Here is a 72089-nt window from a genome sequence, read left to right as displayed (position 1 = left end):
GGTCTTGTGACGGTTAAGTAAACAAGGCGGCCCACAAGATGGCAATAAGAGGTGGGGAATTGGGATCAAAATGGAAATGGTTCAATAAGAGAAGGGCATGATTTGCAATTAAGCATTCCAGTTTCAGAAAGGATGTCAAGCAAGTACTTGTGTTGGAACATGCAAATACCATCAGGTGACCGTTCAACTTTGATGCCAAGAAAATATTTAAGCGTGCCAAGATCTTTGATTCAAAAACGATCATCAAGATACTTCTTGAGATCTTGAATCTGATTAGAATCATCACCGGTGATTATGACATCATCAACATAAACGATCACAACAACAAAACCAGAACTTGTGTGCCGAGTGAACAGAGAGTAAAGAGTAGTGTGCAACAGATTGTTCATAACCACGACCACAAAGTGTTGTGGCAAATTTCTCAAACCATTGTCGAGAGACTTATCTTAAGCCGTATAGAGATTTTTCTAATTTGCAGACTCGGGTATAGCCAGGGAAAGAGAACCCAGGAGGAATAACCATGTAGACATCTTCATTCAGATCTCCGTGTAGAAATGCATTGTTAACGTCAAGTTGTTAAAGGTCCCAGTTACATATGGCAGCAACAACCAAGAGACACCGGACGGTAGTCAACTTGACAACTGGGGCATATGTATCATGAAAACCAACTCCAACAACTTGTGTATAACCCTTAGCAATGAGGCATGCTTTGTACTGCTCTACTGTGTCATCGGCATGAAACTTGACTTTGTATTCCCATCGAGCACCAATAGGACGCTTGCTAGGAGGAAATTCAGTCAATGTCCATGTTTGGTTTCGTTCCAAGGCTGTAATTTCATCAATCATGGTTTTTTAACATTTGGGATCTGTAAAAGCTTCATCATAGTTTTGTGGCTCCTTGATTGTGATAATGTTATTGAGAAGGATGGAGTGAGCAGTTGAGGTATGACATACATAATCATTTAGCCAGGCTGATGGTCAACAAATTCGAGTAGACTTGGTTGGCTGTATCGGAATGGATGAAGATAATTCTGGCAGATTGAACTGGGAATGGTGAAGTTGAAACTTGAATGGGTGGAACATCACACAGAGCCATCCATAACAGGTAGGGGAACTACCGATGTAGAGGAAGTTTCTACAAGCAAGGTGTCATGGAAAGGGAACTGAAATTCATAAAAATGAACATCTCTATAAACAAAAATCCTCTTAGCGTCGAGGTCAAAAACTTTGAATCCTTTCTGACCAAATGGGTAACCTATAAATATGCATCGAGAAGCTATGGTACTGAGTTTATGATGATGAGAAGTATTTTGTGCATAACAGTGGCACCTAAATGTGTGTAGATGATCGTAGCAAGGAGGGCTGCTGAACAAGAGCTCATGGGGAGATTTCCAAGATAGCAATGGAGTGGGAAGTTGGTTTATCAAATATGCCACTGTGAGAATGCAATCACCCCAGAAGCAAAGGGGCAAGGTGGCTTGAAATTGAAGTGCTCGAGTGATTTCCAATAAATGTTGGTGTTTGCTCTCAACACCATTTTGTTGAGGTGTGCCAACACATGACCGTTGATGAAGTTTCCCATGTTCAGCAAAGAATAGTTGGATTGGTTGAGATAAAAATTCAATGCCATTATCTGAACACACTTGCTTTATTTTACAGTTGAATTGAGTTTCAACCATATGATAGAAGGACACAAAGAATTGAAACGCCTCAGAATTATACCGCATCAAATACACCCAAACACTATGGGTACAATCATCGATGATGGTAAGAAAATATCTTGCTCCAGAGATTGGTGGAGTATTGTAGCCTCTGAAAGAAGGGTAGGATCCATCTAATGGATGCCAAAAAGGTTGCGGAATGGGTGGGCGAATTTCAAAAATTTCCTACCTTCTCTCAACTGGGAATCATATTCCCTGAATTTAGAATACAATATTCAAGGATCCTACTTGAACCATAATCAAACCAGATCTGTACCAAAAGATAAATGGGAGGAATATACCTGATCCGGAGAAGCAGTATCTCCCAAAGTTGGTGTTCACGCCCAAAGAATGCTCCAAGATCCGTTCCTGCTGAAGATGACACAGCTGTGAATGGAACAGAACCAACAGGGTGCGTCCTACACACTGGATCCTTCACAAGAATCCTCTGGAGTACTAAACACTGAATCCTTTTCAGTCCTTCTTGCAAGACTGATGTCAAGAAAAGATTTCTTGACTTTCTTCTCTGCAAAGATCTAATCTTGCAAAGGCAGATGGCGATGGCAGGAGGAGATTTCCAAAACAAAAGGCTGAACTATTTTCTGTTTTTCTGGAGAGTATGAATCAGATCAGATCTGAATTCGCAGGAGGTATCCTATACCTCTTCAAGGTGGTTCGAAATCTCCTCCTTTCTTCTTGATTAAGAAACCTCCTTTTTAGGAGTTATCCCAATCCAAATCAGTATTTGGATAGGGGATAATCTTAATCCTTTTGCAGATAGAGTTAGCTTACTCCTGATCTTATCAGGAGGTTACCAGATTCAAATCTAATTTGAATTTGGTCTCTAAGAGTGGATAGGGCTAAAGGCCCAATCCTTTTACTAACTTTAATCTCAAATTCGCCCCATGGATGGGTGATCATATCAGCCCACCTCGAAATGGCCTTTTGGCCCATTAAGTGTTCAGTGTCTAATTACTTTCCAATCTGCTGCCCAGTTGGGCTTCTTTGTATGGCGTGGGACCCAAGCATTGATCTACACACCAGCCACATGGGTTCGGCCCAGCCTTTAATACAAGGCCCAGCCGAATTCACTGAAAAACTCAATGAACCCCTTGAGTCCATCATATGGACCCTATGGGCCCAACACTTACATTAAGTGGTCCCTGGGCCAAGCCATCTTATAAAAACCCAGGGACTGTGGGCAGGTGCAAGATTAGCCCATCAGGTATTATCCTCAATGGTCTTACACTTAACCTCTCAGCCCTTAATGATCAAGCACTGCCCGACAAGAGAGGACCTCTCCCTCGGCTGCAAGGTATAGTGCCGCACTCTCCTCTCACATGGATCCCGGGAATTAAAACCATTTGCAAACAATTCGAAACCGTACATATATATATAAATATATTAATTTTGCAAAACAAAATTCCAACGATTGAAATCAACTGCCGGCAGTTTGGTTTCCATCAGAGAGAGTGCATTCCCGATCATTACCCTTTGTCCGACAAAGTGGCTGATTCTGTCACTATGATCACCTACTCAGATGAATTCTCAAACTGCCCCAACATACCCAGGTTTTGATCCCCGCTAAGGATCTCACTGAATGGCATATCAAAGGCAGCCTGATCCAACACCTAGTGAAATGTCATAATCGAGTCTAGGGGTCAGGTGTAACTTTCCAGTTTTGCCCATCTATCTCCAAGGTCCAGGGCAATACTGGAAATCTGGTCCGGTTCAAGGATTCAAGTAATCTCATACTGCATGTGCCTCGGGTCTTACCCTGATGGCTGAGACAGGCCATCCCAACACTTGGTGGCACACCAGTATCAGCCTTGGCAGGATAAATCTCCCCAGACTTATCCAACAACTGTGAACATTTAAAACTAACATGAGTCTCTATAAATGTCCAGTTTTAGGGTTTTACACAGAATTAAACCAAACAACATGAATCAAACATGCACTTTATTTATTTCCACTAAATAACAAAAGTACATCAAATCAGATTGAAGCTAAGGGCATACAAAACTGTCTAACAGCTCCCACTTGCACTTAGGTCCAATCTGGTACAAGCCGGAGTCCCATACTTTCCACGTGTTTCTCAAACACCTTCTGTGTCAGTGGCTTAGTCAATGGGTCTGCCACATTATCCGCTGATGCTTCCTTCTGAATCAGGACGTCCCCTCTACCAACGATCTCCCGCAGTACATGGTACTTTCTCTCGATGTGCTTCGACTTCGAGTGAGCCCGAGGCTCTTTAGCCTGGGCGATCACTCCATTGTTGTCACACAACAACGGGATGGGAGATGTGCTAGATGGAATCGCTCCCAATTCGTGTATGAACTTCTTCATCCACACGGCTTCCTTGGCAGCTTCACTTGCGGCAATGTACTCGGCCTCGGTTGTGGAGTCTGCGGTGGACCCCTGTTTGCTGCTTTTCCAGCAAACAGCACACGATCCTATCGTGAAAACATACCCAGATGTAGACTTTCTATCATCTGGATCCGACTGGAAATCGGCATCGGTATACCCTAGAACTTGCAGTGAACTACCATCGAATACCAGACAAAACTCTTTTGTCCTTCGAAGGTATTTGAGTATGTTCTTCACAGCAGTCCAATGCTCCTGCCCTGGGTTTGCCTGGAATCTGCTTACTACACTCACCGCCTGAGCAATGTCAGGGCGAGTGCACAGCATGGCATACATGATGCTCCCTACGGCTGAGGCATAGGGAATGTCTCTCATGCTCTCAATCTCCTCAGAAGTCTTGGGAGACATCTTCTTGGAGAGAGTGACTCCGTGCCTGAAAGGAACGTTTCCTTTCTTGGAGTTCTCCATGCTGTACCTCTTGACAATTTTGTCAATGTAAGCAGCCTGGGATAATCCAATTATCCGCTTCGATCTATCTCTATAGAGTCGAAGACCCAGTATGTATGAAGCTTCTCCAAGATCTTTCATGGAGAACTGCTGTGATAGCCATACCTTGACCGAAGTCAACATTCCTACATCATTCCCAATGAGTAGGATATCGTCCACGTACAACACCAAAAAGGTGATCTTATCTCCACTGGATTTCCTGTAAACACAGGGCTCATCCGGATTCTGCTCAAAGTCAAACGTTTTGACTGCAGAATCAAAACGGATGTTCCAACTCCTAGAAGCCTGCTTAAGTCCATATATGGATCTATTAAGTTTACATACCATGTGTTCCTGACCAGCAGCAATGAAGCCTTGCGGCTGCTGCATGTAGATATCTTCACTAAGATCTCCATTCAGGAATGCGGTTTTGACATCCATTTGCCAAATCTCATAGTCATGGTACGCTGCTACAGCTAGCAGGATCCTAATGGATTTAAGCATGGCCACGGGCGAAAAGGTTTCCTCATAGTCGATGCCTTCTTTCTGAGTATACTCTTTCGCCACCAAGCGAGCTTTAAAGGTTTCAATCCTGCCATCGGTGCCCTTCTTCCTCTTGTAGATCCATTTGCAACCAATTGCTTTTACCCCGGGGGCGGATCCACTAGAGTCCAGACTCCATTGGTCTCCATTGAGTCCATTTCAACTCTCATGGCCTCCACCCACTTCTGGGAGTCTATGTCTAACATAGCTTCCGCGTAAGTCACGGGATCCTCTTCACTAGTCAAGGTTTCCACCAGGTAACTATCCTGGTCATAACCATATCGGACTGGTGGTCTGGATACCCGGGTGGTTCTTCTAGGTTGGTCATTACCTGGAATTTGTGGGACATCTCCCACTGCTCCTAAGCTCTCCTCATCAAGAACTATTTCCTGACGATGGGTGTCCAGGATGTAATCGGATTCTAAGAACTGGGCGTTTCGACTGCAGAACACTTTCTGCTCACTCGGGTCATAGAATAGATAACCCACCGAATCCTTTGGGTACCCTATAAACAGGCAACGACTGGTTTTAGATTCCAACTTGTCCGCACTTGTTCTTTTAACATGTGCAGGACAACCCCAAATCTTCAAGTGTCTTACACTTGGCTTCCTTCCGGTCCAAAGTTCATATGGAGTTTTAGGAACTGATTTGGTTGGAACTCGATTCAGCACATAGATAGCAGTCTCTAATGCGTATCCCCAAAAGGATGTGGGTAATTGTGAGCGTACGAGAAGTGACCGGACCATGTCCAACAAGGTCCTATTCCTCCTCTCTGAAACACCGTTGAGTTGAGGTGTAGCAGGAGGAGCTAATTGTGACACTATCCCATTGGCCTTTAAGTAGTCCTTGAATTCGTCAGAGAGATACTCGCCACCTCGATCTGATCGAAGGGCCTTAATTTCTCTCCCTAACTGTTTCTCGACTTCCTGTCTGAACTCTTTGAACTTTTCAAATGATTCAGACTTATGTCTCATTAGGTACACGTAACCATATCGTGAAAAATCATCTGTAAAGGTGATGAAGTACACGTGTTGATTCCGTGTCCTAACACTCAGGGGACCACATACATCAGTATGTATCAGGTCAAGTGTGCCTTCAGATCTTTCAGGCTTACCGTCAAATGGCCGCTTAGACATCTTACCTTGAAGGCAAGGTTCACAAGTGGGAAGATTTTCTACGGTTAGAAAATCCAAAGGACCATCCTTTACCAGCCTTGTGATTCGGTCAATACCGATATGGCCAAGTCGGTAATGCCAGAGGCACGTGGGACTTACTGTATCACGATTCCTTTTCTTGGGATTTTCGACCGACGTAGTTTCGGTTAAGTTAGTTTCCAGAGAAGGATGTAGAACATAGAGACCGTTCTCTTGTTCCCCGCATGCGATGAATTTATTATTCCGTTTAACAGTAATCACATTACTAAAATAAACAGTATATCCATCGGCACACAGTTTTGAAACAGAAATTAAATTTCTTCTCAAGTTCTGTACATAAAGACAATCTTTAAGTACAAGTATTCCTTCTTTAAAAACTAATTCTACGGTTCCTATTGCTGCTGCTGCAACACTTGCAGTTGTTCCCAAGAATAACGTCACTTCACCTTCACTCAACCTTCTGCTAACTTTGAACCCCTGTAGTGAGTTACACGCATGAGTTGAAGCCCCGGAGTCAACACACCAGGACACAGAAGTAACTAACAAGTTAGTTTCTATGACACAAGTTTCGATGTTACCTTTCTTAGATTCTAGGTAGGCAGGACAGTTCCTCTTCCAGTGGCCGGTCTGCTTGCAGAAGTGACAGACATTAGATGCCTTGTTCTTCTTCTGCTTCTTAGGATTGGTAGCCTTCTTCTGAGGCTTCTTTGCCTTTCTCTTTTTGTTGCCCGATTTGTTAGCTTCAGCAAGCATAACCATAGGCTCATCCTTCTTGAGTAGATCCTCGGCTCTCTGCAACATATTGCTGAGTTCCTGGACGCTGACATTCAGCTTATTCATATTGTAGTTCATTGTGAACGCATTGAAGGAAGAGGGCAAAGAATTGAGAATGGCATCCACTTGCGTGCCAAGATCTAGCCCGGATCCAAGAGCTTCAAGTTCATTAATGTAACCCATCATCCGAAGACAATGGTCATGAACTTTCTGCCCTTTGGTCATCTGCGCGGTCATGAACAATTTCAGGACCTTCTGTCGAGTAGAACGGTTCTGCTCTTCATACATTGTTCTTAGACTGTCCAATATGTCCTTGGCAAGTTCGATCTGATCGAACTGCCTCTGTATTGAGTTGTCCAATGAGGCAACGACAAAGCAGCGGGCTAGGGAGTTCTTATCCTCCCACTCTTGGTAGTCCCTCCTCCGGGCCTCAGAAGCCCTATCACCCGGACGTTCCGGTGCAGGATTTTTCACCACCTTGTCTAACTTTTCGGAAGTTATGACCAGCATAAGATTTCTGTACCAGTCGGCATAGTTTGGGCCCTTTAGCTTGTTATCGTCTAGAAGCTTTGCAAATTGACCGTTTGCCATTTTCTGATAAAATAGCAAAATCATTAGTCCACAACCTTAGTTTGATTCATGTTACCTACATAGATATGGCTTTTAATCTATGTTCCATTCCCATTTGTTCATCTCTGAGATTTCCCTCCTTTCTCAGTGACGGAGACGACGAAATGTCTCTAGAAATGTGGGAAATCACATGGGGTGCGTGAAGCCAACTGTTTCAGCTGCATAACCTCACCACCTTTCTGTGACGGATCATATCCACTCATCAAATGAGTTTCCCTTTGGCCTCTGTCAGACAAGGTTCATAGCCGTTTTCAGGTAAACCTTTCTGTCCAGTGAGTGCTTACCCATCATATTCAGGTTACGCCAAGGTACCGTGAGAGAGTTCCCATTTTCTAGTGAAGCCCCTCCCACATCGGTCTATGACGCCCCTATCATCTTATGAAACACTCTAATAGATCCAACAGCAAATGGATAGCCCAATTTCATGGTGCGTTTCCTCATTACTGAAGGACCCAAGGTCCAGGGCAATACTGGAAATCTGGTCCGGTTCAAGGATTCAAGTAATCCCATACTGCATGTGCCTCGGGTCTTACCCTGATGGCTGAGACAGGCCATCCCAACACTTGGTGGCACACCAGTATCAGCCTTGGCAGGATAAATCTCCCCAGACTTATCCAACAGCTGTGAACATTTAAAACTAATATGAGTCTCTATAAATGTCCAGTTTTAGTGTTTTACACAGAATTAAACCAAACAACATGAATCAAACATGCACTTTATTTATTTCCACTAAATAACAAAAGTACATCAAATCAGATTGAAGCTAAGGGCATACAAAACTGTCTAACACCCCAAATGTCACAATGGACTAGATCAAAGATTGCTAGAGATCAGTATTTACTAAGTGGAAATGGTGAATGGGGTTGTCTTGCTCGATGGCAAGCATCATAGGCTGTATTATTATTTTGAATGGTGGGGACACTAGGAATGGCTTTTATTCATTGAGATGATGCATGTCCAAGACATCAATGCCAAAGTTTGGAGGATTGATCAACTGTGATGGCAGAAATAGAGGATGAAAGCTATGTGAAGCATTAAAGCTTGTTATGAGCATCACCCGCTCCAATCTGAGTCTTCGACACTCGGTCTTGGAACACACAACCAGTGGGAGAAAAAAGAACAATGCAATCTAGATCACTTATTAGCTTGGAGATAGAGAGTAAATTGAATTTGAGACCAAACACATAAAACATTGTAGATAACAATGTCATCAGTGAGGAATACTGATCCTTGATGAGTTACTGATAAGGTATCTCTATTCGGCAAGCGCATACGCTTGCTTCAAGCCATAATATTAAATCGAAGAAATAGGGAGAGATCAGACACCATGTGGTCCGATTCTTCGTTGTAAATTATCCATTGTTGGTCCAAGAAAGGGAATGAATCGACCTTACTCAACATATTGGTTGCAGGTGATCTGTCTTGATTCAAGAGATTCATCAGTTGTGTATATTGTTCTGGTGTGAGACTAACGACGAGAGGTCCAGTTTCAGGGAGTGAATTATCCGTCGCAATGGTTAATGCTGTATGGTGGTTACCAAAGGTTCTAGTGTCGAGTCGTAATGGTTATTACAAAAGTGCTTTTATAGAAGTGTTTTTGTAAGGATATTTTCTTAAAAGTGCTTTTATAAAAATGCTTTGTAAAAATACTTTCATAAAAGTATCTTTATAAAAATACTTTCAAATGGTATATTTTGAAAATTTAAAAGAAAATAAAGGACAAAATAATCACAAATGCTTATTTAAGTACTTCTTAGAGAAAAAAACTACCAAACACCTAATATAATCCTTTAGGCCATGACTAAAGAAATTGCTTCTAAAAACCTTAAGTGGGTTTTAATCAGCATTTATGTGAGATATGAATCTCAAAGCATTTCACAAGGCATTCTCAATGCCTTACAAAGTCGTTAAGGATCTATTGATTACATTGAAAACTACATTTTCTATTTATAAAATGGAATACATGGTCCATTTTGTGTATTTAAGGGTTCAACATCATGTTTTCTCCAGAACCAAACAAATAGTCCCATCAATCATAAATGTTACTACTCAGGTCATTTCAGGTAAGATCAGAAGAGATCCGTGTGATGTATGGACTGGTGTTAAGAGATGCCCCTTTTAAAAGCAACGATCAAAACTTTGTTAAGTATCGACTTGTATTGGAGTTTTTTTTATATGCTCCTATAACGGGTGTTTCAGGTTTGCGAGTGGTTAAGGGGGTAGATCGGCTTTAAATCGGCCCATCTGAATCAGTTTTAGAATAAATAAATAAAAAAAACATAAAAAAAAACAGTACCGATACGGGCATATCGGCCTGTATTGATATTTTGAACCTTGGTTAAAAGGAGAATTATTTCTTTTAGCTTCCTAACAAAAAGGAAATTGGGTTGGTTGTAAGTAGCCCCTGTTTGATTTTTTGTAATATTTTTAAATAAAAAAATCACAAAATTCTAAAGGAGTAAAAGGGTTGGAAAGCAAAAGAGAGTAAGTTGATGTGGACAACTGGGTTCTACAATATAGTATAGAAAAATATGGTTATAATTTATAAATAATCATGTTATGGCTCTAATTTTCTGTTCTACAATCCAGAGTGTTTCTTCCCTCTTCCCTTGTTTATGGTATTTTTTTAGGTTTTATTTTATTTTTTTCTAGTCTATAAAATACCCAAAAATAACCTACAAGATGTGCATATGTATTTAGGGGCGTCAATAGACCAAGTATGGATTGGACCTTGTCCAAATCAAAATCAATTTCAACAAGTTAGATGGTCTAATAAAATATTGAATTGGACCAATCCAGACTTGATGATCCAAAAAGTATTTATTGGACTGGATCTGATCCTTTCTGTAATGGATTTATATTGGACTGAGTCAGTGACACAAGAAATTTTGCCATAGCGAAGGGTTAATTAAGCACCGAAATGTTGTTTCTACAGCCACAAAGCAATTATGTGAAGCCTATTAACTAGGTTTTTAATAAAAATAATTAAATAAAATAAACTATGGAACAGGTGGTACTGAACTTTGATCAATTCACAAGCTACTTTAAGAATTATTCTGGGAATCAGAGCCAAAGACAGGAAAGGGACTTGAGCAGAACAAGCTTTATTGGCCTTTTTTGGACTCTTTTAATGTATAATATATGTAAATAGAAACAGGAATGTCATAGTAAAGAGCAATTACTATTGAAAGGGGAGTGGGTAAGTTTTATTTATTTTTTTCTTTCTTTTTTTGCTAAGATTATATTTTTTAACAAAAATAATGACTTATTAGATATAATTTTTTACTTTTTTCATTGGTATAGCTTTGAGTTTGGGACTCATCAACTAAAACACAAAATAATAGTTTGATGGTGTCATGAGAATAAGGTTCAAAATATTGATACGATACGCTGAAAACAATGTATATTTATCTATATTTAAAGAGGTGGGTATGTGGCATGGGTGGATTGGGCACATTGGCGAAAATTCCACCTATGTGAAAACAACATCAACTGTATCGCAATGTATTGGTAGATATGGATGGATATGCATGGATAGAATGCACCAGTTGGTGGAATCTTTGCTTTTTGGAATTTTTGTAATTATTTTCACAAATTTTCAAAACTTTATTATCACATTGTTTGTTATAAGCATAGTTGGAATTGTTTTTTCATTCCCAACCTGCAAAACAAAAAAGAAAAAAAATTATAAGAAGAAGAGAAAAAAGGCAGATTTATTTTTATTTAATCATTCATGTTTATTTTTTTTAAAAAACCATTTATGTTCATCTGATGTATGCATTTTGGGATTCCAATTGCAAAAGTATGTAGATCTATGATTACTTTTGTGATTTTATTAATTAGATTTATGCATTTTCTAAACATTCAGAAAAAAAAAATTATAAAAATAATCTATTTTATGTCTTTAATGATATTCAAGGTACTAAAACAAATAACTTTAGCAGATTGAATGCTCAAACATCATTGGGTGTATTATTAGTAAGGTTACTGTATATTATCCACATGTTTTGGACTCCCCATGTTGATAAGTGTAATGTATTTCTTAGTATAAACTATTAAAATATGCATTTATTAGATTTAGTTTATAACTTATTCGTAATTATTTGAATCTAAAATTTAGTGTTATTAATATATTTATAATATCGATAGAATTTCCCTAATATCTAATTATATCCATATCTTGTGATTTGTCTATAATTCAGAATAGTTATGGACTGTGGTGTGATGTGAATCGGTCTACACTGACCAATTTTTCATACTCATTAAAAGGGCCTTAGGCCTATAGTGGGATGATGGGACTAGGACCTATAGATATCATATTGGAAGTCAAACGCAAATCTATGATGAAGAGGATTTAAATAAAAAGAAAAATGGAATCCTAAATTTAATTTTCTTTGAAATTGATAATTATAGGCAAGCATTAAAAAGCTTGATTATATTATTAACTGCGCAACAAAATTCACTTGCTAGGTGCTTCTAAGTCAACCCATTAGAGACCAGAAAGTAGTTATCAGAAAATCCTTTTGGCCATAACAAAGGAAATTGTTTTGAAAATTAGCGATGGCAATTTTTCTCGTCCCTGTTAGATACTTGGCCTTCCTATCTAACTGGGACTGCCTTGACAGGAGAGGAAATGGGGATTAATAGGGATATTGGATTGTAGATGAAAATAGGAACAGGGATTGGGGTGGGGGTTAACGTAAGAAAATAATATTCCCAAAAAGTTTTTAATTAACTAATTTAGGAATTTGAATGGAAACAACAGAAGGAATTGGGGATGGAGCCTTTAACTTTTTTCTTTTCTGTATCAGGCAGGGTCAGGTCTCAGGGAAACATTTTAGTTGTTGGGGCCAACAGTCTATGTTGTTAAGCAAGGTTTTTAAAACTGACAGGGACTGGGATCTGGTTATGGTTCGACCATTTGGTTTGAACAGATAGTCTGTTCTGAAAAAATAAATTAAAAATTAAAAAAAGACAAAAAACAAAAAACGGCCAAAACCATTCCAGGTCAAATGGTTCGACCGTTTGATTGTCCGGGTCAGTGGTTCGTTGACCTAATCAATATTATTTGGCTAAATAGTAGTTTTGGGGTAAAACAGAACCAATCAGATGACTGTTTCCTAGTTTTTTCAGTCCGGTTTTGAAAACGTTACTGTTAAGAACATTCTTGCAAATGCCACTTAATCATAAATATAAACAAAGTTGTGAATTGGTCAATGTGTTTGTTGGCCCCCAACAGCAAAGTTATTACCCCTGGGTCTCAGGATAGGGGTGCAATTTGGGCGGGCCCAACCCGAATCTAAACCAGCCTAGACAGAAATTTTACATAGGCTGGGCTTGGATTTTTTGTCCACAGGCTGGGCTTGAGCCCAAGAAATTGGGCTTTTCTATTTTTCGGGCCGGGCCGGGCCTAACCCTTAGATAGCCTGAACATGGTTCGAGCCCAACCCAATTACACACACACACACACACACATATATATATATATATGTTAATTTTGCATATATATTTACATATATATACATACATATTTGTATATATATACATTTGTATACATATTTACCTATTTACATACATATTTTAGAGTGGATTCATTGACCAACCCAAGCCTGGGCCTGAAACCAACCCGAATTCATCAAATTAGAATGTAGGTTGGGCTCAGGTTGGGAAAATTGGACTTGACCTCAGGCTCAGTCCAGACTCAGATCTTAAGCCCAAATTTTAAGGCCGGACCCGGGTTGACCATAAACCCGACCAAACCCGTCCAACTTGCACGCCTATTCATGGATGGATCCCCACCCCGTTACCAAGATTTTACTATCTAAAAAATCCTTAAGTGGGTTTTAATCAGCATTAAATGGTTAATGGATTATGCGACCATTTTCATACCTCAAAGCATTTCACATAATCACATAGCAAACAGATTAGGGTCATTAAGCTCTATTAATTAACATTGAAAAGTATATTTTCTGGTTCAACTTCACAGAAAAAAAAATGTCACACGGCAAAGCCCAGTCGTACAGTCTTACATTTGGCTTCAAAACAGCGGCACATGTTTGAACTATGGGCACAAATTTTCTGGGAATCAAAAGTATATAATTTTTTGTGGACAATGAGAGAGTTGCAGCAAAGATCAAAAGCCAAAGAGAGGAAAGCGATTGAGCAGAACAAACTTTGTTGGCCTTTTCTTCTGGACTCTTGTAATTTTCTGTATGTAAATAGAAACAGGAAAGTTCATAGATAGTGCATGAAGCGATAAATTGCTAGCTAGAAGGCTAGTCATGAGCAATCAAAATTTTAGTGGATTCAACCTGAACCCGAGCCTAAAACAGTGTATACTGTTAATTCGGATCAACCTGACTTTACACCTCTCTTCACTGCTTTGAGTTTGGAGTTGCATCAACTACATAAGTTGGAACCTGATGGCCTCATGATAATCAATTCAGTCGATTCCCTGCAATACAAATGTTTTGAAGGAACATTAAGGCTCAGTTTGAAAAGAATATAAATACAAATATGTAGATACAAATTTGTATTTATACTCCCTTGAGCCTAACAAATTATAATCAATATGCTCTTTTAGACCTGATGAAAAAAGTGGGTTACCAGTGCTGACTTGGATGGTTGAACTCTTTAAATCATTAAAGTCAGACATAGTTAAATTTGTACTTTAATAAAAAAGCGTTGACATGATCCAAGATCAGCTGATGCAGGCATTTGAACCATGAGTCAGGATCAATTATGTTGGAAAAATAATAAAGAATGCAGAATAGAACTTCTTGATAATTGCTTTCTAAATTGAGAACTTGCAAAAAATTGTAGTGTTGTAGAACTGTAAATTATAGAAATTGCAGAGGGAAGGATGGCTGAGTCGTGCCACTTAATCATTCTCGTTAAAACCACATTTGCCTTCTACGGTACAACTAAGTGATTATAAATCGGTCACCAAGATAAAACAGCTCACAGGCTATTGGTAGGTGTGCATTCGCTTACTAGACATCCGTAAACCACCGAGAATGATACTCAGAAAATTGACACTCGACGGAAAGAGAAAATTGCATTGTGTGTGCTGATGTGTGTTTCTGGTTCAACCAACACTCCTTTTATAAAGTGCTCTTAGTCACATGAATGGATACAAAAGTGTCCTTTCAGAAAGATGTCTCTTTAGAATGCGCACATGTTTGAAGAGACAAAGAAAAAGAGACATGAAAAGGAAAAATAAAAACATTTAAAAAATAAATTTTGAAATTAAAAGTGAAACTGTTTAAACCGGTCAAAACTAAAACGATTCAGTGTACACATACACATACCCTCACCCTTGCCCATGCCCCATCCCAACCTGACCTAGCTTAGTGCACACGTGTGAAAAACACCCCCAACCCCCCTTCACATATATGTGAACATCTATAGTGCTTTTTTGGTATGATCCTTATTCATAAAAAAAGCAAGTATATAAATATATTCAAATCAACTCCCTTCCTAAGCAATATGGGACAAAGAGATTATTGAGATTCTTGAAATTTTAAATGCAAATAACACAAGAAAAGGATGAGAGATTTTTGAGATTTTGAATCCCCCTCCAACAAATCCTAATCTAATTATTTAGTGGTAGGGCCTAGCCTTTGCCAATCCAATCCAAAACTGGCCTGATTCTGTTGCAACTTTGCAAGCTATATTCTGACTTCTGAGACGAGTTAGACTAGAATCAGATTTTACAAGAGAATCCTGTAAACCCAATCTATTTTTACAGGTTAGAGAATCAATTGTTCTCAACCAGTCAACTTTTACATTCTAATTCAATGCTCTTCAACGGAAAATCTTGTTGCTTTGTGCCTTAATTTCTCAACACATCGATTGATAAGTTCTGTTCACCTAACACTAACAGGGCGTATTAGTTAATGAATCATGAGGTTGGTCTGCTTAATGGGTAACCAGCTATTTATTAGGGGACACAGAACATAAAGCATCACCTACGTTACGTGAGTTATATACAATAAATTGTTGAAACCGCTCTCCACATGACCCCAATTCATTCTTATTCCATCATATCATAAATCCCAAAATTGAGCGTGTCTTTCTTACTTTCCATTTTTTCTAAAAAATACGGACATGTCTTAAATTGGCATAAAATAAATTCCGAGCTCTCACCTACTCCAACCATACTTTGGGCCTAAAAATCCTGACTCTAGACTGTATCGATGAATCCAACCAGAACTCAAGATCATACAAATTATACAGTCTTGCCCCCATCTAACACCATTACATTAGCTTCAGTATTGCATCAAATGTTTTTCCTCCCTTTTAATAAGGATTTAGAAATGGAATTAGAATGACCTATTCCAATTCCAACTGTTTAATTGGACGGAATCAGAATCTTTATTCTTTTTTAATTGAATAACATTCCCCCATAGAATGATCATTGTCTCTGTCTTTCTTGAAACTAAAATCCCATTTTAACTTGGTTTTGATTCGTATTCTAATTTCTGTTTGAACAAAACAACAAACTATGAAAATAAATCTAGACCATTCGGATTCCAATTTCAATTCCAAACTACCAACCAAATGGAAATTTGTTTTTGCATCCATTACTAATTTGTCCCCGAAGCTCCCTTACCATTTAATGTATGAATAAGATCATTCTTTCTGCTGGGTGCCTCTTAAAGTTGAGATAGGCAGAGGGAGCAGACAAATGGACTAGATAAAGGGGGGTAAAGCCTGTAATCTACTGCTGGGGTCAGCAACTCATATACATAATATATTCCCACGGTGTAACTTGTTTATTAATTGAGAGAGTAGGTTCCACAAAACCACCGTTGTGATGGGGGTGATTGACAATTTAATGTTATTATCCTTGTGGTCCCTTTCCTAAGCTGGCAATATGAGATATCGGTGTTGCTTAAACTAGCATCTTTTCATTAATTGAAAATGACTGATAGGGTAGCCAATGAATCATAGGGTACAGATATCAATTATCAAGATGGCTTGGGAATCTTGCACCTGGCAAGATAGGTATAAAACGTACAAAGCTACACCTATTTCGAGGTAGGATCTGCTCCTCAATTTTAAGTTTTTCTTGGAAAGTTGAATTCAATCAATTCAATTTCCAAGATGGGGTACATGGAATGGGTCGGTCTGTGAACATGTCAAGAAAACAAGGAAGTCATCTGTGTATTGTAATGGACGTGGTGTAATTGTTCAGCCATCCCTACTCCTAATTATCCCCGTGGGATGTAAAAGTTTAGTATATTTATTTATATTTTGTATATTATTTTTAGTAATATTTTTATAATATAAAAATAACAAAAATTAATTTCAGTTAAGGTTGTTCATCAAATTATTGAAATCAATCAATTCAATCTGAATTAATCATTTTTCTAGTATTTTTTATTGGTTTTACTTCAATAAATTTCCAACTTAACAAGGTTGGATCGGTTTTACATTGGTCATTTATAAATCGACCAAAATCAAATGACTTGATGATAGATATATATTAATATTTTTATATTTTTAATATAATTTCTTTTATATGGGAAGTAGAAAAATTCTCATATTTCTTAGTCTAAAACATTTTATATAATATATTTTAATTTTAATTTTACTTTTTAATAATGCCACTATATATTTTTTAATTTAAATTTAATTTTTTAGTTGAAATACTTTGAATTGACCGACCATATTGAAAACTGATCTAAACTGATTCAACCTGAGTTGGCTGATTTTCACTGATGGTCAGTCAGTTTCAGGTGACCAAGTCAATTTGGTTGGCCAAACAGCCTATAACTAAGTTGAACCAACCCATGGACACTCTTAATTTTAGCTAAATTAATAGTTTAATCTCTAATAAATAACAATAATTTAATCTTGAATAATTATTAAAAATTTATAGTGAAAATACATAATTATTGAAAATATATTGATAATGAAAATTCAATAAATAACTAATAAAAATTCAATAAATACAATAATTACAAAAATACAATGAATACAAAAAAAATATTAAATTAGTCAATAAATAGTGTAATCTCAATTAATAGTTTAATCTCTAATAAATACCAATCAATAAATTATAGAAAAGTAAAATAAATACAATAAGTACAATAAATTAGATTTAAAATTTTAAATAATAGTAGTTTAATAAATATTAAATTTTTTGAAAGTTATTTTCTAGAATTATTAATTGATATAAGTGAAATTAGTTATTTGCATTATTATTTAGTTATTTAAATAATATCATTATTTAAATTTTAAAATATTAATTATTTATTGTATTTAATAATCCATAAAATTATAATTTATACTATTATTACATAATTTTGTATTAATTTTGTAAAATATTAAATTATTATTAATTTGAATGTTATGTTATAACTAATTTTCTACTTTTAATATATATTTTTTTAATTTATTACATAATTTCGTTATCTTAACTATTTAAAATCTAGTTATGTTAAATATTTCATTATTTAAATATTGAAATAATATATAAAATATTTAATTTTTTTTGTTATTTTAAAGTTATTACGTAACATTAAATACTTTGTTATATGATTGCTTAGCTATTTTTAGTATTTTGTTATTTAAGATATTTAGTTATTGAAATATTTTAATTTTTATATGTTAAATTTTTATTATTTTAATAACATTTAAATTGAGTAATTCAGAAAATCATAATTTATAATGTTAGTACTTAATTTCAGGATGAATTTTTTAAAAATATTAATAATATGAATATTATTAAATATACTGTAATTATTGTTTTGTGTTTTTAATAAATATTTTAAAATTGTTATATAATTTTGTTTTAATTCAAACTTTCTTTAAATAGATATAGATAAAAAGTGGGGAAGAGGATAAATAGGAATTAGAGATAATTTAGGAGAAAGTGGGGGATAGTGGGGGAGGTAGTTTAGGAGAAATTTTAGGAGAGGATATTATTTAGGTTATTGAAAAGTGTGGGGTGGAGAGAGAGAGAGAGAGAGAGAGAGAGAGTGATTTTAGGTAATTTTGTATGGGGAAAGAGAGCATCTCATTGGTTGTTTAAAAGTGATATTGAATAAAAAAATAAAAAAGGAGAAATCTTTTTACTTTTTATCTATTTTTTAATTTATGCTAACTTTTTGGTTATTTTTTTCAAAATTAAAAAAAAATTGGATTAGCCCAATTCATGGCCTGGCCTAGCCTAAGACTTAGCTCGTGGACCAACTTGGCCCACGACATAACATAGGCCTGCATGAGCTCAAGCCAAGGACTATACCAAGCTGACCTCCTAAAGTATCCTAGGGAAGGGAAGCATGGCCCGTAGGGCCCGGTTGTAAATAAACTGAAAGATAAAAATAATTTTTAACAAATATAAAAATGTAGAAATTTAGTGGCATCATTGTAAATAGTTAACAGTGATATCATTGTCAATAATTAATTACATGTTTACTATCAAATATGAAAGAGGAAAAGAAGAAAGGACAAATTATAATGGTTTTTTTGTTTTACTCAATGACATCATTGTAATTAATTAAATTTGTAGTGATAATGGTTAAAAGCATGAAAAGAAAAATGTTATAAGGCTAAGATTTCATTTAGGTTATATAAAAAAGAGGGTACAACCTTTTGCTTTTATAAATTGCTTTGGTGAGGACCCATGATGATAAGCTATTGATTATCAGGCTTTAACTTCTTGATCAGCGCTTAACTGAATGCCAATCCTATTTGTTGAATTGCATTATTTAATCTAAAGTCCACAGACCCTTCAGTTAGGGAAGTGGCTGAGGATTCATTTCAAACCAAAATGCCCTTCGGAAACTAATTCATGAATCATCAAAAAGCTTATGATCATATACTTTTATTTTTTGTTTTGGCCATTATCTTCATGTAAGCCAACTCTGAAACATATAGGGAGATCAGAATTACTGAAAAAAAAATTGAAAATTTAAAGTCAGCTATGCATGGCGAAACAATTGTAATGCCCCAAAGCAATCATAATTAAATAAATTGCAAATAGCCTACAACCACCCAATCTCTTAATTATCATTTATGGCTGACATTGTCATTTGACTTGACAGCCCATACTATGGAATTGAAGGAAAAGCTTCCCGCAATCTGCAATAAAAGAAGAAAATTACTCTTCAATTGCCTTTTGGAGGGCCTCAGCCTTCAGGTGAGGCTATGGCACAAGCATTAATTAATAATCCATGTTTAGTAGGTACGCATCGTGCAGCAAACCAAGAGGGGATTAGGCCAATATCCGGCACAACTACTCTGAATTAGTTTGTACATAATTGTGGTTTAAATTGATAAGAGTTCGAAACAGAGTTTAGCAGGAAATTTTCAAAAGAGAATGCATCGATTACTACATGTATTAAAATCTGGATTTCCTAGCTACCAACCTCACTCTAGTACTGTCTATCCTACTAATTAACCCAATCTGTACCTAACCATATTACAAGAGTCCTTGTCCAGTTCTCCTACCTCATGTGTTAACATATAACAACTAAGCTGCCAAGCCACCCAGTGAAGCTATCTTAGGCAGCTTCTATGAATGAAGATCATCAAGTTTTCCTAGAGAGCTCTGGTTTAACACAAGAATTTATGAAATCATGCATGGCTATCTCATCCTCATTCTCTTGAAGTGGATAGGATTATTCAAGTGATCAGCTCCATTAATCAGGTCTTTCCTTTGCAATAATTAATTGAAGTTGATCATATGGACGATGACGCGCTTGGTTTACGATCGAAGACCTGTGATAATTAATACCCTTTTCCTTTATTTTGGCTGGATTAATTCCTTAGAAAATGCCTTGAACTAGTCATTAATTGTTGTGGGCTTTGGCCATCAGTGCGTGTATATGGTTTATTATCAGAGACAGAGAGTAGTACTCTTAATACTCTACTCATCTAAATTGTTGGACGACTTCATTTTATTTAGTGTATGGACGCAAGAGGCGATCTGGATATTAATTATATTTGGGGAAATTGAAGAAGCATGGAGTGCAATATTACAAGGGACCGGAATTGAATTGATAGAATACAAATGCACCAAAGTATAGACAAATGAAGAATGCCCTACTTCAAAAGCAACGTATTTATCATGAAAGCTGTTATAACCACAAGCCAAGCTGGACTTAGTTAAATATTGGAGAGGAGAGGCACAATAGGACACAGACGTACAGTGCAGTTGAGGCCCATTCAATGAAGAAAACTGCCTTCGATCGGCGAAACCGGTGAGTGTTGTTGCAGTCGCCACCTCACAATCAGACGCACAGTCTGGGACCTCACCACATGTGAAGACTTTATGGACTCTGTCGGCGAGGCCTTCCCCTTCAGATTTTCACTATATTATATATTATGATCTAGCTAGGGCACCCCCTCCGCACTTGAATCTGTAGGGAAAGAAGCTCCGAGCTTCTTAAAGTATTAAGTTCCTACTTCATTACTAGCTACTTATTGCTTCTCATCAGATCATCTGGGGCCGGGGGAGGGCGGTCGTACTATTGCATCCTCAATGAGGGCTCCTTCTGTTTGCAGAGGAACCCATCTGGGCTTCTGGGTGACTGTACTACTGTTAGTTCGCTTCTGCTACTACTGCACCGCCGACAACTCCTTTCAGGTGTTGGGTGTTGGAGAGTGCGTGGATTGCAAAAAGAATAACATTAAGAGTAGCCATGCATTTTCAGGTACGACCACTCTCTTTCTTGCTTCACTATTCACATTTTTTTTTACTATATATACAGGTAATTGGGATCTGCTCCTCACATGAATAATAAATATAAATAAGGGAGATGTTCCTGATGTGATATGCTGTGAGATCGGTGTGAAGAACAGATCCGATCTCCTATCCAGTACGGATCTCACCCAGTTGTGTGCTACCGCTTTCTTAATTCAGCACTGTTTGTGTTTTATGGAGTTATGATGGACTTAGGTTGTGCATACCCCATGATTATAATAAGGTTCACATAAGTTGAAGAAATCCACCGAGTTTATGGAGCTAGCTTAATTTGGACTAAACTCGGTGGAAATCCTTCAGTTGGAAGAAATTGTAACTTCAATTCATACTGTTGATCTGTTCTCTAAATAGGGAACAGAAATGTACTTTTTTTCTTTTAAGTTGGATAAGGAAATTAATTAATAGGTTTTTTTGAATGAAAAAAAATTTACCTTCGCATCCTATGGTTAAGATCATATGATGGAGACGCAACCTTTTAACACAGCTCAAGGAGCTCAACAGCTCAAACATCGTCTAAGCTTCCCTCCCAAAGATCAGCTACACGAATCTTGTTCTGTCATTTCATTCTGTTCAGGACTGTCATATATATTAATTTGTAACTTGAATCATTCTCGATCATCTCGGTCTACCCCTGGTTCATCAATTTGTAACTTGTGCACGACCAAACCATGTTTATCTGCTTCCTCCATTTTATTATTTTCAGTTTATCACCCATTGAAACTAGTCCTAGGGCAAATTCTTCACTTTTAATGTGTTGTGCATTAACCTTTGTGGTTTTGCAGGGCTTCGTGTAGCCATTGAGTGCAAGGATGCAAATGGACAGTTGAAGACAAGAGGAGCTGGAGAGCTTGACAAACAAGGGAAATTCACAGTAAAAATTCCCAGGGAGATTGTGAAAGATGATGGTGAACTGAAGGAGGAATGCTTTGCGCAGCTCCACAGTGCATCAAATGCACCATGCCCCACTCACAACGGCCTGGAGTCCTCCAAGATAATCTTGCAGTCCAACAAGGAGAACGGGAAGCATAAGTTTGGGCCGACCGGAAAGTTGGCTTTCTCGCCGGTCACATGTACGTCGGCCTTCCTCTGGCCTCATTTCAACTACCCACCACTACCAAAACTTCCACCCTTCCCCACCACTCACCCTTGGTTCAATCATCCATGGTACAAACCCCTCCCAAAGATGCATTTTCCTCCTCTAGTCTTTCCTCCACTCCCACCAAAGTACTTTCATCCTCCAATATATAAGAAGCCTTTCCCACCACCGGTACCGGTGTATGAGAAGCCGCTTCCGCCACCAGCCCCAGTGTATGAGAAGCCACTTCCACCACCTGTTCCTGTTGAGCCACCACCAGTCCCTGTATACGTAAAGCCACTTCCACCACCAGTTCCTGTTGAGCCACCACCAGTTCCAGTGTACAAGAAGCCTTGTCCGCCACCAGTACCAGTATACAAAAAGCCACTTCCACCACCAGTCCCTGTATACGTAAAGCCACTTCCACCACCAGTCCCTGTATACGTAAAGCCACTTCCACCACCAGTGCCAATTTATAAACCACCATCTACTCCAACCTACAAGAAACCATGTCCACCCATCATCCCTCACCTCCCTCCGTTGCCCAAATTTCCACCTATCCCCAAGCTCCCTCCCAAATACAAAAAGCCTCTGCCTCATTTCCCTAAATTTCCTCCAAAATCGTATCACCACCCTAAGTTTGGTTATTGGCCTCCCCATCCACCTTATTCATCCCATCCTTGAGGCATTTCCAAATTAAGGTTCTTGATATTATTAAATTAGGACCCTTCTTTCCATGAGTGTGTTTCATGTACCTATTGATCTAGTTTTTATTGTTTATTGTGGAGAAGAATATTTACTTTAAGATCTACTAGTGCAATAAAGTCATCGATGTAGAAACTAGAAATCCACGGTCACTTTTTATTTGTAATAATATAGCTGTATCATGTGAGTTGTTACGATTAAATTGTCAGTTTGGGGCCTTGGGACATTTCATGTATGTGTCTAGAGAATAAAGAAGTTATTTCTTGTTTTTTCTTTTTCTTTTTTTAGGGAAATTTTCCTATTAATAACACTCTGGTCTTCGAATTTTAAAATGTGGCAAATCAGTATTTTAACTTTGAAAACGTATAAATCCAGTATATATCATTAACTAGTTCATTAACCAACCATTAAGTGACATTTGAAAAGACACAAATCATCTTGGATTGTCGTCTATTTTTCTTTATCAACCATATTCCAAATCCTTTACTCTTCTATTCAAGAAAGTTGGTGTCACTAGAATGCCCACTAAGACGTAACCCTAAGTCCCCAACTTTCTTGAATAGAAGAGTCAATGATTTGGGACTGTTCATTTTTTGTCAAACATTTGAATGGTTGATAAAGAAAATTAGTTGGCATTTAAAGGGCACTTGTGTCTTTTCAAACGTTATTTAATGATTGGTTAACAGGCTGATTAATGACAGGTTTTGAAAGTTCAAATACTGAATTATGACATTTTAAAATTTGGGGACCAAAGTGGCATTAGGCCCAAATTATAGGGTACTAATAGTGAATTTCCCCCCTCCCACCCCCCACCCCCCACCCCCCCAAAAAAAAAACATATTTGAACTAGTTTTCCGATTTTGGGCGAGTCAGACTTCATGAATCTGCCTATGAAGAATGCATTTTATAAGAGGCGGGTGTGGACGAGAGGATTGAAAATAAAAGGTAGAATAAATAAAAAAGTGCAGTGCTCGATGGCTTTTCGGTTAATTAGTAGAAAGCGTAAATGGAATGCGATGATGAGAAGGTAGAGTCACCTTTGGGTCTCAAATAGGATATCCGAAAGGTAAAACATCTAATAATTTGATGATCCAATGTCTACATTACGAAAATTTAGAAGAAATCTAGTCGATGGATCAAAATCTATAAACTCAATGGCATTTTAGCATTACTTAGCTTTGGAACACTGTCACAAGGGGCTCAGTTTGGGAAGAGTGTAAATACAAATCTGTCCAGTACAAAGATAAGGTTTAGAAATATAAACACGGACCATATACAAGGTTTTGCATCAAATATATTTGTATTTTTTCTCTTCCTTTGTGAAGTAAATTTCATTTGCATTATTGAAAATACAGGAAAATGCAAATAGGTTATGTGCAAATTCTGATTTATTTATTGTTTTAGATTTGATTTGTTGTGAAAAACAAATAGGATGTAAAATGAAGTTGTACTACTCACTTTATATAAGACATGAGGAGAATTATCTATTTGAAAGTGCGGTAGAAAGCAAGGTGATAACTGATATGGTTCATTCTATATGGGACAGAATTTAGGTATGAGGAAGGTGCTTGTGCAAATTTCACATCAGTTTTTAGGATGTAAAATTTGCACCGACAGTAAATGCAAATGAGACATAATACATTATATTAGGTAGGAACATAAAGTAACAATTAAATAAGCCTTACAACACTCCCCCTCACATCCTAGAAGTAAATTTCTTGAGGGCTGGTATTCTGCTCGTGGTTGTTGTGTGGTTTTTTGGACTGTTTTCAGCAGTGTCCTATGGCAAATTATGAATCAACTTCATCGGAGGTTATACCGACCCACAACACAGTTGGTATGGGAGGTGAAAATATGATGTTTTCCATGCCAATTACCCCTTTAAATGGTCTGAACTACTTGGAGTGGGCTAAAAGCGTAAAACTCTATATAACGACAAGGGATAAAGCTGGTTACATAAATGGAAGGGTGAAAAAACCCAAGGGTGAGACAGCTGAACATGATAGGTGGGACCAAGAAAACAATATAGTGATATCTTGGCTCCTCGCAGCCATTGAACCTGATTTGAAGAAGAACTTTATGTGGGCAAACACCGCTAATGAGATCTGGGAATAAGCCAAAACTACATATTCTGAGCAAAGGCATTATGCCAAGGTTTACCAATTACAAGCTGAATTTTCAACCTGTAAACAGGGAAATCGTAGTTTGTCTTCATAATATTCAGCCCTTATTTCCATATGGAAAGAATTGGATCATTATCAGGCTATAGAGTGGAAACATGATGATGATGCTAAGGCCTACAGGAAATTGGTCTCTCAGCAACATGTGTTTGCCTTCCTGTTGGGACTGAACCCTGCATATGAACCATTGAGGGTTCAGATCCTAGGAAGCAAAGAGTTATCGTCGGTTCATGAGGTATACTCCCTTGTTCAATCGGAAGAAAGTAGGCGGAGTGTGATAGTTACAACTGAGGGGGAGCAACAAGTTGCTTTGGCTACAATGAATAATAACTCAACGGGGAAGAAAAGTGACACTAAGAAGACTAATGATAAAGAGAAGTTGTTATGTACCCACTGTCGGCGTTCACGGCATACACGTGACACTTGTTGAGACATCCACGGGAAACCCAAGTGGGCAGTGAAGAATCAAGAACAAGGTCAAGGTCAAGGTCAGAAGAAGATGAACACAACATGGAATGCAACACATGTGGCAACCCAAGATACTCAAGTTGCCGGTAGTACCCGGGACCACCTTAATAATTTTGACCCCAAGGAAGATATAATTTATTCCTTCAGGTAATATGGCTTCTGCATTCCATGTCATTCCCATGGATTCCCCTTGGATCATTGACTCAGGGGCCTCCAACCACATGACCGGTAAGCCGAACTTGTTTCAAACTTATAGCCTTTTGTCAAGAAGGGATAGAGTGAGACTTGCAGATGACTCTTTTTCCTCCATTGCAGGCCAATGATCAATATCTCTTCCCCATGGCCTTAACCTAAATTGTGTATTGCATGTCCCTCAACTTCCTATAAATTTGCTCTCAATTAGTAGTATTACAAGTTCTTTAAACTATAGTGTAACCTTTTTTGCTAACTCATGTGTTTTTCAGGACCTAACATCTGGGAGGACAGTTGGTAGAGGGAGCCTAGTGGATGGTATTTACATTAACGACAACAAAGCTAGTCTCTCGGTGTCATCCTTAGAGTCACATAGTCACTCAAATAAGAGTCAATTTTTTTTGTGGCATAGGCGTTTAGGTCATGCTTCTTTTGAAATAATAAAGTCTTTGTTTCTAGTTTTATTTAAGTCTATGTTCAGTGTCAGAGTTCCAATATCAAACGTGTCAGTTGAGCAAACAATGTAGAACAACTTTTCACTCAAGTAATAAAAGATCAAATGTTCCTTTTCATGTTGTGTATTCTGATGTATGGGGGTCTACTAATGTAATCTCTAAGGGCGGATATAAGTACTTTATCACATTGATTGATGATTACTCTCGCTATACATAGGTAATTCCTATGCGTAGTAGAGACGAAGTTTCAAAGATTGTGAAAGACTTCCAGAGAATGGTATTTACGCAGTTCCATGTTGAAATACAAATCTTCCCATCCGACAATGCAAAAGAATACTTCCATGGGGAGCTCAATGAGTTATTTGTCTCCCACGGATCTATTCATAAGAGCTCATGCGCCAGAACACCACAACAAAATGGTGTTGCAGAGAGAAAAAACAAACACCTCCTTGAGGTGGCTCGTGGGATGATGCTACACATGAATATTCCAAAAAGTTTTGGGTGGATGCTATACTTGCAACTGTTTATGTCATCAATCGCATGCCCTCCAAAGTGTTGAACTACATGGCCCCTCATCAGTTATTGTACCCTCAGTCTCATTTATTTTCCATTCCCATGAGAGTCTTTGGTTGTCGTGTCTTTGTCCATGATTTTTCTCCATCTCGAGGTAAGTTAGACCTTTGATCCATTCTTTGTATCTTTCTGGGGTATCCCTCCTCTCAAAAAGGGTATCGATGCTTTGATCCCGTTAGTCATAAGTTTTTTATGTCTATTGATGTGTCATTCTTTGAGTCTGGGCCATTATTCCCTACTTCTCCTTAGGGGAAGAGTAGTAGTGTGGAAGAGGAGAAGCAAGGTCAAGTATCTCTTCCTTCTATTCAGAACCTTGCTCCTTTTCGTGTCTTCCAACGCACACGCCATAGAGATCAGCGATGTGATAGAGATGTAGAGCAGCTAAACACTGAGCAACTGACACTGTTAGACTTCTAGGAGGTAAGTCCACTCCCTAACCCTACTCCTATTGTGGATGACCTTGACATTCCTATTGCTCAACGAAAGGGAGTCAGATCATGCACTACCAAACACCCAATTACCCATTTTGTCTCTTGTGATCACATTTCCCCCTCATACCAGGCTTTCCTATCTGCATTTGATTGCATCCATGTTCCTAGAAATGTTGCAGAAGCCTTAAAATGCCCTGAATGGACAGATGGAGATTAATGTTCTTCACAAAAATCAAACTTGGGAATTGGTGAATCTTCCAAAGGGGAAAGACCCCACAGGGTGTAAATGGGTGTTCACGATTAAACACAGGGCAGACGGAACAATTGAAAGGTACAAAGCAAGATTAGTAGCCAAAGGATACGCACAAATATACGGGGTTGACTATGATGAGACTTTTGCTCAAGTAGCTAAGATGAACTCAATTAGGGTTCTCCTATCCTTACCTATTAATCTTGATTGGGAATTGCATCAACTGGACATAAAGAATGCTTTTCTGAATGATGACTTAGTGGATGAAGTATATATGGTTCAATCCCCTGGATTTTGTGCCAAGGGAAGTGAAAATAAGGTGTGCAAGCTGCGAAAGTCTCTTTATGGCTTAAAACAATCTCCCAGAGCCTGGTTCAGTAAGTTTCATATGGCAGTTCAGCAAATGGGCTTCAAACAATGTTAGTCTGATCATACACTTCTTGTGAAGAGATGTTAGGAATAGGTTGTTGTATTGATAGTGTATGTGGATGATATCATCATTACAGGAAGTTGGAGTTCAGAGATACAAAAATTGAAACAATTCCTTGCATCTAAATTTGAAGTGAAAGATCTTGGTCCCCTGAAGTATTTCCTTGGGATTGAAGTTGCTCGCCCAAAAAATGATATCTTTATCTCTTAAAGGAAATATACCCTTGATCTATTATAGGACATAGGTAAATTAGGTGCAAGGCCAGCGGATACTCCCATGGATGTTGACCACAAGTTAGGTGATTGTGATGGTGAACCTCTGAAAGATGTGAAACTGTTCCAAAGGTTAGTGGGAAAGCTAATTTATTTGTCCATGACCCGTCCAGACATTGTCTATTCCGTTGGGGTCGTAAGCCAGTTCATGCACTCTCCTAAAAAATCACACATGGAGGCAACAGGGAGAGTTTTTAGATACTTGGAAAAAATATCCCGGAACAGGTCTACTATTCAGTAAACACAATCACCTAAAGGTGGAAGTCTTTACAGATGCTGATTGGGCAGGTGTTGTGGATGACAGAAAGTCTGCAAGTGGGTATTGCACATTTGTGGTAGGAAATCTACTGACCTGGAAAAGCAAGAAACAAAGTGTGGTAGCAAGGTCAAGCGCTAAAGTTGAATATAGAGCTATGGCACATGGGGTGGCTGAAGTCCTTTGGCTAAAGAATCTTCTAGGGGAGCTTGGAGTTGTTGTTCATAGTCCTATGTCTCTTTACTGTGACAACAAGGCTGCAATAAACATTACTAGCAACCCTGTCCTACATGAGAGGACCAAGCACATTGAGGTGGACAAACACTTCATAAGAGAAAAATTGGAAAAAAGAGAAATTTGCATCTCTTATGTCAACTCCAATGAACAAATTGTTGATGTCCTCACAAAAGAGCTTCCATACTCGCGGCACAATGAGTTATGTGACAAGCTGGGCATGATAGATATATTCAGCCCAACTTAAAGGGGAGTGTAATAAGGCTTATTTAATTGTTACTTTGTAGTTACTATTAGTAGGCTGACTTCTTAAGATACTGTCAGTTAGTTACTTTTCTTTTTTTCTTATTAGTTTGGTTCTAGGGTGTGCCACCAGGGGCATACTTATAATTTTTATTCTTTTTACTAAGTTAATATTAATAGAGAACTGGCAGCAGCCAGTAGTGATTTTTCCTTTTCCTCTCAATCGTATCTCCCTCTCTCTCTCTCTCTCTCCATGAATGATTACAAACCACAACATAAGCAAAACTGAACTAGGTATAGAATTTGTATTTGATTTTGATTTGCAATGCAACAATCAGACTATGAGTCTAATCTCAGTTTGTAAAGAGTATAAATACAAATATATACAGTACAATGCATACAAAATAATATAAAATATAAGGTTTACATTCTACATATTTGCATTTATTCTCCTTCCAAACTGAAATTCAAAGTAAAGACCATAAATGCAGTGAAATAACTTATAGGGAATGCTCCTCCTCAGGCATGTCGTGCAAATTACCATCGAAAGAAGTTGAGTTGGGTTCGAATTTTACATCACAGTTACTTAGCCCAGCCCAAATTGTGCTCTGGTGACTAAGGTGGTGTTCACTGTTCGGTAGTGTAAAAGTATAGTGAATGGACCATTTTTAGTCGCACTCCATGATGGAAATAGGCGTTTGGTTAACTGCGAATCATTTGCATCCACACTATACTGTGGTTGCAAACTGAATAGATATATCACAATATGTCACCCATTTATCATGGTTTGGACGATTGATTTTTATAACAAAAAATTGTTTGAATATTATACCCTCTAACTTTTTAATTGTACAACCCATGGTTCTCATATTTTTATTATTAAGTAATTTTACTCTTTTTGTGTGTTTGGTGGGGGAAGGGGTGGGTAAAAAGGAGGACACAATACTCGAGACCCACAAACCCACAAATATGGTGGTGGTTGCGTGGACTATGCATGGAGCTTCTCTTCAAAGGTGGCAGCACTGATCAGCAGAACCACCCTGACGACATGGAAGAAGATATGGGATAAAACTTAAAACTTAACCAAGGAGTGAAGGCTGGCCATTTTTGGGTTAACAATTAATTGATGAAGTATTCGTGAATTGAGTAATCAGCTCAAAATGGTATGTACAAGATCAGGAATCCGATGAAAATACTGGAGATAGCTAGTTCACAACTTCACACCACAGGTGATACCAATTTCCAATTGAGAAGTGCAAGGGCATTCTCACACCACATTCCTTATCGAGTACCAACCTGTGCGACCTGGAAAATTTTCCTCTCCAAACTCAATCTTATATATGGAGTCACATAAACCAGAAATTTCTAAACGTAGAAAAACGACAATTCTTTATTCACATGCTTGAATTAAAACCCAATGGCTATGACTTCGCGGCAAACAGGGAAAGTGTAACGTTAGCAGTTGTTTTCTCCTTTGAATTTGGCAAGTGGTCGGCACGCTTCAGCCCTCGTAGTTCTCTTCTTCCTCATATTCGCCTTCTTCGTCATCTTCAATGGTGGCATCCTGGTATTGCTGGTATTCCGAAACCAAGTCGTTCATGTTGCTCTCAGCCTCTGTGAACTCCATCTCGTCCATCCCCTCTCCTGTGTACCAGTGCAAAAAGGCCTTTCGACGGAACATCGCTGTGAACTGCTCGCTCACCCTCCTGAACATCTCTTGAATCGATGTCGAGTTTCCTACGAATGTTGATGCCATTTTCATACCGGTAGGAGGGATGTCACAAACGCTCGACTTAACATTGTTGGGTATCCACTCAACAAAATACGACGAATTCTTGTTCTGCACGTTAATCATCTGTTCGTCTACCTCCTTGGTGCTCATCTTCCCCCTGAACATGGCCGAGGCAGTCAGGTAGCGACCATGGCGAGGGTCTGCGGCACACATCATGTTCTTTGCATCCCACATCTGCTGCGTCAGCTCCGGCACGGTGAGAGATATGTACTGCTGGGATCCACGAGAGGTCAGTGGGGCAAAGCCCACCATGAAGAAGTGGAGGCGAGTGAATGGAATAAGGTTCACCGCCAGTTTCCGCAGATCTGAGTTCAACTGGCCCGGGAACCTCAAGCAGCAAGTCACCCCACTCATAGTTGCAGAAATCAAGTGGTTCAGGTCGCCGACTAATACGAAATCCCACAGTCAAAAAATCCATGTTTATGCGTAATACTGTTAATATCAGTAGTTAAGCCAGTTGTTCTGTTAACAGAATACTCACAGCTCGGATTAGTAAGCTTTAAGGTCCTGAAGCAGATGTCATACAGTGCTTCGTTATCAAGGACCATGCATTCATCCGCATTCTCCACCAGTTGGTGAACCGACAGCGTAGCATTGTAGGGTTCTACGACTGTGTCGGAGACTTTTGGAGAGGGAAAGACTGAAAATGTAAGCATCATCCTGTCCGGGTACTCCTCCCTCATTTTCGAAATTAACAGAGTTCCCATCCCGGAACCTGTGCCACCTCCGAGAGAGTGGCATACCTGAAAACCTGCCGAAAGAAAAAGAGAGCATTAAAAAAATGTCAGATTTTACCATGCACCAAGAAATGGCCCCGAAGCGCAAGGAATCGCATCAAGCAAGATAGATAAATGATCATGGCTCAAGGTTCTAATCGACGAAGAGTCCTTTGCACACTGTTCCATCACCAAACCCCCAGTAGAACTCTGTAATTTTCATCTTACTCGGGTCCTGTGCAGGTATCTACAGACGTGGGGACAAGACAGAAGTCACAGAACCACGCCTCTTCAGGCAAAGTTGGGCCCTGTGGATTTCAAAGACACGGTGCAATTTCCTATTTTCTTGCTTCAGCCAATTTGCAAAGGAAAAAGCAATATTGGTGGTTGTTGGAACCAGACAAAAAGGAACCCATCTTCAAAGGTTTTACAAATGAAAGAGTTGGCCCCACCACAAATAGGAACCCATCTTCAAAGGCTTAAAAAGAATGATCACAGAGAATTTTTCGACAGGTAAAATTTGAGCTTTGGACTTGGTTGGTCTCTGGGAACCTTCTGATCACAGACAAACAGATTCCTGAATTCTCTGAAAAAGGACGAATTTTACTACAGGGAGTCAGGGAGACACCATTTTCTATAACTCAAAATTTTACCTCAGAAGTTAGTATTAGATTACTTATAAGTTGAACAAGGTGTCGCTTGAACAAGCGTGGTTGAACACCTGAACACTACTGCTGTGACTTACGCTATCCTTGTGAAAAGACATTAGACATGGAGCAAAACATGACAAAAAGGAAAGTGTATACATTATTGGATGCATTGAATCCTCTATTGTAATTTGTTCTTATATGGTCTCAACATTCAAAACAGGGTAAAATTAAAAGAGCAAGTTATACCGGATCGGAATAAGAATACGGAGGAAAACATGTTATCTCTTTGAGAAAGAAATTTCCACTACAGACTTTTAAGTGCTCTTTTGAAAAATCAAGAATTAGAAAAGCATTGAAGTCACATTACAAACTGAAGATCACAAAGTTACAGGGAGTCGGAAAGAAGTTCCGAGATGTGAAATTTAATCAAAATAATACATTAGATAGAAGCACGACATCACTATTAGGATTTTACCGCTTTGATAGGATTTTTTTTTTTTTTTTGATGAAGCGCATAGTTAGGATTAGCAAAGCAAATCTCACGCATAACGATCAAAAGTTCAAAAGAAAGGAAATAAATTAGCATATCATTGTTCCAAATATAAACGTTTTAATAAAGCAAGAACCCTTGGACCAAAGCCTGGCTCTGAAGACCTCTATATACAGAGAAATGTATCTGACTATGTAATTCTCAATATTAAGAAAAAATAAATAAAACACGGAATGACACTCTCTGGCTTACGAAAAAAAAATCAGCGGATAACGAAAGAAACACCTTCGAGTTCAATTGCATACAATTTCTAGAACATTGATACTATAAATTAGTTCGGCATGATTCATAGATCTGGACATTTCGATTTCAACTGAGTTGATCAGCACAAATGTAATAGATTCCAAATTCCACTACTCCAAATAACCGATGAGATCCTCCTTACGACAATAGAAGTGGATGGCATCAAGAAACATGATCACTTCGATTCGGACTATAAATTATACGACGAAGATGGAAACCAAACAGAAGCGGATCGGTAACACAGAATTTGTAAAGACAAAGTGAAAAGTGCAAAGCGATTTACCTTGCAAACAATCACAGTTCTCTGCCTCCTTGCGAACAACGTCAAGAACGGAATCAATCAACTCGGCACCTTCGGTGTAGTGACCTTTAGCCCAGTTGTTGCCGGCACCGGACTGTCCGAAAACGAAATTATCAGGTCGGAAGATCTCACCGTAGGGTGCGGATCGGATGCTGTCCATGGTCCCGGGCTCGAGATCCATAAGAACAGCTCTGGGAACATATCGTCCTTCGGAGGCTTCATTGAAATAGACATTGATCCTCTCGAGTTGAAGATCGGAAGATTCGCCTTTGTATTTTCCCGTCTGGTCGACGCCATGCTCGCCACAGATGACTTCCCAAAACTTGGCTCCGATCTGGTTTCCACATTGTCCTCCTTGAACGTGAAGGATTTCCCTCATTCTATTGGTAAAGGTTTGTTACCTATGGATCTACGGGGTGGTGTGTGTGTCGGGAGAAAAACCAATTGAAGAAGAAGGAACTATAAATAGGCGATGGAGAGAGGGAACGAGTGGGGGAGGAACGATAGAGCGTGGGAAATGTTATTGTCTTATTGGTTTGCATTGGAATTGGAATTTGGAAGCCAATAGCCATACTCTGGGAAAGCGGGGGATGTTGATGGGGTTGGGCTACCCAGTTTTGGGAGACCAACCATTGTCCTACTCCTACAGGAGTGAACCCCACCCACGTCTCTGCATGAATTTCTTCATGTCATGTCCACCAAAATGAGGGCAGGGATTTGCTACCAACACATGACATTCCCAACAGTGTCCCTACACCCACCGCAGTCTGCAGCTGTACATTTAGGAACATCTCTCCACTTGAGAAACAGATCTCCCGAATTCATTATGAATCCGGATCACCTGCCAATAAAAACCCCAATCAAACCATTCCAACATGATCGTATCTAATATGTTTATAAGAAAAAGCATTTCAAAAATGATTAATTACTCCACTTTCAAATATTAGTTTTAGGATAAGAAGACTGCAATCCACTTCAGCAATCTGAATTGGAGCCCCTCCTAGTATACTCGTAGACATCAATTCACGGGTAGGATTCAATTCATCCCTAGAAATTTTAGCTCCACCCTAGGGGTGGACTGAACTATAAAAACCCCATTTGTTTTATTAGACATTGTTTACCCAGGCTGAAAAAATGATTAGTTAATTACACCTTAGAAAAAAGTTCTTACTCTAAGCATATGGCTATTTAAAATTTTAAATTTACAAAAGAAAAGTTCACTCTAAGATAATAAAAAAAATTTCCACTAAGTATATGTTTGGCAACAATGATGCAGTTGAAACCAGTGTTGTTGATGTATGGTTTTGAGCACTCTTTTCTCAGAAAATGATGCCTTTTTTTTGTTTAGAATCGTTGTTGTTAGGTAGGATGTTTCTTGGAGCAATAGCAATTTTTTTTTTTTTATCAATGCTCTAGGAAACATTTTCTACACTTCTACCCATTATCCACTGCCACATCATTGCCCTGTTGGCAGCAATGAGCTACAGCTCCAGGAAACACCAAATTCGGCCATGCCTTCCCGATTTCCAAGGTGTGGCTTGGAGCACCATTTTCAATGGAAAAGCAGTTCCAAACATATGGCTATTTTTTGCTGCAACTTTTTTGTCCTACATGGCGTTGATGTGGCACCATTTTCTGGAGCAACAACAATGGTTCCAGAGAGACGCTGAAGGATATAGTGATATAGAGCCATATCAATCTTTTTAATTCAATTTCTTAATTTAAATAAAAGAATTACTATAAAGATTTTTAAGTTACGAATTAAACCTGATTTAATTATTCAAATTAAATAAGAAGTTCAAGTTAGATACAATTATGAGATAAATAGTGAATATCAAATAAAACAATACTATTAAAAAGATAGAAAAACAAAAGTATATATAGTGTAGTTTCCCTTTTATTTATATGGGGTCATTCTCTAATATATATTAAAATAAAGCCCTTAAATTAGAGGGCTTAAGTTCAAGAAAGGTCATCTCAAAATGGTTAACTTCACTTTCAATATAAGATATCTTACTCAGGCATGTATCTACCCACTTTTAGAAAAAGTGAGTAATTAACTCTACTCTCGGGAAAAACACCAACTCTAAACACATGGCTATTTTCAAAAAAAGAAATAAAATTACCACTCCAAGCTAATTTTAGATATATCGCTACCTATAAAAAAAGTATCCACTCCAAAAAAGTTGTGGGATTCATTAATCTTTGTGATTTAATTTCTTAATTTAAAGAAAGTAGTCACTATAAACAGTTTTAAATTACAAATTAAACCTGATTTAAGCATTTAAATCAAATAAAAAAATCAAATTAGATATAATTATCAAATAAATAGTGAATTTCATATAAAATGATACTTTCAAAAAGGTATATTAATTGCCTCGTACTTAGTATAGGACCATGTCTAAAGACAAATTGAGATCTATTCCTTACAGAGCACGCCTCACACCGACCTCACAGCTACATCCCACCTTGTATTGGGAACATCTCCCCATGAATAATAAATACAAGCATGGAAGATGTTTCCAATGTGCAACCAAGACAGGTTGTGAGGTCAGAGTGAGGGGGCACTCTGTAAAGAGCAGATCCGGACTCATTTCTAGTGTATGATCAGCATATACTTTGTTTGATTGTATGAACACATCAACCCAACCTTATTATTTGTAAGTTATTGGTTTATTAAGGTTCCGTTTAGCAAGTTTTTTTGAGAAGATCTTTTCGTAGCTCTGACAGTCAATAATCGCATTGAGCTTTTGACATAAGATCTAGGCAGTCCAAAGACCGTTTGGCAGACACGCATTTTCTGTGCATTGTTTCGAATCTTTAGGTGCGAGATTAAAACGCGAAAAATGCGGGAAGCTTCATTTAGAGCTTCCCGAAATCAGCCCACAATGAGCTTCCCACGTCTTTTCGACGCCCCTTCTTTTGACCACAAGATCTTCTGCGTGTCAAACTGGAATGGACTGATTTTAGGTATTTCCAACTTATAAGCAGCCAAAAGACGGGCAGAAAAATGCGTCAAACAGGGCCTAAATATTTGTATCATTCCCACTATTAATGTCTTATATGTGGTATCTAATACTCTGATGTGGGTCGCAGCAGATGTGGACTCGTCTATCAATCACCCTAGCTTGTAGTAATTTACCTACTTGTAGGGGCTGCGTTAGTAGTAGTAATTGGATTTCTACGACGCTTTACCAGACAAAAGAACGCACCCCATACGCCCATCCCAACCATGCATTGGGAACATACGCCCATCCCAACCATGCATTGGGAACATCTCCCATGATTAGGGGTGCGCTCTTGGGATGTGATGTGGGCGAGTGTGGGGTGCAAGTGCACTCTGCGTGGTAACTTATCCAATTCGATCATTTTCTAGGAAAATAAGAGATAATATTTTTTGGCAGATCCAAATACAAACTTTATTGCTATTGATTGATCTTCATCCTGTGTGCGTGTGTGCGTTTGAGAAAGCGTGTATGTTGTGGACCCTATGGGGTTGTTTGTGTGAATGTGGGACTTTATGATATGGGAATAAACTTTAACCTCACAGCTCCCAGTGTATTGGCATGTTTTCTCATTAACATCAGGTCCTACCAAGTTTTTCTGACGCCTCAGGTAAATGAGATCGGATTTCCTCCACATATCCATCTCAAAGGAGTTCAAATCAGTCTCCCACAAGATTGCCCCTCACAACATCCCCCAACACATCCTCACCGTGTATTGAGACCATCTCTCGATGATGACATCATCATGTCTGAGATTATCATTGGGAGATGTTCCCAATACACTGCAAGGATGTGCTGTGGGACATTGTGGGGGGCTGATTTGGTCTCATCTCAAAGCACATTGCAACCATAAATCAGAAATATCTCCTATACTTGCATGTTTCATTCAGATGTTCCTGATGAATAGCTCTGGATCAAGTTCTACAGAGCCACTTGTATGCATTTGGAAGGTATGCCTATTTTCAAGGTTTTAAAAACTGATCTGGAACTGAAACCAGAATCATTCTAGTTCAAAGAACAGCCCATTCTGACAAAAAAATAAAAAATAATAATTAAAATAAAAAATGACAAAAAACATTGAACGGGTCACCAATTAGACTGCTTGGATCAATGGATCGTTGACCAATTCAACAGTTTTTAGCTAACGACTGGTTTTGGGATAAAACAGAACCAGTTGCTTGGACGGTTCCTGAATGATTCCCAGATCAAACAGTCCAACTGTCCGGGTCAACGACAGTTTGAAAACATTGCCTATTTGAATTATAAACAGGCTCAAATAATAGTTGCATGCCAATTTGTATTTTTCTTGGTAAAACATACCAATTTGTATTGATCATCCCCAAAATGTTTCTCTGGTAGAAACAACCAAATACCAAACACAACCATAATGACAATACTTGCCTGCGGCAGTTGGCCTCAAATCAGGATGACTCCTAAAACAAGAGGTGATAAGAGAATAGTTATAATGTCTCTGTTTTTGAGAAGAACAAAAAAGAGGTACTTATGAAAATTTTTCTGTTAGTTTGGAATCAGGTAGGTTTTGTAATGTTGGCTCTTAATGTTGCTGAAATTGAATATTGAACATTTACCTCCTCTAGGGACCATGTTTAAAGCAGCATATTGTTAACATTCAAACCGGTTTTGATGCTCATAAAAATACAAGGCTTCGAAACAACCAGGACAAATTTTGTACATTGAATATTGCTTCTTCCGAAGATCCGCATTAAAGTTGGGTCTCATTACAATACTTCTTAAAGTTCAAGCTTTCCTCCACCAAAAAGTCGCTGCCAAAATTAGGTATATTAGTACAACGAGTATCAAAAAGTAAACAGAAAAAGAAAAAAAAAAAAAAAAACATATAGTGATACAGGAATTACTGATTGAGGTACTCACAAGATGCGTTCTGCCATTTGTGATATTTCCCATCTGGGACTCCATGGATAATCTACCAAAGGAGGTGACATGATTGGTGCACCTTGAGAATTGAAATGCTATAAAATTATAATAATCTAATCAGTATGAGTGATGTGTACCAATAACACTATTACAAGTCAGGGAAAGGACAGAAAAGCATGGGTAGTGCATATACCAGTTAAGGACCATCCCGTTCTAAGTACAAGCAGCTAAACATATGTATCCAGTTGGTAAATATGGGAAGGGTTTCTTATTTAACGAGATTAAATTAATTATAATTTATAATCAACAACCCACTTTATATAAAAGAATGGGGCCCGCAAATGCATCAAATTGAAAGTCTGTGGTTAGTCTTTTATTCGAGTTAGGAAACTAAATTGGAGTTGATTTAATATAACAGATTTGATTAACTTCTTTCATGAGTTAAAATTTATTTATCCGGTTATCCCTTTTTTTCTAAATAGCAGTCTTAGACGCATTTTTTCAGAGGCCCACTAGTCTGAGGGCTTTGCTTTGACATATATTAGATGTTCTTGCTGTGAATAAATGAAAATGACCTAGGCATTGCCTTCACAACTATGGATTCCAAAGGATTCTCCCTTTGATAGAGAAGTGCCCCCCCCCCCTCCAAGAAGATGGTAATTCTGCCACTGATTGAGGACAAACCCATTGCCTCCGAAAGAGCTTAAGAAAATGGCTCCAAACTAAAAAAGAACTATCAAGCTCAAAACTTCAAGAACCTAAATTCATTTGGTTGTTTATTCTGATGTATTTCCTTCAAGTACACACACAGAAACTTGGATTCAACAGGATTCTAGACCCACCAGTATGTTTAAGATGGAGGTGAATTTCCTTTTCTAGGTCTGCAATAATAAATGTACTCCCTAACAAAATAGAAGAAGGTGGTGAATAGGCAATTGGCAATCACCCAGAAACCAGGTTGTTCTAGGCTCTAACAGATCAAGGAGTTGTAACCCAAGAAACAGGCCCACTCTTTATGCACCTAAAAATATTTGCAGTAACTAGTACTGTGTGCTTGTGTATTACCACAAACACACACAAAAAATTATAAAATCAGAGTAACTGGTCAAAGAATTGACTACCCAAATCTCCCAAAAACAAAATCCAGGTATGATGCTTTGAATTAAGACTAAGCACTCAAATATCCATGACTCCCTTCTCATCTGTTTTTACAGGAGGTGAGGGAGTTCAGCAGAACTTCATATTTTGGAAAGTGACAAAAACAAGCTCAGCATCCAGATAATAATGGATATGCACATTAAAGCAAAGCATGGCTCCATGAATGTGTGATGCAACTATATGCATCTGTCCCTGATTATGACATTCTTAGAATGAGTATAATAAATAGCAAAACTATTTGTATGGGGAGTGATTGGGGCAACATCCCAAATTTTATAAAGGGGGTGCACCTCTAATCATTACTAAAAGAGTAGATGCTCTAAAAGTCAAAAAAAAAAAAAACAAATAATGATTTAATGATTCTTATCCTCACAAAAGGTGGAGTCTTTATCTTTTCATTGGGATGTATCCGGCTTATGAAAAACGGGTTGTGCCCAAATTGATCTACATTCATATTTACTGTAACTAGACAAATTAGAAGGGTTTCATTACCTGAGAACTTTGAAGCGTCAAAACAGGTTGTTGCTTAGGGAACTGAGTTGAAAGAAAAAAGTGCACCTACAGCAATTGCCTTCTCATGAGTTTCACGGTGGATATAAAACAATCAAGAAGAATTACAATTAAAAGTTCAAACTCAACAAATAGATGTCAAATGGTGAAATAAAATAACTTGGCTAATGAATTATTTTCAAGGTTCCTTGAACACACACGAGGTAGCAGATTCTCTATCCAAGCACATCTGCAACACTAGGAACCGAGTTTTCAGGCATCGACAAACCAGTATGCTAAGCAACCAAGAAGATCATTCTTTAGATGGTGTAATGTTAGTATTCACATAGCAAGAAGGTACTAGTTATAGCCAATGTTAAGGTCTATATCATCATCCACAAATACAGAGAAACACTAAAAGTGACAATGAGAAAGGAGTGGGGAGCAGACTTTTACTCAACCCAACTCAACAAATCCATTTTTATTTCCCAAGGAAAGGGCTCCTGACTCTCCCTCAAGGATGGAGACTTGCTTGGATTTTTTCTGGCAGTGAGCAGGAAGTGCAACCAGCAGTGACAAACCAAGATTTTGAGGCTGATGATAAACCAAGCTTTTGAGATGAGCTTAATGGAGTCAGGGAGGGAGACACCCCCGCCCCTTGGTGCATTGGTGGGGATTTTAACACTTTTTGGTTTCCTTCAGAGAAAATTGGATTGCCTAGAGGAGATCAGGGTATGAGAGGGTTTGCAAATTTTGTGCAACAGTGAGGCCTGATGAATTTGCTGGTGCTAACTTCACCTGGGCAAACAACCAGGCTACCCCTACCTTGATCAAACTGGATAGTTTCCTTACCTCTCCGGACTGGGAGGATGGTTTCCCTAATTTATTCCAATCTGCTCTCCCCCAGACCCCTCTCAGACCATATGCCCCTTCTCTTAGATAGTGGAGGGGTGCCTTGTGCCCGCAGGCCTTTTAGGTTTGAACACATGTGGTTGAATGAGGAGAGCTTCCTTGAGAATCATGAGCTTCACAGGTTCAGCAAGTCACATCTTCCACTTGAAATTGAAGGAGTTGAAACAAAAAATTAGAGCCTAGAACAAAGACGTTTTCAAGGGAGTAGAAGCTAAAAAGACGAACTACTTACAGCAAATTGTTGATCTTGATTTGGAGGAAGAGAGGGGTCCTTTGAGTGAGGACAACAGGAAAAAAGAAACTTCAGGCCAAGATGAACTATGATAAAACTACCTTTCAATAAGAGATAAAATGGAGGCAGAGATCTTGAAGCTTATTGTTAGAGTAGGCTGTACAAGGGTAGTACAATCCTTTTATGTTTAGTTATATATGTATTGCTCTGCTGACGTGGCCCTCACTTAAGTGAGGGCACAATGGTAATCCTTGTATATCTTAGAAGAGTATAAATAAAAGAAGGTCGACTAGAGGTTGAGATTTTTCTCTCTAGTTCGGCTGTGACTTTTCTCCTTCTTTTTCTTCTCTTTCTCCTTCTCTCTCTTTTCCTTTTCTTTCTTCTGATCTGAACATATATGAACATCTAATCTGAGTTTTATCATGGTATCAGAGCCACGATAATCAGTTCAGATAAGTTGTCTCCTTTTCTCTCTGTTCTGCACATTCCTCTCTAGGGTTTTGCAGAATTCTCATTGATATTTAGAGAGTTTTCCAGAAAGGAAGAAAAGGACTGGTCGTTTTCTCCTTTTGGGGGTTTCCATGCCTCCAATGAGTACAGTCGTGGTTTTGTGTGGTTGGTAGAAAACCCTTTACTCGCAATTCGAAGAGGGCTGGTTTTGTGATGGTGACAGTGCAGACTTGGTACCCTCTACTCGACAGGTACATGATCTTTGAACTAAGTTGTGGTATGTAGCAAGTTTCTTTTATATGTTGCAGAACTGAAAATATTATTTGTGAGGTGTTGTGAGGGTTTCTAGTGCTAACAATAAACGGCAACAGTAGTGCTGTTGCTAAAAGTGGTGAACAGTTGTGAATATTATTGCTGAAACAATGGTGAATAGTTGTGAGTGTTGCTGCTGAAACCTGGTACTAGGAACCCTAGTGGTTGTTCAGTCATTCGTGTGGAGTGTGGTGATTTATTAGGGCAGTAGAGTAACAATCTAGTGGTACAACCTCCCACAGTTTTTTCTGTGCAGTCATGGGAGACAACAGTGAATACAAATCAAGTGTGATAGTGCCTTCTGATTATCTGAATGTGCAGATGACCTCTATAAAACTGAATGGTGAGAATTATGTCCCTTGGGCTAAGTCTGTTGAAGTTTTCCTGAAAGCCAAAAAGAAAGTGAAACATGTTAGGGAAGATAAACCCTCAATTGATTCTCCAGGATATGATGAATGAGAACAGGAGGATGCCCAAATTATGACTTGGCTATGGAACAGCATGGAGTCCAAAATTAGTGTAAACTTCATGTTTTTAGATACAGCCAAGGAAGTCTGGGATTATGAAAGGAAACTATATTCTGAACAAGATAACATTACTAGGGTTTACCAACTGCACCAAGAATACTTCAATCTGCAACAAGGGAATCAGAGTCTTGAGAGCTATTATGCCAGTATGAGAAACTTACGAAATGAATTGAATGTTTATCATCCTCTTACACCTGATGTCAAAATTCAGCAACAAAGAGAGCAGTTGGATGTGACCAGATTTTTAGTAGGGCTGAAATCTGAGTATGAACCCGTAAAGGCACAGATATTAGGTGGATCTGCTCTTCCCTCTCTTGAGGAAGTGTTTGCTTGTCTTCGGAGGATTTCAATTGGACCCATAGAGACTTCCACTATGTCAGATAGGTCTGCATTTGCAGTTACAAGAGCGGGAGGTCGTGGTGGTAGAGGAGGTCAGCATGACCGTGGTAGTGGTGGTGGACCCATGTATGGTCGTGGTGGTGGTCGTGTTGGAGGACGAGACTCAGGGGGAGCCCGTGGTAGGAGACGTGGTAATACTCTGAGAAGGTGTACTCATTGTGGTATGGAGGGGCATACTATCAATTTTTGCTACGATCTCCATGGCCCACCTTCAACCTAGGCGAATCATGCAGCTGTAAATGGTGGTAACTCAAGACAAGAATCTCAAGTCATTGATCAAATCCCCACTACATCTGCAGATACTTCCAGAAAGGAGATGGTGAGTGTTTCACGGGATGAGTATGAGCGGTTCATTCAGGGTACATCTCAACAAAACACAACTACCCTTGCACACACAGGTACGGCTTGTCTAGCATCCACATCTTCTCGTTGGATTATAGATTATGGAGCTTCCGATCATATGACTGGAATTCCATGTGTATTTTCATCCATTTCTTCGTCCTCCACTTCCCAATTTGTTACTCTTGCCAATGGCTCTACATCAGCCATATGTGGTGTTGGTAATGTTGACACTGACTCATTATCCCTCTCCTCAATTTTATATGTTCCAAAGTTTCCCTTTAACTTGATGTTTGTTAGTAAATTGACTCAGTCTCTTAATTGCTCAATAACTTTTTACCCTTCCTCTTGTGTGTTTCAGGATCTCAAGACGGGGATGAAGATTGGTGGAGGGCATGAAGCGGGTGGACTGTATTATCTTGATGGAGGTGGTTCAGCAACAACTCTTCAGTCATCTCTCTCCCCTCATCAGTGGCACTGCAGACTTGGCCATCCGTCTCTTAGAGCTTTTCAGTTACTTGTTCCGTCGTTGCGTCGTCTTTTCTAATTTAAATTGTCAGTTTGGGAAACATCATTGTGTCTCCTTTAGTCCTAGAGTTGATAGTCATACATCGAGTCCTTTTTCTTTAGTCTATTCGGACATCTGGGGTCCAAACAGAGTAGTGTCTTATAATGGTTACAAGTACTTTGTAATTTTTGTTGATGATTATTCAACAATGACATGGCTTGACCTTATGAAAGAAAAGAGTGAATTGTTTTCTATCTTCCAGAAATTTGATGCTGAAATTCACAATCAATTTGGTGTAAATATTAAAATTCTTCGTTCCGATAATGGTCGCGAGTATTTTTCCACACTTTCAAGAATATTTGGAACATGGCATTATCCATCAAACCTCATGTACCTACACCCCTCAACAAAATGGGGTGGCTGAAAGAAAAAACCGTCACCTTTTGGAAACTAATCGGTCCCTCTTACATCAGATGAATGTTCCCAAACCCTTTTGGAGTGATGTTGTACTCACATCTTGCTTTCTTATTAACCACATGCCCATGTCTATCCTAAGGTCAGTCCCCTTTCTCTGTTTTGTTTCCCACGTTGTCTTCTTTTCCCCTTACTCCCATAGTTTTTGGATGCATGTGTTTCGTTCATAATCTTGGGCCTGGAATGGACGAGTTAGATGCTAGATCCACTAAGTGTGTCTTTCTTGGCTATTCTAGGACTCAAAAAGGGTACAAGTGTTATAACCCTCGTTCTCGGCGTTCTTTTGTTTGTTCTGATGTTACATTTTTTTAGTATGTTCCTTTCTTCTCCAGGTCAGATACTTCTTCTCCTCTGTTGCCATCACCCCCTCTTCCAGTTCCTGTTGAGGATCTCGTTCCTCTTGTTCCAGTCGTGACCCAGTCTTTGCCTCCAGTGCAGCTACCTGAGAGAGGACCACCTATCCGGCAAGAGTATACACATCGTCAGGCATCGGCTCCTCCCCTAGCTTCGTCACCGTCGACAGATCCGGTAGTTGATCCCACCCCAGCCCCAACTCCAAGTTTTGACCTTGATCTTCCTATTGCTTTGCAGAAAGGTAAACGCAGTTGCACTTTCCATCCCATTTCCAATTTTGTTTCTATATCTCACATTTCAGCTTCCCATCACAATTTGTTTCTATGTTATCTTTTGTCTCTATTCCCAAGGATGTCTAGGAAGCCCTCAATTCTCCAAGGTGGCGCCAAGCAATGAAAGAACTCTCGGCCCTGACTCGTACTCATACGTGGGACCTCACTACTCTTCCTCTTGGTAAGCATGTGGTCGGCTGTAAGTGGGTGTACACGATTAAATACTTACCTGATGGAAGTGTTGAACGGTTGAAAGCTCGGTTAGTTGCCAAAGGTTACTCACAACAGTATGGTATTGATTACACAGACACCTCTCCGGTTGCCAAAATTGGGTCAGTTCGTGTTCTAATTTCTCTTGCTGATATGTTTGATTGGCCCTTGTTTCAACTTGACATCAAGAATGCCATTTTACATGGTGATCTTCTTGAGGAGGTGTACATAGAGCAACCACCAGGGTTTGTTGCTCAGGGGGAGGGTGAGAAGGTCTGTAGACTTAAGAAGGCTATTTATGGACTTAAACAATCTCCCCTTGCATGGTTTGGGAGATTTAGTGAAGTGGTGAAGAAGTTTGGAATGAAACAGTGTCAGGTTGATCATTTCGTATTCAGCTATGAATCAAATGCTGGGAAGATTCTCTTGGTGGTATATGTAGATGACATTGTTATCATAGGCAGTGACAGACCAGGAATTGACAGGTTGAAGACTTACTTGCATGATCACTTCCAGACAAAGGATCTTGGCAAATTAAGATACTTCCTAGGGATAGAGGTTGCAAGGTCCAAGAATGGTATTAATCTGTGCCAGAGGAAATATGTTCTTGATTTGCTAGAGGAAACAGGGTTGTTGGGTGCCAGACTAGCTAAAACACCTATGGAACTGAATGCTAGATTGGGTAGTGATACAGGTGAGGAGTTTGAGGATTCGGGAAGGTACAGAAGGCTGGTGGGTAAGCTTAATTACCTAACCATCACTCAAACTAATATCTCATTTGCAGTCAGTGTAGTGAGTCAATTTATGCAGAATCCGAGAATCCCACACTGGGAGGCAGTCCTAAGGATTGTGAGGTATTTGAAGGGAGGGTGCTCTAGGTCGTGGCTTGTTGTATAAGAGTGGAGGAAGTCTTGAGATTAGACCTGTTCATGGGCCGGACCGAACCGGGCTCGGGTCGGGCTTTTACTCATCATTAATGAAAATACGCTAGGCCCGAGTCCAAGCCCGGCCCGACCAACGGGCCTATAACTTGGGCCCGAGCCCGGCCCTGATAAAAAGCCTGAAGCTCGAGCTCGAGCCCGAGCTCGACCTAATAAAAAAAATTACAATTTTCCCTATTCAAATTAGAATTAAAAATTCATATGGATTTTTTTCCTATTTAAATGAACAATGGGCCTACAAGATGGTTTTTTTCCTTTTCTTTTACGTTTTAAAACACAGTTTTACATTCTTAAATCAAAAAATTTATTCAAATGGACATAATCACATAACCCATTTTAAGTCTAATTTTAGGTCGGGTTGGGCCAGGCTTAGGCCGGGCTATTTTGACAAAACCCGAGCCCAGCTCAAATTTATTGCAGACCGGGCTTTTTGGCCCGAGTTTAAGCCCGCGGGCCTATAAACATGTTCAAGCCCGTCCGGGGGCCGGGCCGGCCCGTCGGGCCACCCGGCCCATGAACAGGTCTACTTGAGATAGAGGAATACACGGATGTTGATTGGACCGGGTCCATATCTGACAAAAGGTCCACTACAAGGTATTGCACTTTTCTTGGTGGGAACTTAGTGACATAGAAGAGTAAGAAGCAGACAGTGGTAGCAAGAAGCAGTGAATAGGCTGAATATAGGGCTATGGCTCACACAACATGCGAACTGGTGTGGTTGAAGCATCTACTAGAGGAGATGGGATACTCGATTGACACTCCTATGAAGCTATACTGTGATAACCAAGCTGCAATTCACATCTCCTCTAATCCAGTGTTTCACGAAAGGACGAAGCACATAGAAGTGGATTGCCACTTTGTACGTGAGAAGGTGCTTAGTGGAGTGATAAGTACAGCATATGTGAACATAGGAAATCAATGGGCAGATCTGTTTACCAAAGGGTTAAATCGGGGAAGAGTGAACTACATATGTAACAAGTTGGGACTATATGACATATACTCACCAGCTTGAGGGGGACTGTTAGAGTCGGCTGTACAAGGGTAGTACAGTCCTTTTATGTTTGGTTATATATGTATTGCTCTGCTGATGTGGCCCTCACTTAAGTGAGGGCACAATGGGTAATCCTTGTATATCTTAGAAGAGTATAAATAAAAGAAGGGCTGACTAGAGGTTTTGAGATTTTTCTCTCTAGTTCGGCTGTGACTTTCTCCTTCTTTTTCTTCTCTTTCTCCTTCTCCCTCTCTCTCCCTTTTCCTTCTCTTTCTTTTGATCTGAACATATATGAACATCTAATCTGAGTTTTATCACTTATTGCTAAAAGAAGGTGACAACAACAATGCTTTTTTCCACAAGATGGCCAATGCCAAAAGGCACATTAATAGCATCAAGGCTTTAAAAGTTGATGGGCAGGTGCTGGAGGATGAGAGCCAGATTAAAATTGTCATTGTTGACTTCTACTCTAATCTTTACAAAGAAAGCTAGAGTAGAAGGCCAAGACTTGATGAGTTGGACATTAATAGAATTTCTAATGAGGTTGCTTTGGACCTGGAGAAGCCGTTCTCTGAGGATGAAATCAGGGAGGCCATTTATCATTTGGAAGGGGACAAGACACTAGGCCCTAATGGTTCACAATGAAGTTCTATAAGCCGATCTGGTCTTTTACCAAACAAGACCTCTTGAAGGTTTTTGAGGAATCCCACTGAAAGGCTGCTCTAGAAAGGTGTCTCAACTCTACTTTCATCACACTGATTCCCAAAAAGGAAGGAGCTTTAGAGTTGAAGGACTTCAGACCTATCAGTCTCCTGGGAAGTGTCTATAAAATCCTTGCAAAAGTCTTAGCTTCAAGACTAAAAAGGGTGATGGGTCAGATTATCTCCCCCTCCCAAGGAGCTTGAAGGGAGACAAATTCTTGATGGTGTTCTCATTGCCAATGAATTGATCGATTCACAGAGGAGGGAAGGTAGAGATGGGCTAATCCTCAAGGTGGATTTAGAAAAAGCTTTTGATCATGTCAGCTGGAATTTCTTAGACTATATACTAAAGAGAACGAACTTTAGCTCAAAATGGAGGAGCTGGATCAAGATATGCGTTACTACTCCCACATTTTCCATCCTTTTAAATGGTGTCTATTGTGGAAAGTTCAAAAACTCAACAGGTCTAAGGCAAGGGGATCCTTTGTCCTCATTCCTCTTCAATATAATTATGGAAGCCCGAAGTAAGCTCACTTGTCAGGCAGCAGCTGGTGGCTTTATTCAAGGGTTTAAAGCTGGGGTGGAAGAGATCAGATCCCCTTGCTCCAGTTTGCTGATGATACCATCTTTCTTTTTTTTTTTTTTTTTGTGATTTTTCAGTTGAATTCTCTAGGCTTTGTTGTAAGATGGTTTGAAGCTGTCTCGAGCCTCAAGATCAACCTCTCCAAGAGTGAGCTAATAATTACTAAAGAAGTATCTCCTGATCCTATTTTGGTTAACATTTTGGGCTGCAAGTTAGGGAAGCTGCCCTCCACTTATCTTGGCATACCCCTGGGTGCTAGGTGCAGTTCTAAGAGGATCTGGGATCCTGTTATTGAAAGATTTGACAAGAAATTGTCCATGTGAAAATCTAAATACCTGTCAAAAGGAGGTAAGCTCACCTTGACAGGGAGTGTCTTGTCCTCACTCCCTATTTATTACCTGTTATTATTCCAAATTCCTACAAATGTTGCAAGGATCTTGGAGAAGAAAATGAAGGCCTTTCTATGGGCTGGGTGGAGGAACAGTTTTAAATTTAATTTGGTGAACTGGAAATCTGTGTGCCAGCCTAGAAAATCTGGTGGCCTTGGCATCAGAAATATTAAAATGGTTAATAAGGCTCTATTGGGTAAATGGTGTTGGAGATTCAGCAAAGAAAGAGGCGATCTATGGAGAAGGATTATTGTAGATAAATATGGGATTACAAACCTTGGTTGGGATTCAGGCCCTGGTCTATCCCCAATGGGGTGTGCTCTATGGAGCAATATAGCCTCTATTCTCCCTGATTTCTTGAAGGGCATCAGGTCCAAAGTTGGTATAGGTAATCACCTAAAATTCTAGCATGATCGGTGGTGTGGGAACCTGGCTCTACAGGACAGGTTCCCCTCTCTTTTTGATATTGCATTTGATAAGGATGTTATGGTTGAAGACTGCTTTGACTCTGTGAATGGGGAGGTTGTTTGGGGTCCCACCTTTTGAAGAAATCTCAATGATTGGGAAACCGGCCCACTGACTGAACTGTTAAGCCTTGTTCAAAATGTCCTGCCTAATCATTGGATTGGTGATGAAAAAATCTGGTCTTGGAGCTCTTCAGGCAAGTTTTCTTCTCAGTCCTACAACAACTGGGTGTCTTGCGAGGACGTTGATTTCCCTTGGGTTTGGATCTGGAATTCCCATGCCCCATCCAAGGTTGCCTTCCTGGTTTGGACTGTGGTGCTTGGTAAATGCCTTACCACAGATTGGCTGCTCAGAAGGGGATGCTTCTTTCTAATATCTTGTGCCCCTTGTGCAATGAGACTTTTGAATCCTCCAATCACATTTTTATCCATTGTAGTTTTTCTTCCCAACTGTGGGAAATAGCTTGGTCATGACCATAAGTAACTAGACAAAGCAAATTAGGTCATGACCTTATTGTCATGTAAGGACATCTAATTGACGTGATGTATAGGTTGTTGAAGAATTAAAGTTCTGTTTTTAAATAAAGATCAAACAAAAGAGAATCTAACCAGAAACGTAAACACCCCTGAGGCTGCAAGAACTGTGGCCTTCCTGCAAAATACCTGATTATGAGAAAAAAAAAAAGTTAGGTCTTACTAATTAAGATACTTATGCTGGTAAAAATATGTCCTTGAAGCATACAGGATCAGCCTCTACTGGTCTCCCAAAGTGAGGAACTAAAGCCTCAATAAAGCGCCTTCTAATTCCAATTGATGCAACCGCCTCTAAAACCTTAAAAAATAAACAATTCTTAATAAGTAATACCCCTGATGCTTTGTATGTGGACTATTAGTTTACAAGAACAACCTCGGCACAAACTCAAATGGAAAGTTAACTAGAAATATCTAACTGCTGAAGGGCTCTTTACTCTTCAAAAGCAACTCACCTGTGCCTTGAGAGTTTCTTCCAAAGTAGGAAGATATTCAGCCATACACCTATGGAAGAGAAAAACCAAGATATTAGGGAGAGTCAGAAAAACTGGTACTTCTATTTTTATTATGTTAGGAAAGTTTCATTATGCGCTAAGAGATGGGCATAACTTACATTCCATCTACCCATGGAGGAAGCCTGACATCATCAGTGGAGAACAGGGCCTTTATCTCAGAGGAAGAGATTAATTTTACACGCGGAGCACAAGGAGCAGAGGAGTATTTTCTGCTAACTGGAAAGACAACCTGCTTTGATAAAAAAATCCACTTAAAAGTGAAAAACAAAATAACCTTCAAAATAAAAACTAAGCGAGTTTTTCATGCCTTTAAAACAAGTATACTTCATTTGCATGTTTGCTGGTTCAAGTCATATAGTCATCTTTGGCTAAGGAATTCTGAACCAGTATAAGGTTAAATATGTCATTTTATCCATCTCATTAAATCACATAATTTTGTATGGGTGCAACAAATATTTTCTTATTCCAACAGTTCAAGTTCAACTTCATACTCATTAAGGATCCCTAACATGTGGTACAATTGTGTCAACAATCAAGTAGCCCAAATTCTAGACCAAATCTTTTGATGGAACAAATCAATAAAAAAAAAAAACAATTTCTCATACTCTTGAATCAAACTCTTTTATCATTATCATTAACAGAAAATTTGTGAAGAAGATGAAAGAAGTGGAAAACACAAGGTTCTGGGAATAGTAGAAAGCACAAGGCTCTGCAAGCCAAACAGAAGAGATTCCCGAGTAAAACCATGTACATCTCCCCCCCCCCCCAACAGTAACCCTTTTATCATTAACAGAAATTTCATGAAGAAACAATAGAGAAGTTTATGTAATTCTGTTGTGGCTATGGGAGAGTGCTGGCCCTTTATGGAAGTTCCCACAGAAACCCTGGCCCTTCAGGTATAGGGGGAGTCTTTTAGAGACAGTAGGGGACTGCTATTGGCGTTCTATTCTGGCACTATTGGAGTTACAGATTCAGTGACTGCTGAAATTTCAGCCCTTTTACAAGGCTTAAAGCCCGTAAGAAAGATGAAACTGAAGATGGAACTGAAGAATGTGATGGAGAACCAACAACAGAGATATTGGTTCAAGCTTGCACAGGGGAGCAACCTGGAGGCTGGATGAAGTGTCTTGCACAAGGAACGACGACTCTGTTTCTAGTTTAGTTGCAGTGGTAGCAAGGGGAAGAGAGGAAGGAAAAAAATGAAATGAAATGGGAGAGAGATAAGAGGAAGGGAAAAAAAACGAAACGAAATGGGAGAGAGATAAGAGGAAGGAGAGAACAAACAAAAGGGGAAGAAGGAGGAGAAAGGTGGCTGCCAAACACGTTCGGTGGTTAACATACTCATCAACAACAGAGGAGAGAGGGTGCGTTAATGAGAAAATGGAAGAAGAAGGAGGAGGAGGAGGAGGAGGAGGAGGAGGAGAGAGAGAGAGAGAGAGAGAGAGAGAGAGAGAGATGGGGCAGAACTACAAAATACCTACCACCGCAGTTCGATGGTGGTGCAAGAGGCTACCTCTAGTTTGTTCAATTTTATTTTTTATAATATTAATAGTATTAACATTTTATAAATATTATTTTATATTAATATTTTAAACTAATGTTAATATTAAAATTATTTTTTAATTAATATTGTTTTGATCATTTTAATCTTATTTTTTATTTTTAATATTCTAATTTTATTATTTCTTAATATTTAATACTTTTATTATTTTATAATTTTTTATAACATTAAAAAATTTTATCAATTTCTGTTATTGTTGTGTAATAATTTAAGTAACAATTAAAAGGGTAAATTTGTAAAATGTACATTTTTCAAATGTCAGAACTTAGATTGCCGAACAACTCCGCTACATTCAGATATCTACAAAGGTAGAAAAGCAAATTTTCTTTGAATTGCTTTTAGAGGTCACAATAAGTGAGAATGGAGGTGGCCATAGAGCTTAGCGACATTTTGCATGTAGACTTGGACCACTAGAGCAGCTGTGTAGGAGTGGGGTAAAGCAACAAAATCAAAATGGGTATATTTGCTCAAACAATCCACGACAACCAGTATCACCAACTTGATCGCTGATTTAGGCAACCCGGTAATGGAATCCATGGTAACATCATCCCATATCTTCTCAGGAAATAGGAAGGGGCTGAAGTAATCTGGTTAGTGGCTGAGTGCTATATTTTTGTTGCTAATATACCCCACATCGGCTCACATAGTCTTGTACCATCCTCTTTTCATCCCATGCCAATAATAATGGGTTGCCAGCCTCTTATAGGTGCAAAGCACCCCTGAATGGTGCTATGACTTTTGTGGCAACACTAAGTGCCCTTTAAAAAACAAAGTGAATCAATTACTGAGTACTCCAGTATTAGGGATTGATCTTGGGCCCACTGTTGGTATATCTAAGTCAACACTTGATCTTGTTAGGCTTCCAACTTCAGCTGGTCCAGCAATGGAAACAGTGTTTTTGAGACCCCAAGTGACTAAAATTCTTCAGCCCATGAGAGTGCATCAGCCACAGCATTAGATGGACCAGGCTTGTACTCTATTCTGAAGTCATAACAAGTAGCTATTAGGTCCATTCTGTTGCTTTAGGCTTAGAATGTGCTTGTCCAGAAAGTGGCGGATGCTTCTATGATCTGTTCTCACTGTAAATTTTCAACCCAAGAGATATTCTCTCCACTTTTGCACGGCTAAGGTAACTGCCATTAGCTCCTTCTCATAAGTAGACTTAAGCTGGGCCTGAGTACTGAGAGCTTGACTGAAATAGGTTACTGGTTGGCATTGTTGCATCAACACCACCTGAACACCCTTCCTGGAAGCATTTATTTCAACAGTGAATTCTTGTGTAAAGTTAGGCAATACCAAAGCTGGAGGGGATGTAATGACTTTCTTGAGAGTATTGAAAGCCTCTTCAGAATTATCATTCCATTCAACGGAATCGCACTTCAGCAGTTGAGTCAAGCAAGCAGCTATCACACCATACCCTTTAATAAACCAACAATAATAGCCAGTTAACCCAAGAAACCCTCTCAGGCCGAGTGTAGTGGGCCTGGCCCAGTTGACCATAGGTCCATAAATGCAACTTTTTCAGGATTAGTGTACATCTTCCCTTTTGAAATAGTGTGACCAAGGTAACGGATGCTAGTCCTACCAAAGGAACATTTAGCTGGCTTCGTATAGGGTTGGCATTGCCTCAGTATACTCAAGGTGATTCTAATTGCTCCATGTGAGATGACCAGGATGGGCTGTAAACGAATATATCATAAAAAAAAAACTAAAAACAACTTACGTAAGTGTGGCTTGAATACCTGGTTCATCAGCCGTTGAAATATAGAGGGCGCATTAGTTAGTCCAAATGGCATAACTAAGAATTCATAGTTCTCACTTGCAGTTTGGAAAGCTGCTTTGTGGATATCATCAGGATGTACACGAATTTCGTGGTACCCAGACCTGAGATCCGCTTCAGAAAAGAAGTGAACTTGGCCCAATTCGTCAAACAACTCATCTATGAGTGGAATAGGGAACCTGTCCTTGATTATAATGCTGTTCAGAGCATGGTAATCCACACAAAACCTCCAAGCCCTGTCTTTCTTCTTTACTAGAGGCATGGGAGAGAAGAAAGGACTGTTAATGGGTTGTATAAACCCCTTGCCCAGCATCTCTTGAACTATCTTTTCAATCTCAGCCCATTAGTAATGAGGGTACCAGTATGGGTGGACATTAGTAGGCACTGCCCCAGGCTGAAGTTCTATTCTGTGGTCATGGGTCCTCTTAGGTGGGAGAGCTGCCAATTCTAGGAAAACATCACCATACTTCTGTAACAACCGCTGAAGTAGGGCCATTTCTTCCTATATGTCGAGCTGTGAGGACAATATGGGCTCAGGTGTGAGTGAGTCCAGATGCACCATGGTGTGGAACAGTGGATGATCATAAATTGGCAGCACTTAAGGCCTTGGAAGTCATCACCTGGGCCTATTAGGGCTTGAGCACTTGTATGCAACATTGTTTACCATGGACAGAGTGTTAGACAGTTTTGTATGCCCTTAGCTTCAATCAGAATGATGTACTTTATGAGTTTATTGTAAATGAATAAAAGAGGATATTTGATTCATGTTCCCTTGGTATGTTTCTGTGTAATACCCTTAAACTTGACACTTAATGAGACTCGTGTTAGTTTAGAATGTTCACAGCCAGTGGGTCGGTCTGGGGAGACCTATCCTGACAAGGCTGACAGGGTGAGACCCTAGGCACATACAATGTAGGATTAATTGAATCTTTGAACTGGACCAGATTTCCAGTATTGCCCTGGACCTTGGAGATTGATGGGCAAAACTGGAAAGTTACACCCGACCCCTAGACTCGATTATGATATTGCACTAGGTGCCGGAATGGGTTGTCTTTGATATACCAATCAGTGAGATCCTTAGCGGGGGTCAAAACCTGGGTATGTTGGGACAATCTGAGAATTCATATGAGTGGGTGATCATAGTGACAGGATCAGCCCCTTTGTCGGACAAAGGTAATGATCGGGGATGCACTCTCACTGATGGAAACCAAGACTGCCGGCAGCCGATTTTAATCGTTGAGATTTGTTTTGTAAAATATATTTTATATGAGATATAAAAGTATATATATTATGGTTTCTAAAATGTTTGCAAGAAAGTTTTAATTCCCGGGATCCATGTGAGCAGAGAGTGCAACACTGTTCCTTGCAGCTGAGGGAGAGGTCCTCTCTTGTCGGGCAGTGTTTGATCATTATGGGCTGAGAGGTTAAGTGTAAGACCATTGAGGATAATGCTTGATGGGCTAATCTTGCATCTGCCCACAGTCCTTGGGTGTTACAAGGTGGCTTGGCCCAGGGACCACTTAGGGTAAGTGTTGGGCCATAGAGCCCATAAGATGGGTTTCAGGGGGTGCACTGTCCATAACAGTGTATTCGGCCAGGCCTTGTAACAAAGGCTGGGCTGAACCTATGTGGCTGATGTGTAGATCAATGTTTGGGTCCCACGCCATACAAGGAAGCCCAACTGGGCAGCAGTTTGGAAGGCTAAGTGAGTACATAACCTTAAATGGGCCTTAAGCCCATTTCAAACTGGGCTGATTTGATCAGTCAATTAAAAAAGAGGCGAATTCTGAGATGGATCAGTTGATAGAATTGGGCCTAGACCTTATCCACTTAGAGAGTCCAAGATCTAAATAAGATTTAAATCTGGAAACCTCCTAATTAGATTAGGAGATGGCTGATCTGATTTGCAGATAAGATAAGGGTTATCCCTTATCACTTAAAGGGACTTCTAATCCAAATATGATTTGGATCAGCAACTCCTAATGGGATTAAGAGCTGATCCCTTTAAGATTATGAAAGGAGAAAGGGGCAGCAAGTAATAATTGATTGATGTTCAATTCTCTTCAAAGCTGAAATCACAACGAGAGAATTCTGCACCCTGCGAATACTCTCTTTCCGCCTCCTTCCTGCAGCCGCCACCTCCAGTAGTTCGATCTCCTACTCTCTACAAGAGTAATCAAGATTTGATCTTGATACCAATATTTTGGGGAAAAGATTGATTGGAGCTGTATTCACAAGTCATCCTGTTGATTCTTGCGAAGGATCAAGTTCTTTTGGAAGAACATTGTTGATTCTGCTCCATCCTGCACTGCGCCATCTTCAGTGGGAGCGGATTTTGGATCCTTCCTTGGGCGTGAACACCTCCATTGGGAGATATTGTTTCTCCGTATCAGGTACATCCTCCCTCCTACTCCTTTTGGTTTAGATCTGGTTTGGTTAATGGTTCAAGATTGATCCTTGAAAAATATGTTTTTCTAAAATAGGGAATTCGATTCCCTGCAAAGATGGGAGAAATTTTTGAAATTCACACAGTCCTTTCCGCAAGATTTGGGCGTCCATGTGATGGATATCCTATCCCTTCAGTGGTATCAGAGCCATGGTTCAAATCTTGAACCAATTTGTTTCTGATCTGAACCTGCGCAAATGGGCAGAAGGCGTTCTACCCGATTTGCACAGATATGGGTTTTGGGAAATTTGTTCCCAAAATTGATGGGCAAATAATCTGAAATTAATTTTATATAAATCTGATTATTTTTTAGAATAGTTCTTTATGATTTTCTTGATTTATGGGCTATTCGTACAAGAGGAGATCGAATTCTTGGTTTGCGCAGGGAACCTGCAAGATTTGCAATTTCTTGATTTATTCATTACATTTGGTCTGTAAATAATTTTTTTTTATTTTTAGACTCAATGTATTAGGTATTCGATCTGATGTAATTATAATAGGAATTAGGTTTCTATTTCTATTTATTTTTGGATCGAAGATGGCAGCGCATGGAAGGAGATTTCGCATATGGGACATTCGCTACCTGCGATTTGCAGTTTGTGAAACTGCAATCTGTGATCTAACCTCTGTTTTGCAAGATGGATTGTGCGAACAGCCCTGTTTGACTGATTCCTGATTTTGTTTTATCAGTTCTTTAATTTCAGATTATTTTCTTGAATTAAAGATTTAATTAAAGATCAAACCCTAGACCCATTCGAACCAAGATTGGTTCAAACTGTTTGGACCAAATCTAGGGTTTAATCAAGGCTAAAAGTCAGCCCTAATTTTCCCACTAATGGGCCTGAGGATGGATATTTAATTAAATGGTTAATTCAGCCCAACCTGTAAAGGCCCAGTTTTAAATAGTTAAAACTGCTAAAAGCCCACTTAACACATAAAGCTATATGGGCTGAACCATTCGACTCATATACCTAGATAATATTAATGGTTAATATTATGGATTTAAAATGGGCTTCAAATGGGCCTTACAGATGATTAATTGATTGGATCAATTTATCCCTGCATGAGATGTATGGATGTGTGATGTGCTACGTACATGGGCCATAAATGCTTGGCCCATGCTCAATCGACAGTGGCTCTTGCGCACACCATGGCTGAATGCACATCATTGCCATGGTGTCCCTTTTGGTCATTGGATGACCTCCCTCAATGGTGGACCCCACACCTCATCAAGAGGTTACGTGCGGAACCCTAGCCGATTAAGTCCCACCGAAATCTGACTTTACGAAAGTCAGTGGGAGCCACTTTGGTTTGACCTAAATCAAACTAGGGCGTAATTAACTGTTCCCTCCAGCTAATATGAGTGCATGTGATAGGGAGATTCATATGATGAACTCTATAAAGGCCTTCCATCATTAGCATGAGGATGGGTCCTTCAGTAATGAGGAAACGCACCAGAAAATGGGCTATCCATTTGCTGTTGGGCTTGTCTGAGTGTTTCATAAGATGATAGGGGCGTCATAGACTGATGTGGGAGGGGCTTCACCAGAAAATGGGAACTCTCTCATGGTACCTTGACGTTCACGAATATGATGGGTAAGCACTCACTGGACAGAAAGGTTTACCTGAAAACGGCTTTGAACCTTGTCTGACAGAGGCCAAAGGGAAAACTCATATGATGAGTGGATATGATCCTTCACAGAAAGGTGGTGGGGTTATGCAGCTGAAACAGTTGGCTCCATGCACCCTATGTGATTTCCCACATTTCCAGAGACAACCTGTAGTCTCCGTCACTGAGAAATGAGGGAAATCTCAGAGATGAATAAATAGAAATGGAACGTAGATTAAAATCCATATATATGTAATAAACATGAATCAAATTAGGTTGTGGACTGATGTTTTCTCTTTTATCAGAAAATGGCAAACGGATCATTTGCAAAGCTTCTTGACGACAACAAGCTTAAGGGCCCAAACTATGCCGACTCATACAGGAACCTTATGCTGGTCCTAGCTTCTGAAAAGATAGACAAAGTGACAAAGAAACCTACCCCAGAGCGTCTGGGCGATAGGGCTTCTAAGGCCCAAATGAGAGACTATCAGGAATGGGAGGAGAAAAACTCCCTTGCCCGGTGTTACATCATTGCCTCCTTGGACAACCCGATACAGAGGCAGTTCGATCAGATCGAACTTGCCAAGGACATATTGGACAGTCTCAGGACGATGTATGAAGAGCAGAATCGTTCTACTCAACAAAAGGTCTTGAAACAGTTCATGACCGCACAAATGACCAAAGGCCAACAAGTTCACGACCATTGTCTTCGGATGATGGGATACATCAACGAACTGGAGGCTCTTGGATCCGAGCTGGACCTTGCGACCCAGATAGATGCTATCCTTAATTCTTTGCCTCCTTCCTTTAATCCGTTCATTATGAACTAAAACATGAACAAGTTGAATGTCAGCTTGCAAGAGCTCAGCAATATGTTGCAAAGAGCTGAAGAATTGATTAGAAAGGATGAGCCTGTAGCTATGCTTGTTGAAACTAGCAAGACAGGCAAGAGAAAGAGGAAGGCAAAGAAGCCTCAGAAGAAAGCCACTAAGGGTAAGAAGCAGAAGAAAGACAAAGCATCAGATACCCGTCACTTCTACAAGAAGACCGGCCACTGGAAAAGAAATTGTCCTGCCTACCTGGAATCCAAGAAAGGTAATTTCGAAACTTGTGTTATAGAAACCAATCTGTTGGTAGCTTCCGCGTCCTGGTGTATTGACTCTGGGGCTTCAATTCATGCGTGTAATTCACTGCAGGGGTTCAAGGTAAGCAAAAGGCTGAATGAAAGAGAAGTCACACTCTACTTGGGGACTACTGCAACTGTTGCAACCACGGCCATAGGAACCGTGGAGTTACTTTTTAGAGAAGGAACTATTGTACTGAGAGATTGTCTTTATGTACAAAATTTAAGGAGAAATTTGATTTTTGTCTCAAAACTGTGTGCAAATGGTTATTCTGTCTTCTTTAGTAATTCGATTACTATTAAAAGAAATAACAGATTCATCGCATACGGGGAACTAGAGAATGGTCTCTATATTCTACATCCTTCTCTAGAAACTAACATAACCGAAACTACGTCGGCTGAAATCCCCAAGAAGAGAGCCTGTGATACAGTTAATCCCACGTGTCTGTGGCATTACCGACTTGGCCACATCGGTGTTGACCGAATCACAAGGTTGGTAAAGGATGGTCCTTTGGATTTTCTAACTGTAGAAGATCTTCCCACCTGTGAGCCTTGCCTACAAGGCAAGATGACGAAATGGCCATTTAACGGTAAGCCTGAAAGATGTACAGGCACACTTGACCTAATACATACTGATGTATGTGATCCCCTGAGTGTTAGGACACAAAATCAACACGTGTATTTCATCACCTTCACAGATGATTTTTCACGATATGGTTACATGTACCTAATGAGACACAAGTCTGAATCATTTGAAAAGTTCAAAGAATTTAGACATGAGGTCGAGAAATAGTTAGGGAGAGAAATTAAAGCCCTTCGATCAGATCGAGGTGGCGAGTATCTCTCTAACGAATTCAGGGACTACTTAAAGGACAATGGGATAGTATCACAATTAGCTCCTACTACTACACCACAACTTAATAGTGTTTCAGAAAGGAGGAATAGGACCTTATTGGATATGGTCCGGTTGCTTCTCATACACTCAGAGTTACCCACACCCTTTTGGGGTTACGCATTAGAGACTGCGATTTACGTGCTGAATCGGGTTCCAACCAAATCGGTTCCGAATACTCCATATGAACTTTGGACCGGAAAGAAACCAAGTGTCAAACACTTGAAGATTCGGGGTTGTCCAGCACACGTTAAAAGAACGAGTGCAAACAAGTTGGAATCCAAGACCAGTCGTTGCCTGTTTGTAGGCTACCCAAAAGGCTCTGTAGGTTACCTATTCTATGACCCAAGTGAGCAGAAAGTGTTCTACAGTCGAAATGCACAATTCTTGGAACCGATTTCATCCTAGACACCCATCGTCAGAAATTGTTCTTGATGAGAAGAGCTCAGGAGCAGTGGGAGATGTCCCACAAGTTCCAGGTAGTGACCAACCTAGAAGATCCACTCGGGTATCCAGGCCACCAGTCCGTTATGGTTATGACCAGGATAGTTACCTGGTGGAAACCTTGACTAGTGAGGAGGATCCCGTGACTTACGCAGAAGTTATGTTGGACATAGATTCCCAGAAGTGGATGGAGGCCATGAGAGCAGAGATGGACTCAATGGAGACCAATGAAGTCTGGACTCTAGTAGATCCACCCTCCAGGGTAAAAACAATCGGTTGCAAATAGATTTACAAGAGGAAGAAGGGCCCCGATGGTAGGGTTGAGACCTTCAAAGCTCGTCTGGTGGCGAAAGGGTACACTCAAAAAGAGGGCATCGATTATGAGGAAACCTTTTCGCCTGTGGCCATGCTTAAATCCATTAGGATCCTGCTAGTTGTAGCAGCATACCATGATTATGAGATTTGGCAGATGGATGTCAAAACTGCATTCCTGAATGGAGATCTTACTGAAGATATCTATATGCAGCAGCCACAAGGCTTCATTGCTGCTGGTCAGGAAAACATGGTATGTAAACTTAATAGATCTATTTATGGACTTAAGCAAGCTTCTAGAAGTTGGAACATCCGTTTTGACTCTACTGTCAAATCGTTTGACTTCGAGCAGAATCCGGATGAACCATGTGTCTACAGGAAGTACAGTGGAGATAATGTTACCTTCTTGGTTCTATATGTAGATAACATTCTACTCATTGGGAATAATGTAGGAATGTTAACTACGGTGAAAGTATGGCTTTCACAGCAATTCTCCATGAAAGATCTTGGAGAAGCCTCCTATATACTGGGCCTTTGACTCTATAGAGATAAATCGAAGCGGATAATAGGATTATCCCAATCTGCTTACATTGACAAAATACCAACCCAGGGCAGGAGCACTGGACTGCTGTGAAAAACATACTTAAGTACCTTCGAAGGACAAAAGAGTTTTGTCTAGTTTTCGATAGTAGCTCACTACAGATCCAAGGGTATATAGATGCCGATTTCCAATCAGATCTAGATGATAGAAAGTTTACATCTGGATATGTTTTCACGATAGGATCGTGTGCTGTTCGCTGGAAAAGCAACAAACAGGGGTCCACTGTAGACTCCACGACCGAGGCCGAGTACATTGCCGCAAGTGAGGCTGCCAAAGAAGCCGTGTGGATGAAGAAGTTCGTTCACGAGTTCGGAGTAGTTCCATCCAGCACATCACCCATCCCATTGTTGTGTGACAACAATGGAGCCATTACTCAGGCTAAGGAGCCACGAGCCCACTCAAAGTCGAAGTACATCGAGAGGAAGTACCACGTACTGCGGGAGATTGTTGGTAGAGGGGACGTCCTGATTCAGAAGGTAGCATCAGCGGAAAATGTAGCAAACCCATTGACGAAGCCACTATCACAGAAAGTGTTTGAGAAACACGTGGAAAACATGGGACTCCGGCCTATACCTGATTGAACCTAAGTGCAAGTGGGAGCTGTTAGACAGTTTTCTATGCCCTTAGCTTCAATCAGAATGATGTACCTTATGAGTTTAATGTAAATGAATAAAAGTGCATATTTGATTCATGTTCCCTTGGTATGTTTCTGTGTAATACCCTTAAACTGGACACTTAATGAGGGTCGTGTTAGTTTAGAATGTTCACAACCAGTGGGTTGGTCTGGGGAGACATACCCTGACAAGGCTGACACTGTGGTGCCACCAAGTCGGTTGGGGTGGCCTGTCTCAGCTGCCAGGGTGAGACCCTAGGCACATACAGTGTAGGATTAATTGAATTTTTGAACTAGACCAGATTTCTAGTATTGCCCTGGACCTTGGAGATTGATGGGCAAAACTGGAAAGTTACACCCGACCCCTAGACTCGATTATGATACTGCACTAGGTGTCGGATTGGGTTGTCTTTGATATAACAATCAGTGAGATCCTTAGCAGGGGTCAAAACCTGGGTATGTTGGGACAATCTGAGAATTCATATGAGTGGGTGATCATAGTGACAGAATCAGCCGCTTTGTCGGACAAAGGTAATGATCGGGGATGCACTCTCACTGATGGAAACCAAGACTGCCGGCAACCGATTTTAATCGTTGAGATTTGTTTTGCAAAATATATTTTATATGAGATACAAAAGTATATATATTATGGTTTCTAAAATGTTTGCAAGAAAGTTTTAATTCCCAGGATCCATGTGAGCAGAGAGTGCAACACTGTTCCTTGCAGCTGAGGGAGAGGTCCTCTCTTGTCGGGCAGTGTTTGATCATTATGGGCTGAGAGGTTAAGTGTAAGACCATTGAGGATAATGCCTGATGGGCTAATCTTGCATCTGCCCACAATCCCTAGGTGTTACAAGGTGGCTTGGCCCAGGGACCACTTAGGGTAAGTGTTGGGCCCATAGATGGGTTTCAGAGGATGCACTGTCCATAACAGTGTATTCGGCCAGGCCTTATAACAAAGGCTGGGCTGAACCCTTGTGGCTGATGTGTAGATCAATGTTTGGGTCCCACACCATACAAGGAAGCCCAACTAGGCAGCAGTTTGGAAGGCTAAGTGAGTACATAACCTTAAATGGGCCTTAAGCCCATTTCGAACTGGGCTGATTTGATCAATCAATTAAAAAGGAGGCGAATTCTGAGATGGACCAGTTGATAGGATTGGGTCTAGACCCTATCCACTTAGAGAGTCCAAGATCTAAATAAGATTTAAATCTGGAAGCCTCCTAATTAGATTAAGAGATGGCTGATCTGATCTACAGATAAGATAAGGGTTATCCCTTATCACTTAAAGGGACTTCTAATCCAAATATGATTTGGATCAGCAACTCCTAATGGGATTAAGAGCTGATCCCTTTAAGATTATGAAAGGAGAAAGGGGCGGCAAGTAATAATTGATTGATGTTCAATTCTTTTCAAAGCTGAAATCACAACAAGAGAGAATTCTGCACCCTGTGAATACTCTCTTGCCGCCTCCTTCCTGCAGGCGCCACCTCCAGTAGTTCGATCTCCTACTCTCTACATGAGTAATCCAGTTGTTTCTTCTTCAATTGGCTCATCCACTTGAAGCAAATAATCTGCTGGACTTTACAAATATGTCCTGGAGCAAATTGTTCATCACAATTATAACAAAGCCTCTTCTTCCTGACAGGCTTGTATCAATAGTTATTAAGGCACCTAGGTAATTCTAGGCGATAGTGAGGCACCTAGGCGATAAGAACTCCATAAAACTATTAAAAAAAAAACTATTTTTTCCTAGTTCTCTAGTTTTATATAAATTTCAGCATGCATATTAATTGGAAAAATAACAATTTTATTTATTAAATAACATTAAATTTCCTCTCAAAACATGGCATATCAACATATCTAGGACAATAGTACTTCAATACTTCCAAAAAATGATTCTAATATAATAAGTATTTAAAAATGCAATTTCATATCAAATTAGCAACTAAAGAAGGTTATAATTTTATATGACAAAATTTAAGACAGAGTAAGAAAAAGAGGAAATGAAGAAGGTTAGAGCTGTTGTTTTTATTTAATGTAAGAGAGAGAAAGACTATAAAAAAAATGAATGAAACTTCTTTATATTTCTATTCTTTTTTTTTCTTTTTCTCTTTTCAAAACCTTTGGATCTTTTGAACTTCAATAGTAAAACTTTTTAAAACAAAGAACAAGTGATACATACAAGATGTAATAGAATGTAATAACAACATATTACTAAGATGTAGCAATATGAACGACATGATAATAAGGTGCCCACTTTGTCATTTTAGTTGCCTAGGCAGGCACCTTATCGCCTAGATAGGTGCCTAGTCACCTAGATGGGTGCCTAATTACTATAATGAAGGCATTTAGGCAAGGGACCCAGCCAAGGGCGCCTAGTCAGCTAGGTGACACCTAGACAACTATGCTTGCATCTTTGCCAAGACAATTTTCTAAAAGGAAGGTTTGCTAGCAGTGTGGGTTTACCTGGATGTGGATCCAATTTAGCCAAGGGGTCATCCAGTTTGATTGGGGATGTTTTGAGAATTGGGTTAGATGGTCTATGAGTGACCTTCTTAAGATGGTTCAACCGGTTTTGATGCAACTTAGCTAGGCCAACTATGGCCAGAATGGTGGTTGGCTAAAGAGCCTTCACCCTCAAGCAAATCCCATCCCTTAACCCCCCCCCCAATAAAATATCCAACCAGAGCCATCTAAGGCCAATCATGAACTCAGTTAGCCAAGCATTCAAATTCATCATGGTATTCTCTAACAGTACCAACCTGCTTGATTCTTGAAAGAGCCTCATCAAAATTTTCATAACCAAATGGATCAAACCTCACACAAATTGCTTCAGTGATGTCCAACCAAGTTAATTGAAGGTGGGTCTTGTGATACCAATGGTACCACATACTAGCTTCTGTTATGTCCCAGAAAATTCACACACAGTTCTCAGACTCGCAGCAGAATCCACACAATTCGAACATCAACAAAAGAAACTGGTATTCATTCAGAAAGAAAACATTAACAGCTGGTCGGTTCTTCGAGAGACCGCCGGCTCTCCCAATCACTCACAGTATTCCTCACTCAAAAGAACATCCCCTTCCCCATCCCCCAAAAACCCTTCTTATACTCTTCTGACATCATAACGGACTCTCCCCCATAAATGCCCAGCTGGCCTAATTATAGATGCCTAACACTCTTCTTATTCATAACTGACATGGCTATAAATGCCCCAAGACTCTTCTTATTCCCTTCTGACTTCCTCTATAAATGCCCAGCTGGTAAGCCCCATGTGTTCAATTATTTCCCCTCTTAACCGATTGCTGCCCTTTCCTTTTCCTAGCATACGTAAAGTTAATTGGGGGCCTATCATTACCCGCCGCCCAAAGACTAACCTTGTCCTCAAGGTTAAAATGAGGGAATTGGTCTCGAAGCAAGTCAAAAGGCTCCCAAGAATCTTCAAAATCAGGCAGGTCCTGCCAATGGATAAGCACTTCCAAACCAATAACTCCAGGCATAGTGGATGGGCGCACACCGTGCACGGCAGCAGGTTCCACAGGCATCTCCATATCAGCAGACAGAGTGGAAGGAATCACAGGAGAAGAGATATGGTTGCCAATCGCCTTCTTGAGTTGCGAGACATGAAAAACTGGGTGAATCCATGCATCTGGAAGAAGCTGAAGTTTATAAGCGACTGTGCCAATTCTTTCCACAATAGCAAATGGTTCATAAAAACGAGGGGCAAGCTTTTCATTGACTCGGCGAGCTAGAGACTGTTGGCGATAAGGTCGCACTCTCACATACCCCCAATCCCCGACATCAAAATTCACATTACGTCGGTTCGCATCAGTCGAGTCTTTCATCTTTTGTTGTACACGGTGTAGATGAGCACGTAGCTCACCAAGTATAGCGTCACGCTAAAGGAGAACAACTTCAACATCAGCATTAGACGTAGAGCCAAGTTCATAGTGGATTAATAGAGGAGGATCGCACCCATTAACCACCATAATTGTATCAAATCCCTTTGACTTAGGAAGATCCTCAATAAAGTCCATAGCAATATCCTCCCAGATCTGTTCAGGAACGAGTAAAGGTTGCAAAAGGCCAGCAGGAGACAGGGATTCATATTTACTGTGTTGACACACATCACAGGCCTGCACAAACTCCTGAACAGAACATTTTACCCCCCACCAATAAAATTCAGCTGCTATACGCCGATATGTCCGGCGGATTCCAGCGTGACCTCCCACAACACCAGAATGAAACTCTTTAAGTAAGAGGGGGATAAATGGAGAAGAAGCTGGCAGAACCAATTTACCATGATAATGAAGGTGATCCCCAACTAAAGAGTAGGCAGGATAATGAAATCTGGCTTGGAGAGGGCATGGTGCCTGGGTTTTCTGGTCAAACCCCGTACACAAACAAATCCTTTCCAGAAGCAATTCAGAATATCTTGTGTTGAGAGACCTCTAAAGATTGTTGGTATTGATGTTCCAAAGTAAATTGTTCGTCTCTGTAGATTCCATAACCATGCACGGGAACATTAATTGGGTTAAGACTAGAATCATGGTCAGAAAACACCTCATTAACCTGAAAGTATGTGCCATTAAGTGAAAAACTCCCCCTCATTGTTGTTCTGCAGGGTATCAATATTGTCCCCCAGACTGTTTGGGAACTTGCTTCTCGTTTACTGTTACACCCAAAGCATGTAGCATCATTGCATAAATTTCCAGATTCTTGGGAGCTACAGCGTGCTTTGGGTGGCTCAATTGAGTATGTTGTTTCACCTGGTGTCCATATAGCAAGAAGGTATGGAGATGGATCATCGGGTTCTCTTCTATCAATCCCTTCTAAAAGCTGATGTGAATCTGGAAGTTCATAGACTTGGTGTTCTGTTCGAAGCCTACTCACGTTCTTCAACTTTTGTATAGGGATAGAAGCAGCTTGTGGAGTCAAGGCAACTAAAGCCTTAGACAGGTCACTATCCTGCAGTTCAATTTTATTCTCTTGTATGTAGTTCTGCAGGTTCAGTGTGAACTCTTCAATGTTGAGTTTGATAATTGGAATTTCATCAGAATCCTCAAAAAAAAACATCCTCAATGTCACTTTCATATATTTTTGTACGTTTTGGCTCTGGCGTTGCTAGTACTTCAGTGATAGGTTCACAGATGTTCCCTTCAGTGATTGTGATATGTCCCGGCACCGGCATCGAAGAAGACGTCGGGAATGCTGCACTCTTCCCTTTGTCAGCAGCACGACTCGATGCGATAATTTGGAGGAGCAATGTCAGTAGAAGACAAAGGAGCAGAAGAGACCTGTTGATGAAGCAACAGATCAAAATGTCTCACCAGATCTTAAACGCCTCCCTCCAGAGATTCGACCGAGCTCTCTAGAGACGAGATCTTCGAAAGTCCAGCTGCTACCTTATCCGGATCGAGACGCGGAAAATCATTATGTAAGCCATCCATCTCCAGGCGAAAATCAGAATGCAGAGAAGACAAGCGTTCTTCGAATCCCTCCACCTGCGATGCCACTTCCTTAATTGTCACCATGGCCGAGGAAAGGCGGGCTCTGATACCACTGTTATGTCCCAGAAACTTCACACATAGTTCTCAGGCTCGCAGCAGAATCCACACAATTCAAACATCAACAAGAAAAACTAGTATTCATTCAGAAAGAAAACATTAACAGTTGGTCGGTTCTTCGAGAGACCGTCGGCTCTCCCAATCACTCACAGTATTCCTCACTCAAAAGAACATCCCCTTCCCCATCCCCCAAAAACCCTTCTTATACTCTTCTTACAGCATAATTGACTCCCCCTCATAAATGCCCAACTGGCCTAATTATAAATGCCCAACACTCTTCTTATTCATAACTGACATAGCTATAAATGCCCCAAGACTCTTCTTATTCCCTTCTGACTTCCTCTATAAATGCCCAGCTGGTAAGCCCCATGTGTTCAATTATTTCCCCCTTTAACCAATTGTTGCCCTTTCCTTTTCCTAACATACGTAAGATTAATCGGGGGCCTATCAGCTTCACCATCCAAATGAATCATGAATGGAAACAATAGGGCTTCATTTAGCAGTCGGGGTCTTGTGGTGTCCAAAATACCTCTCAGCATGGTAAAGCCAAGGGATTGGATCCTCACCAAAAAAAGGTTAGAAAATCAATCCAAGTGATCCTCCCAAGAAAGGTATTGTTCCTTCAATCTCCATTGCTACTAGATCCTTCCTATTCACTCTCCTTGCCGATTGAACTAATCATCTTCTCAAATTAGGTAGTAATGGCAAAAAGCATCTCTTTGATATCCCTCAAGTCATCGAAGAACTTGTGAAGGTCAACTTCAACCTGATCAACCCACTCTTCAACTGGAACAGGTCTGGTGGTCGGCATCAGGTGTTAGGCTTTGACACCAATCTGATAAATTTGGTCTTAATTTGGTTACCAATTACAATTTGGAGCTACTTCAAGAGAGCCCCCGAAATGGAATTTACAAAAAAAAAAAAAAAAAAAAAAAAGATAAAGGGGAAGAGAGGAAGTAGAGAGGGAGAGAGAGAGAGAGAGAGGAGAGGAGAGGAGAGGAAACTTCTGATTACTCTTCTATTATTCAGATCTCAAGTTGGCTACTTATAGCCTCCCAATAAATCAGGTGGAATCACACTCATTGCATGCCTTGGTTATAGTATGAGTTGTGCCTGGCTTATGTGGCTTCCTCACATACACATACCTGATAGGCGGCTTGCTAAACTGAGCTGAGCGTGAATTGTCTAGACCTTGAACTGGATGGGCATGGGCCTGGATTGGAGCTAAGTCTTCATGCCAGCTCCTTCTCGGCTTCCTAATCTAAAGAATGCTTGGCATCTAAAGTAAATATTTTTAGATCTTTTTATTGATAAATTCCAGTTATCCATCAGAGAGAGAGAGAGCAGACCTTCAGTCCATGAAATTCCTTAATCATGTCTGTGTCTCTATGAATTAACATCAAAAACTAGCACAACTGCCTTGAGAATATAACAAAAAAATCCAATATCAAATGTTTATCTACTAAAATTTTTCTCAGTATCAGTACATATTGATATTTCAAACAATATGGTCTAACTGAAACATGCTAAAGCATTTCTCTGAAGTCTGAACCAAATAACTACAAGAACAGATATATAGTAACAGCATCTACATGAGGCAACTGCATGGGGAAGAGGGGGAGTAGAGAGAGGGGAAAGGAGGGAGAGACCTGTAAATAGATCTTTTGCTGATGTTTCCAGGGGCACCCATCCACCAGTTTGTTTAAACCCATGTCTAGTAAAGGTACAGCAAACTTCACCTCCTCTGGCTACACTAGAATTCAAAGGCATGGCGACCACATAATTAACTGAAAAGTTAACAGGGGCTTGGGGGGAATCTCCAAAAATCAAGAAAAATAAATATATAAAACCAAAAGTATAAAACAAAATTACCTTGTCTGCCCCTGAAATAATACCCACTTCAATTCCCTGTTGCACGATGACAGAAATTATTTGGAAATCAAATTTCTCGACCAACCATTAGAAGTAATATGTATGAAAACACCCTTTGCTGCCCAAGGAGTTATTATTCATAGCAAGAGATTGCCTCAACCCATCAATCTCTCAATTTCTTATTCAAAAAACTCCAAGAATTGCTATAAAATGGGAAGGAAGGGCAAATCAACATTGTTACAAATTTGAAAGCGATAAGCAATTTCTGTAGCTAGTGGAGAATCAACTATCAAATGATGATATTAACGGCGGGGGAGGGACTCTTCAAAACTAGTACATCCACCCTCTCAGTGATCAATCCTATCAGAAACTCGTGTATATGTCATTATTCCACTATACAAAACCATATCTATTAATATGCTTATTTCTCATCTAAACTACTAAAGATAGCCTGCCTTTGACATGGGAGAAACTTCAAGAAGAAAAAAAAGATAAGAAAAATAATAATAAGGCCTTCTCAAGCTTTTTCTTATCCCTTTTCACAGTAATGTTGTATGTGTGCGTGACAGAGAGAAGAAAAAGAGCAATTGGAATGTCAAATTGTGCTCCTTAAGATATTGGCTATGTTGTTCTATAATAAAACGCAACTAACGAAGAATGGTGTTTCCGTTTATCTTTAGACCCTTAAGCACACATAAGAAACATAAGTCATGAGAATAATAAGGATTACCTCCCGAGAAAGAATGGTGCTAATCTCAAACTTCAATCTCTCGTCGTCAAGTTCACCAACACGCTTTCTTTGATAGGACATATACACATCCCTAGAAAAAAGGGGCTCACTCTTAATCTAGACGTGAATAAATTTTTGGCACGAAATTACCAACCTATCGCATTGAACTTGAGAATTCAAAAGCATAACCTGAGCTCATGAATAAGAGACATCAACCGGGAAGGATCTTTACTGTTCCAGTCACGGAGACTGCTTCTAGGAGTCTGAACCTCCCCTCCTCCTTCCCCGGAAATAGGAAGCGGGTGAAAGTTTTCGTCTTCCGGAGAAAATATGATATCTGGTGCTGCCAATGGAAACTGTGCATTGTAGATAACATCCCCTGAAATAAATTGAACTGTAAATAACATTTGTAGTAGAAATACGGATTACAAGTAGAAAATAGAGATAGAGACTACTAACATCTGATATAATCTAGGCAGAAGGGTATAAGCAAAGTGAATCGATCAGACAGGTACGAATTCTTGCAGCCAGACCATATCTGATCAACCTGCAATATCAGAAACATAAATTAAATTTTCAATCTTCGAGCATCTTTGGGATTTAGACCTAAATAAGAATGAAGGAGGTAAGGGTTTTTTGTTCTAATTCAGTTTCGAATCATTTTTCGCGTTCTGCTACTGTAGATCGTAAAGGAATTGGATGTGAGAAGTTAGAATGGCCTTACCTTTACGGGGAGAGGAGAATGAGTGAGAAGGTAGTTGAGCTGCGAGGCAATTAGAGGGGGCAGGGCATTGGCAGCCATGGCCATTATAAAGCGCAGTCTGACTTCTCCCCGTCACGGATTTCGTTTCTTCCTATGTTTCACTCATGGCCTGGTGCTGCTTATGTAGAATGCCCTTTCGTCGGCATTTCACACTAATCGGCTAGTCGCCGGCGATCCAATGGATCGGATCATGATTTGGAACCAATTTGAATTTTCTTCGGGTAAGCAGGATAATGATTTCATTCACCCGGTAGATCCGTTTATCTTACGTATAGATTTATGCTAATTAGGGGTGCAACTTGCGCGGGTCTAGTCCGAGCCCGAACCGGCCCATCCCGAAATTCTACACGGGTTGGGCTTTGATTTTTTATCTTCGGATTGGGTTTTTGGGCCCAACAAGTCGGGTTATATACATATATGCATATATATGATGATATGATAAAGTCAGCAAAATAACGCTAGTTGAACCATTCACCTATTTAACAAGGAAAATGGACTATGATTAAAACATTAATTCATTTTTTTTATTTGTATTTTAGTCATTTCTATCTTTACTAACAATAATTCTTATTTTTCAAACATATTTTTGTTTAATATAAAGAATATATAATACTAATGCATGTTCAAATTTTTCTATAAAATTTATAAAAAATTATATGTTTTTTATTTTTTTTTTATTATTAAATTTATGAGATAATAAAAATTATTTATTTACCAAGAGGAAATGCAATTTCAATATATTGTTTGAATATTGGTTTTTAATATTATGGTAAAAGCAATTATATATATCATTTGTATATAATATATATGTTATTTATATCGCATTTTTGTAAACTTCTTATATGATGAAAATAGTTGAAAAAATACTTAGTTTTTTTGTTTTTCTTTGTTTCAATTATTATATTTTCTTTTCCTTTTAATAATTTATTGTTTTTTTTTAATTAAAGTGGGTCGTATCAGATTTTGATATCCAACATATTAATCGGATTCAGATTTGAATTAATATTTATGAGATCCAATCAAATCTTTGGATTGAATCAAATTCAAATATACCCTTATTCAAATCTAACCATCTATTTGCATCCCTACCAAATCACTTGCTTACAATGACCTAGCTAATTAAACTATTGCACAATTTGACATAATTAGTGGGGTCATGTTTTAGACATTAATGCTCTTTATTTTTTATCATAATTGTTATCCCATTTCTATCATTAATGAAAATAATTCTCATTAATCACACTTTTGCTATATGATGAATGTATAATATTATAGAATGTACCCAAAATTATCTATAAATTTTTATATTTTCTATAATTGTATGTATTTTATTATTTAATAATAGCATCATGTGTTGATCCATTTGACATGGATAGTTGAACCACTAACCCACCATTTTTGTGAAAAAACCATTTTTCTTTCTCGATCGATTTTAAATCATGGAATACATTTTCATCATCAATAAAAGTAAACCTTAGTTCTGAATTTATTTTTGCATGTGGCAGTACCAAATGATGATGATGATGATAATCAGTAACCAAAGGACCTTACTGGTTAAACCATTAACCTATTTAACCGTGAAATTTGACCATGATTAAGACATTAATTCATTTTTTTCTTTGTATTTTAACCATTTCTATCTTTACTGACAATAATTATCATTTTTTCAAACATATTTTTGTCTAATATGAATAATATATAATATTAATGTATGTTCAATTTTTTTATAAAATTTAT

General features: G+C 39.3%; 3 protein-coding genes across 3 annotated transcripts; 1 reads left to right on the top strand and 2 right to left on the bottom strand.

Annotated features, from left to right (window-relative positions):
• The first annotated feature begins 20828 nt into the window (after window positions 1–20828).
• On the top strand, window positions 20829–23374 carry LOC148876396 (uncharacterized). Its single transcript, XM_088966748.1, has 2 exons — window positions 20829–21318; window positions 22151–23374. Exons 1-2 carry the CDS (start codon window positions 21147–21149, stop codon window positions 23125–23127), a joined length of 1149 nt encoding a protein of 382 aa, XP_088822874.1. The 5' UTR covers window positions 20829–21146; the 3' UTR covers window positions 23128–23374.
• Window positions 23375–30236: 6862 nt separating this feature from the next.
• Window positions 30237–34201, bottom strand: LOC148876395 (tubulin beta-1 chain). Its single transcript, XM_088966969.1, has 3 exons — window positions 33367–34201; window positions 31406–31675; window positions 30237–31310 (listed from the first exon to the last, which is right to left on the bottom strand). The coding sequence occupies exons 1-3, from the start codon at window positions 33761–33763 to the stop codon at window positions 30634–30636; spliced, it is 1344 nt and encodes a 447-aa protein (XP_088823095.1). The 5' UTR covers window positions 33764–34201; the 3' UTR covers window positions 30237–30633.
• Window positions 34202–37863: 3662 nt separating this feature from the next.
• Window positions 37864–70601, bottom strand: LOC148876394 (BRCA1-A complex subunit BRE-like protein). The gene is made up of 13 exons (XM_088966747.1): window positions 70314–70601; window positions 70049–70136; window positions 69779–69968; window positions 69590–69680; window positions 68860–68895; window positions 68637–68735; window positions 50135–50265; window positions 49977–50025; window positions 49733–49822; window positions 49600–49653; window positions 39936–40001; window positions 38283–38380; window positions 37864–38173 (listed from the first exon to the last, which is right to left on the bottom strand). The coding sequence occupies exons 1-13, from the start codon at window positions 70395–70397 to the stop codon at window positions 38113–38115; spliced, it is 1137 nt and encodes a 378-aa protein (XP_088822873.1). The 5' UTR covers window positions 70398–70601; the 3' UTR covers window positions 37864–38112.
• Between the last annotated feature and the right edge of the window lie 1488 nt (window positions 70602–72089).

Source organism: Nelumbo lutea, chromosome 1 (genome assembly GCF_056320005.1).
Source record: "Nelumbo lutea isolate HS-2025 chromosome 1, American lotus-T2T, whole genome shotgun sequence".
In the NCBI taxonomy this organism is placed as follows: Eukaryota; Viridiplantae; Streptophyta; class Magnoliopsida; order Proteales; family Nelumbonaceae; genus Nelumbo; species Nelumbo lutea.
Note: the sequence above shows the minus strand (reverse complement) of the source record. Positions and strands in the feature narration are given on the sequence as shown.

What these genes read in the sequence shown, in the direction of transcription:
- LOC148876396 (XM_088966748.1), top strand. Translation starts at nt 21,147, where the DNA reads ATGAGGGCTCCTTCTGTTTGCAGAGGAACCCATCTGGGCTTCTGGGTG. An exon ending in GAGTAGCCATGCATTTTCAG is followed by an intron (nt 21,319 to 22,150) that starts GTACGACCACTC and finishes GTGGTTTTGCAG; the next exon opens with GGCTTCGTGTAGCCATTGAG.
- LOC148876395 (XM_088966969.1), bottom strand. Translation starts at nt 33,763, where the DNA reads ATGAGGGAAATCCTTCACGTTCAAGGAGGACAATGTGGAAACCAGATC. An exon ending in GAACTGTGATTGTTTGCAAG is followed by an intron (nt 31,676 to 33,366) that starts GTAAATCGCTTT and finishes TTCTTTCGGCAG; the next exon opens with GTTTTCAGGTATGCCACTCT. An exon ending in AAAGCTTACTAATCCGAGCT is followed by an intron (nt 31,311 to 31,405) that starts GTGAGTATTCTG and finishes ATTTCGTATTAG; the next exon opens with TCGGCGACCTGAACCACTTG.
- LOC148876394 (XM_088966747.1), bottom strand. Translation starts at nt 70,397, where the DNA reads ATGGCCATGGCTGCCAATGCCCTGCCCCCTCTAATTGCCTCGCAGCTC. An exon ending in CTGCCTAGATTATATCAGAT is followed by an intron (nt 69,969 to 70,048) that starts GTTAGTAGTCTC and finishes AATTTATTTCAG; the next exon opens with GGGATGTTATCTACAATGCA. An exon ending in CCTCCATGGGTAGATGGAAT is followed by an intron (nt 50,026 to 50,134) that starts GTAAGTTATGCC and finishes TCTCTTCCATAG; the next exon opens with GTGTATGGCTGAATATCTTC.